Below are 72089 nucleotides of genomic sequence, written 5' to 3'. Positions count from 1 at the left end.
GATCCTGTAATCGGGGTGGAGTCAGGGAGATTGAATGGAGCTGAGCATTTACTGGCTGGATGTCCTTCCAGATGCCTATGCAGAGTTCACAGTAGATACTTTCTCTTTGCATCCTGATAGAGAAACATCTGTCACTGCCTAGGATTGAACTCACAACCTTCCGAGTGGGAGGTGAGTGTCTTCACCTCTAGGCTACTGCTCCACTTATAGGAGAAAATACAGATAATTCAGATTATTCCTCTTTTAGTTAAGACACACAAAGAACCAGACAGGAAAATGGCAGGCTGTTAAAAGTATTATTAACCATTTTGAGACTAATTTTTATGATTTGCCCAGAATAAAGAGAGCTAAACTCCTGTGATAAAGATTATTCTGAGAGACAAAATGGGTGGTGAAGTGTAAGCATATCACTGATGGGATTCAATTTTTTACTACCAATTTGTGGGTGTGGCTTGGTGGGTGTGTTGCAGCTTGGTGGGTGTGGCTTGGTGAGCATGGAAGGGGAAGGATACTGTAAAATCTCCATTCCCTCCCCACTCCAGGGGAAGATTACCACAAAATCCCCATTTCCTCCCGATCAGCTGGGACTCGGGAGGCAGAGAACAGATGGGGGTGGGGCCAGAGGTGGTATTTACCAGTTCCCTGAACTACTCAAAATTTCTGCTACCAGGATAGAGGCGTGGCCAGCATTGCGGGTGAGACGGTCACAAACCCTAATGTCTCCGGGGTTTGCGCCGATATTCCCCTGCCCAGGGGGTCCGTCCAAACTTTGGATTGGACCATAGCTGCCTTGAAGGGGCAGCGAAGAGTGGGGGAGCCGCTGGAGTGAACAGAGAGAAGGCAAACTCCCCATAGCTCCGGATCTTTTCCCTCGACCCAGCGGGTTGGAATGCAGTGCCATAGTCCATCATGGCAGCTGCACCAAAGCCGCGGCGGCCATAAGAGTGGGCAGGAGGAAGAAGCATCAAGAAACAAATTGTTGAAGTCGGGCGAGTGATGATCTCACGAAGAAAAAATAAGAATTTAAAAAAGGCACCAGCCTTGGGGAGAACTTATAGATTGGCGGCTAATTGAATAACAAGTGAAAGTGAAAGTAAATTTGGAGAATACACATTCGGGAAGTGAAAGAGAGAAGATAGGGCTTGGAATGGAAGCAGAGCCTCATTTAAATAAAGAAAAGGAAAATATTTTTTTCCAACTAAACAATGGTTTGGAGATTTCTGGAAGTCTTAACAGATTATATTGGAAATTAAAGAAATAGGAGAAAAAAGTAAAAGAAGCTATTGAACTGTTTTTTATGCGAATATCTCAAATCCCTCTGTTTTAAATTTATGGAATATTAAAGATATCAATAGGACATAAGAACCTGGAAGATAAATAAATACAATAAAGGGGAAATCTTGGAAAATTGACCACCACGTACCAAAGCATTTGAGAACAAAGGAACTTTGTCACCAAAATGGCTACTTATTACTTGTGAGCTGTAACTGTTTAAAAAGGAGACATCTAGAGGCAGAGGAAGATAGCTAGAGGATTGGTGTTGCTGGGACTACACAACAGCTTTAGAAGAAAGTTTCAGATGGCATGTCTTTGAACTACAGAAATTGAATTCCCTATTTAAACAATAACCCAGAGGCAAAGAAAGTATGCAAGAATGGAATAGCAGACTATTCCCCATGGAGAAAGTTCTGTGGGTGTGGGCACATGACATTCTTTTGGAAGGAACTTATGGCTGCCTTTATAATTAGAGGCAGAGGAAAATAGCAAGAGTCGAATAGCTTTCTTGTGACTATTCCCATGAGGATTGATGTCGCTGGGATCACACAACAGTTTTAGAAGACATTGCTAGATGGTATGTCTTTGGATTATTGATTTAAGTGGAGAACTCCTTACTTAAGAAGAACTCAGAGGCAAAGAAAGAAAGTAAGAATGGAATAGTGGACTATTCCCATGGAGAAGGCGCTGCTGATGTAGACACACAGCATTTTTTTGAAAGGAAGTAATGGCTGCTTTTAGAGTTATGTTAAGAAATTTATTTTAGAAAATGTTAATATCTATATTAAAATATGAGTGACAATTATGATAAAAATAATTGAGGTTTTGGGAAATGGAGGAAAAAAATACTAGAATAAATTGGGATAAGAGGGAAATGAGTGTTATTATACAGAGGAAAAAAATCTCTTTTTTTGTTCTTACAAATAAGTAAGGTAATGAAAGGATTTGATAAAACTTCTAAGGAAACAGTTAATATTTTGGGGGAATAACTGGGGGAAATAATTAGTGACTACCCTTGTAAATGTTAAATTTTTTGTTTGATATCAAAATGGATTAGATGGAAAACTTTAAATATATGTTATTGATTTAGAGGCAGAGGAAGATGATAAGGGAAGAAAGAAATTGTCTATGATTTAAGAAAATGATTTTAGATGGTCTGACCTCTTATTAGTAATGTAGACATAAAGTTGAGATTGGTGAAATTTCAAAAAATGTAAATTGAAGATTTATTAAGGAATTTATGGGGAATTAACCATGGGGGACTAGACTTCACTCAAATTCTCTTCTGAATACGTTGAATTTGACCTTTTTTCTATTAGATTTTGTGCAAATGAATAATTGAATTTAGGAAGAAGAAGGAAGATTTATTGTATTAGATTATAATATGTGAAATTTAATATGTTTTAAAATATACCTGACCAATAATTTGTTCAAAAGGATTTTTTTTATTATGTTTATAAAAAATAAAAAAAATGGCAAAAAAAATTATTCGGCTACCAGTTCTCCAGAACTAGTCAGAACCTGCTGAAACCCACCTCTGAACCATACCTGTTTTGTGGCAGACATATATACAGTGATATTAGGCATAGGTAATTCATGAACAGGTGAATTATATCCTCTCATTATATACATTTATGACAGTTGCAATGAAATCCTCAGTACATCCTCCAATCTAGAAAGTTTGCTGTCTCTGTTATATAAAAGGATCTATTTATGCAGACAACTGGACCTTAAAAAAAACTTCATAAGTTTTAAAATAAAGAGATAAAAGCTAATAAGAAGTAATTAAAAGAAAGCAAAATCAAAAGTGCAGAAAGAAAACAAAATAGAAGAAATGACTTTTGGCTTTCTTTTAGAAAAGATTTAAGGCACTCATAGGGTTGGATCTGATTTTTTGAACATTTTTTTCTTTTGTTGCTAAGTGAATCACTGTGATTGTTAACTAAACACTGTGGTTATAAATGTGAACCCGATCTTCCTAATGGGTGATTTTTGCCAGAAATAAAAAACCATCACATGTGGTGACAACAAATCCCCTGGTTGGGAAATTTTGGGCATTGAAGTCCACACGCTGAATATTGTGAAATTTAAAAAAACACTGACTTATCCTGCAGAAGGTCATTCCATTCTGATTGATTGATTGATTTCTTTTTGGCAGCTCAACTCAGCACAAATACAAAACCTTTCTCCATATAACCAGATAAAGTAAGTAGGACTATCGCTTTGGAAACATTAGAAGCTACTTAGTGTATTTGTAATCCTCTTGTTTCTAAATCGGCATTTTTTTCCTCTCTACACTGATTCTTCCTGCCTGAGTTTGATACTTTACATCAAAGATGCTACTTTTCTCTTATTCATGGGATGCCACAAGAGAATCTCCAGCTTTAAACATGGAGGTTTTGCTGCATGTGGCAGACCTCCACCGCTGACATATGCAAAATAGTCAGGAAATCAAAGCAGGGTCTGGGACCCATCTTTAAACTGCTGCTTAGAAACTTAAGGCCATTCTCTTTAATTCCATTAGAACTTTAGTAATCCCAGAACACTCAAGATATATATATAAAAAAAGAGTAAACTGTCAGAACTTGATCTCTCTGCCACAGCTTGGGAATGGCTCCAAATTTATTACCGCCTATCAAGACAGTTTGGAAAGGACTATTTGCAACAGTAATTGCCCTCTCGAAGTACATTTGGTAGTACTGACAGTTGCTCAACACAAGGTTTTGTGTTAGAGCTATGATTAAATGTAAACAACTTCAAGTGAGGTGATGCTGAACCTTAACTAGGTTTCCATAACTCAATATATTTTTCCTCTTCCTTCCTCCCATCCTTTTTTTTTAATCCTCTCCTCTTTACTGTAGGGGTGTCCCATGTTGGCAACTTTATGGTTAACTTTAAGACCTATGGACTTCAACTCAAAGGGGGGAATAGAATAGAATAGAATAGAATAGAATAGAATAAGCTGGAAAGGACCTTTGAGGTCTTCTAGTCCAGCCCCCTGCTCAAGCAGGAGACCCACAATTATTTCAGACAAGTGACTGTCCTGACTCTTCTTAAAAACATCCAGTGAAGGAACCACCATGATTTCTGAAGTCAAGCTCTGGTTAATTGTCCCCTCTGTTAGGAAGTTTCTCCTTAAATCCAGGTTGTTTCTCTCCTTGATTAGTTTCCAACCACTGTTTCTTGTCCTGCCCTCTGGTGCCCTAGAGAATAATTTGACCTTCTCTTCTTTCTGGCAGCCCCTCAAATACTAGAATACTGCTATCATGCCACCCTTAATTCTTCTTTTCTTTAGACTACCTGAACCCAAATCCTGCAGCCATTCTTCATATATTTAATATGTTCATATGTTTCTCTTCTTTAATATAAGGAAGAGAAAACGTACTGAGTTATGAAAACACAAAACCTATTGAGCAACTCTCAATACATCACAGCTGGGGAATTCTGGGACTTGAAGTCCACAAGTCTTAAACTTGCAAAGTGTAGGACACCTCTGCTCTACTGCTTTTAAATACCACTTTATGGTTTATTTTGTTATTTATTTATTATAATTATAACTTTATTTTGTTATTTATTTGTTAAAATTAAGACTAATTATAATTAAGACTAATCTTAATTCCATTCCACTCCCTAGCAGAGCTTCAGCAAGTATTAGTTAGCATGGGCTTAGATATACATAGTGTTTTCGAAATTCAAATATTGTTTATGTCCTTTTATAGGCATGTCATAGTATTTAAATTAAATGTTTAGAGGTTTCCTTTGTGGTTTAATACCTGTAATGTGTAATTTTACTTCAAAAATTTTATCTCTACCTTGTTTTATTCTAGCAAGAAAACTTGATATTTTTATTCCTATTTTAGTGTAATTGTAGAATTATTAGTTCCATGCTGGTCTATGACCAAAATAAAATTGATTGATTGATTGAACACTTGACAGCTGTGGATGCAGACAAAGTGAATATGAAAACTTTCTGAAATAATAAAGAATATTATTATAATCCCCAACCATGAAATACAATGATTGCGGTATAAGGGGACATCTGGAGACTTGGCTTACTGTATTTCCTTCTTGTTGCAAAGGATGGTAGAAGATTTTAATCTTGTAGTTTATTGGATAATTTTTCCTCTTCTTCTTTTTAAGAAAAAAAAAATCTGTTGTGGAGATTTAGGCCAATAAAGAAGGAAGAGCAGCAGCAGGGACCTACTTATCACTTTTTATGAACTATAAAACTTTGTGGGGCTTTTTAATTAAAAAAAAGGGCTTTTGTTCTCGCTTCAAAAGTTTATACCATTCAGTTACTGCTAGTTACATGAAAATGCTGATATATATGCCAGCTATATGCAGATAATGATTTAATAAAGCTTCCCTTCCCTTCCTTGTGAGATGATTGGAAAAGAACCAAAGTCCCTCTACTCTAAAACAAACTGCCAGCATTCATTCTGATATCAGTGGTTGGAAAATTCTAGAATAGTAATGAATAACTGAAATACCACTTGAACACCATTGGCATTGACACAATCACCATCAGTCAATTGCAATTGTTTACTTCAAACATCCTGGGACAATACCTTTAGCACCATCAAGAAACATCTGTCTATGCAAGGTGGACAAAAATGCCAAATCCAGTCTAAACATTTGGCTGACTGCAACGGACCATAATTTATTAAAGTTAGATGCATTCTGTCTCCCAGCCATTTTGGATGGTAGATGGAGTGAATCTTATGGCTAGTCTGAAGCATTTTAAAAACATATCTATCTATCTATCTATCTATCTATCTATCTATCTATCTATCTATCTATCTATCTATCTATCTACCTATCTATCTATCTATTTATCTATCTGCGGTGGGTTATAATTTTTTTACTACCGGTTCTGTGGGTGTGGCTTGGTGGGTGTGGCTTGGTGGGCGTGGCAGGGGAAGGATATTGTAAAATCTCCATTCCCACCCCACTCCAAGGGAAGGTTACCGCAAAATCCCCATTTCCTCCCGATCCGCTGGGACTCGGGAGGCAGAAAATAGATGGGAGCGGGGCCAGTTAGAGGTGGTATTTACTGGTTCTCCAAACTACTCAACATTTCTGCTACAGGTTCTCCAGAACTGGTCAGAACCTGCTGAATACCACCTCTGCTATCTATCTATCTAATCATCCATTCTCTCTCTCTCTCTCCCTCTCCCTCTCCCTCTCCCTCTCCCTCTCTCTCTCACACACACACACATTTTTGAACTGCCCATCACTCCCAAATTATTCATTTAGTAAAAATTAGTGAAGAAGTATTTATGTATTTATAAGAACAAACCTTGCCAGATAAATCTTAACCCATTTAAAGTGGATATTTTTGTACACATCATATATTGTTACTTTGGAATCAAGTTAATGAAACATCTCATGACTTTCTGATCAGTAGTCTACTTAAATGCGGACTGGATAACATGTCAAATCAATGGGAACCTGGTTGGCTTGAAAATCCAAATTGTGTATACAAATGGTTCTTCATCAAACTAAAGTAATGTATCAAGTGATTTCCATAAGATTTAGTGTTGAATTCTAGACTCTTCAACATTTTTATTAATACTTGTATGAAAAGGTGAAGCAAATATTTATTATATTTTCAGACAAAGTTGCTTGCACTCTTTTATAAGATAAAAATAGAAATGAGATACTGTAAAACAGATATGAAATTTAAAAGAATCTAAATTGATTAACCAATCAGTAGAGAAAAAATAATAAATTATATTAGACAAAAATGTAAAATCATTTATATAGAAAGCTAAAATTAATTGCCCAGATCTTAGTATTGTATTAACAATAGTGCATATGATATTGGAATAGACTTAGGCGGCAAACTGAATATGAGCCAGCAGTGTGATGTAGCTGCAAAAATAGCAAATGAAACTTTAGGATGCATCAACAGATATGATTTCCAAGTAATGAAAAATTATTTCATTCATTACATGCACTTTATTTTGTATTGGTAAAATGTGTTAGTCTTTCAAGGTAATCCAGATAGGAAGCACAAACTATAAGTACTAACATTACCTTGAGCCATGGTGGCACAGTGGTTAGTGTGCAGTACTGCAGTCTACTTGTGCTGCCTGCAATTTGGCAGTTCAAATCTCACCAGGCTCAAGGTTGACTCAGCCTTCCATCATTCTGAGGTGGGTAAAAAGAGGACCCAAATTGTTGGGGGCAACATGCTGACTCTATAAACTGCTTAGAGAGGGCTGTAAAGTGGTATATAAGTGTAATTGCTATTGCTATTGCTAACTTTATTGTTAGGCATACAATAATACAATCTTGCAAGTCTGAAAGCACTTCTCCCCTCTTTTATTTTTTCTTTTTTTTAAACTTAGTTTCCATAAAACCAAGGAGGGCCCCATCACAAATGTTTCCCCTGATCCCTTTCCTTCTCTGGCCTGAGATGCCTTTTGCGTGATATTTACCTAGGCTGCAGCTCTGCCATCTGTCTCTCAAGGTCATTCTCACAGTCCATTATGCAATGTGAGTGACCAGAGGATTAGAAACTAAGTCCTACAAAGAGTAGATTGAAGGAGATTGAAAGTGATAACCCTTTGATAAGTCTGAAGAAATTTATGTTGGCACTCTTTAAATATTTAAAAAGAAATCACAGAATGGAACATCAAGACCAATTCTCAATTGTTCTAGGGCAGGGATCTGCAAACTTGGCTGTTTTAAGACTTGTGGACTTAAAACTCCCAGAGTTCCTCAGCCAGCTTTGCTCTGGGAGTTGAAATCCACAAGTCTTAAAAGAGCCAAGTTTGCAGACCCCTGTTCTAGGGTGAGTATTCAGAATATGGATTTAAGTTATAGTAAGACAAATTTCAACTGAATTGTAATAACAGTCCTCTGAAGAGTAGGAGCAGCTTGAGAATGGAAATAATTTCCCGGTGAGGTGGTTCACTTACTTTTTCTGGATGCGTTTAAGCAGAGATGAAATGGGAATATTTTTGTGTGGATTTTGCAGCAAGTGGGAGAAATTCAATGGCCAAAATGCTTCTCTCATGCTTATGAATCCAACCTATATAAGGAGAAAGAGGAATTGTTTTTAAACACATTGTATTAATCCTAAAAATGATTATACTGCTGCATATCTTTAAAATGTTATTGAGAACTTCTGTTGCCACAAAGAAAACTAATGATAGAAAATACGGGAAGGAAAGGTGAATTAACTTCTTTATGAAAGTTCATATTGATGAAACTTGCTTGTCCAACTAACTAAACTCTCTACAGACTGAGTAATATTAATTGATCTCCCCTTGTTTTTCCCCCTTAATTTATTCTTTTTGTGTATTTTGAGTTGCTGTATTCAGATATATTCTTGGAATGCCAGTTGCTATAACAACTCCATTCTTTGATCTGTGCCTTTATTGTTTTCACACACGAGTTCAGTATTTGAATTTAATGATTTTAACATTTCTGTGTGATAGGATTGGATTGATTTTTTTTCCTTTACTTTTTCTGAAAATAGAAAGGTAGCTCAATTTTTATGATGCTTTATTGTAGGGCTTTGGATTTCATCTCTTTATTATAAGAGCTACCACACGAATACCAGCAAATAAACAAGCCAAAGATATAATGTAAACAGCTCCAAAACACAGAGCTCTGTAGCTATTTGGCACAAATCATGCAGTTATCCTCTACCTTTTTTCCCAACCTAAAACCATCCTTTCATCCGAAAAGCTGTGGTTATTTTTATCCGTCATGTTCAAAGATGTGGATATTTTAGTTTTGTCCTGAAAGTGGCTTTCCAGTTTCTTGAAAGTTTTTCAACCCTGCAAAAAATGTCTTTTTCTATCAAGCTCTGCAGGTGCTTTAGTACTTCTTTTGATTTTATTTCAGTGGCATTTTTGAGTTTCCTGTGTTTTTGTGAAAAAGCACACAACTATTGTTTCCCTTTAATCCACTGAAGACTTGTATGGTTTTTTTTAAAAATTATTATTGTTTATTTTTGCCTACAGTACCCAATATAGCTGGGGGATTCTGGGAATTGAAGTCTGCAGATCTTAAAGTTGCCAAGGTTGGATATCCTTGCTGTAGAGTAGGGCTGTCACACTCCTGGCCCATCGGCCGGATGTGTCATGCTGTGACCATGTGAGTTTGACACCCCTGCTGTAGAGTATACTGAGATGTCACTGAAGCATGAGCTTTGAACACTCACATATAAGCTGGCTACACGGCAACTGAGGGACAGATCCAAACCTAAATATCATCTATGAGATGGATTCCCTGGAAGCAGCCATTTTAGTCACTGAAACCAACGCCTGCAAGTTAAGCATCTTCCAATTCAAGCATTCCACAGAAATGTTTTTCTAGCCCACACTGGAACATAAGAACAGGACTAAAAAAGAGCCTAATACCTCCCTGTTTAAGGGAGGCCCGGGTACTTACGGGACCGCCTGCTGTTACCTTATGCCTCCCATCGACCCGTACGCTCTCACAGAGAGGGTCTCCTCAGGGTGCCGTCCGCCAAGCAATGCCGGCTGGCGGCCCCAGGGGGAGGGCCTTCTCTGTTGGGGCACCTACGCTCTGGAACGACCTTCCCCCCCAGTTTGCGCCAAATATCTGACCTTCGGACCTTTCGCCGGGAATTAAAAACTCACTTATTTATTCAAGTGGGATTGGACTGATTTTTTAAATTCTAAATTTTAAAGTTTTAATCCTTTGTAATTTTATATGGGGTATTTTAGGTTAGGTCAATCTGACAGTTTTAATTCGGCCATTATGGAATAGGTATTTTAAATTGATATTTTAACTTTGTATACTTGCTGTTTTTATTTTTGGTTGTACACTGCCCTGAGTCCTTCAAGAGAAGGGCGGTATAAAAATTTAAATAAAATAAATAAATAAATAAATAAATAAATAAATAATTATCTGAATGGGCATTATCAAAACCAATCCACCAACTAACCGAAATGGCGGCCTGTTTGGCATAGCCCTAAAATGCGCCATATTTATTTCCATGTGTTATCATCTCTGTTCCACTCCTTTTAATTTGCTTCAATTGATTTCACTGGAACAGCCAGAAAATGATTTTCTATTCTTTGCAGATCTGTACATTATGATATTTTCTGCTCTTAGTTCACCACATAGGCACCGGCACAAATGAAAGTGAGGTGGGGAGAAGAATAAATACAGAAATTTCTTATCAAAATCCCAGTTGCATTTCTTCTGAGAGAACAGGTATCTTCAGATGTTTCTTTCATCCGGGCCTAAATAGAGTGTGTTAAAAAAAAACCTGTTTGATTTGTGTAAGTGCTATCAGTCTAGCAGGACTCTTTATGTCCAATTTTCTTCATTTCATAAATTGGCATTTTGTTTTGTTTTGACAGAGCACTCAAGGTGTTTAAAAAAGTGCTTGAATTTAGACTTGTATCTTCTTCAGAAAAATCTTGATAATCCACATTTAATTCAGGTAGTTATCAGCGTCAGGTTGAAGTGGAATTTTAGGGTAATAGAAAAACAACTCTTCGCAGAGATATTTCAGGGAGGGTTTTTTGGGTTGTTGTTTGAGAATAAAACAGTTTTGTTCAGTTTTTCTTTTCCTAATAAGAGACTTCAAAGCATTTGCAAATTTCTTTATACAGGAATATAGAAATAATGAATAAAAATCAATTACAATAAGAAATGAAAATAGCAAACTAACCCCTACTGAGTTAAAAATTAATATTCATCTCCAAAACAACTACAGCTATTAAATGTTTTTTGGATGAAAACATGGTGTTTTATTTATTACCTATTTATTATTAAATTTATATGCTGTCTATCTCACTGTCAAATGAGTATGGGCCTAGCAATTTACTTCAAGATTCTAAGTAAGGGATTAATAATTTGCTCAGATGGGGTAGCCATGACCCCAGAGTAACCACATCCTCTTTGGCAACTATTATACTTGCACTATATTATTACATATATTACATATGATATTGCTCTCATGATGGTAAGCCAAGGAAAAAAAAGTACAACTTTATTTCTAGGTTAAGAAATGTACGACCTACAGCTTCAGATAGTTCTTTGAGGAATGCTGAAAATCTTCCCCTTCCCACAAATCAAATATTTATATTATTATATTACATTGTAATAACTTCCTGGAGGAAGGCAGAGGCAAACCGGTTCTGTAACCCTCCAAAGAAATCTGCATGAATGCAGTCACCAGGAGCCAAACTCAGCTTGAGGGTTTCTTTATTTTCCTTACTACATATGAAGAAATGCAATTTTTCATGCAGGCAGGGACTTGCTTCACACTAGCAAATTTCAATTATAAGCTCCATAAGATTTCCAATGTGGCAGTGATGTGTGGATTTATCTACACAAATCCAGATGCGACACGTTGCAGACACCCAGCGATGATGCATGTTATCTTGTGAGCTGGCGCTTTCCGTGTTGCATCAGGGACTGGTAATTGGAAATCATTGTTTCTATTGAAAACTTGCCGCTGTCCACCGGACACAACTCGTTATCGCTTAAGGTCAAAGGTACTTATGACATTGCACTTTAGTTAGATGAATGGCGGAGGCTTCGGCTGCAGTCTAGAGCTATCGATCTTCACAGAAATTGCTGTGAAAAGAGAAGCAGACCCAAGTTAGCCAGCCTATAGCTAATTTAGGGTGTCACATACACCGCCCCGGAAGAAGGCATGGAAAAGCATGCTGTACTTTTCCTGACAGTGCAAAGAAAATATTGAGAGAAATGGCTGGCAAGTTAGAGAAATCAAAGTTTTACTTCTCGCCGTTGTTGGTTTGTTTCTTAAAACATAAAATCAAAGTTCAGACACTTCTTTCTTGGACTACTATAGAGGCTAAATAAAAGCCCATGAGGGCTTTGGGGACGGGTGTACTATTGAAGAGAATAGAATAAAATAGAATAGAATAAAATAGAACAGAACAGAACAGAACAGAACAGAACAGAACAGAATAGAATAGAATAGAATAGAATAGAATTTTTTATTGGCCAAGTGTGATTGGACACACAAGGAATTTGTCTTGGTGCATATGCTCTCAGTGTACATAAAAGAAAAGATACGTTCATCAAGAATTCTAAGGTGCAACACTTAATGATAGTCATAGGGTACAAATAAGCAATCAGGCAACAATCAATATCAATATAAATCTAAGGATAAAGCAACAAAGTTACAGTCATACATTCATAAGTGGAAGGAGATGGGTGATAGGAACGATGAGAAGATTAATAGTAGTGCAGATTTAGTAATAGTTTGACAGTGTTGAGGGAATTATTTGTTTAGCAGAGTGATGGCATTCGGGAAGAAACTGTTCTTGTGTCTAGTTGTTCTGGTGTGCAGTGCTCTATAGTGTTGTTTTAAGGGTAGGAATTGAAACAGTTTATGTCCAGGATGTGAGGGGTCTATAAATATTTTCACAGCCCTCTTTTTGACTCGTGCAGTATACAGGTCCTCAATGGAAGGCAGGTTTTAAATCAGTAAAGTTTTAAAGAGGTAAAATGCAAACTGTTTCCTACAGTGATCCTGGTTTTATTCTCTGGAGAGCAACAACTGTTTACCCAATAGAAGTGAGCCAACAACCAATATGTTTTCCAAACACAAAGAAACACAGCATGTGTAACTTTGCATTGATTTTTAGACAAGGTGTAGTGTGCCCTTGAAAAATCTTTGTAGAAAACAGAGAGAAACAAGAGCAGAGATCTCCAGAAAAAAACTTTTTTTTTTTTACTAAGAACTTAAACAAATGGCCATAACTATAAACATTGCTCCCGAACTGGGTAGGATATAGAGAAGGACAAGAAGAGAGGGTACATAGAACATAGAACAACAGGGTTGGAAGAGGACATGGAGGTCTTCTAATCCAACTTCTTGCTCAAGCAGGAGTCCTTATACCATTCTGGACAAATATTTGTTCAATCTCTTCTTGAAAAGCTCCAGTAATGGCACATCCACCAGTTAATTGTTCCCTTTGTCAGGAAATTTCTCCTTTGTTCTAGGTTGGATCGCTCTTAATGATCTTTTTACCTATTACTTTTTGTCCTTCCCTCAGATGCTTTGGAAAATAAGTTGAACCCCACTCCTTCTGTGACAGTTCCTTAAGTACTGGAAGATTGCTATCTTGTCAACGCTTGTCCTTCTCTTTGTAGGACTAGACATATGCGGTTCCCTCACCCATTCATTGTATAGTTTAGCTTCCAGATTCCTTATCATATTTGTGGCTCTTATCTGTACTGTTTTTAACATACCAGCATCTTTTTTGTATTGTGGTGACGAGAACTGGATGCAGTACTCCAAGTGTGGTTTCACTAGTGAAGTATAAAGCAGTACTATCACCTCATGTGACCTTGATACTATCCCTCTGTTACTGCAGCCTAGAACGTCATTGACATTGCTGGCTCATACTTAAATGGTGGTCTACTAGGACATCTGGATCCCTCTCCCAGTTACTACTGGTTGAGCCAGTACCACCTATTCTATACCCGTGCATTTGGTTTTTCTTACCTAAGTGTAAGTGTTGTGTCTCGCTCGCTTTCCCTGCAGCCAGGTCCCTCTTATTTCTTGCCGAACGCTGAGGAATGTCCTGGCATGCCGCCAGGCCCCAGCCCTGGCACCATGCCCAGACAGGCCGAACAAGACGAAGGGCCTGATGTGCCTCCAGCCCTGGCTCCATGCCCAGGCAAACGGAGCAACTAGACCCCTCCCCCTCCCCCACAGCGGAGGAATGTGAATTGCCAACAGCTGTAGACTGGAGAGATCCTCGCTTCAGGAGAATTGATAGGCGGTGTCAGCAAAAAGAAGGGAGGGGCAGGCCTGGATAAGTGCTGAGTCATGGAGCCACACTCCATGGCCTATATAAAGGATCTGCTTTCTGGCATTCTCTGAGTCAGGCAAAGTCTACCTTGGATTGCTGAAGTCACTTCCTGATCTCCTGCCTGCCTTGAGAACTTTGCTAGGACTTTGGCAGAGCTGCAGAGGCACGCCTGATACGGACTTCCCCGACTCGGCCGTCAGCGGAGGAGTGAGACACGACAGTAGGACTTTGCTTTTCTCACCATTGAATTGCATTTTCTTGGTTAGGACCCAGTATTCATCCGTTAAGATGTTTCTGAATCTTGGGTTTATCTTCCAAAGTGTTCGCTATTCCCTCCAGCTTGGTGTCATCTATAAATTCGATCACTTCTCCTTCTATGCCCTCATCTAAATCTTTTATGAAGATGCTTGACCTAAGACAATGATGGGTTGTTTTCAAATATCTGAAAAAAAAGGAGTTGCCACCAGAATTTAAAAAGGAGAACAGTAAGAGAGAAATTATAAACATGCATTTCTTCCTGTGGAGTTTGTAGAAGACCAATTTTGCATAGGCTTAATTGTTGGGGTATCTTTCATTATTTACATCAGGGAAATTTGAAGCCACAATGACAAAGAGGAGTCCTATTTCTGGCTACTGCTTTTATTCTATCTAACATCTATCACTTATGTATTTCTCTTTAAAAAGAGTCTTGATTACTAGCATAATGAAGTGATATATGGAAAAACTATGGGTTACCGCATGAAAATAGCAAGCATGCCATCATCTTGAAAGACCTATTTTTCTTTCTGATTCATGCTGCTTTGCATAACGATTGTCAAAAAAAAGTTAATCTACCCTCCATCTGGCAAAACCATTTTATACTGATTCTCTTTCTGATTTATGGATCTAGTGTTTTTAGTGAATGTTTTAGTTCTTTATCCTCAAAATGAAATACAATTAAAAAAAAAAACATTGGGGTTATTTTTAATTTAATACCTTGAAAAATGTTTTCCCCACGTTCTGCTACATTGCCTTCTTGTGCTGGGAGAGGGCAATGCTACTCTTGGGAAGGATAAGCAAGAATGCCAGGCATGTATGCCAAGATTATACAATCCCAGCAGGATCACCTAAACTGTGAAGTCATTTTAGCGGCCCAGATGAAGCAAATACTCTGGACATGAAAAGCAAAGATGAAACAATTTTGTTTTCAATATTCAGAAGGTATAGTATGAACAGAATTTGACAAACAGCCAAATAATATCAACCAGACTCCATGGACAATCCTTTAATATGAGGATCATCTAGGTTTATCCTTCCACAGAAAAGAAAAGGAGGTTGATGATTTTATAATCAAGTTCAACTTGAAATTGACAGAACATGCAAGCAAGATGCACTGCTTGCGGTTGGAGGCTGGGATACCAAGGTTGGAAATATTAAGAAGGGAAGTATAGGTGGATGGATTCTATTTAGTTGGAAACTGAAATGAAGAAGGGAATGCCTTATCGATTCTACCAATTCGATTATCCAATCCAACAGTCTTCCAACAACCAAAGTAACACTTATATACATGGACATGATCAGATGGAGCATACCAAAATAATACTCTGTATTATTAATAGAAAAACTTAGTTATATCAGCTGATATAACCAGGGGCTATTTCCAGGAATGATCTTAACCGAGGACTGAAATCCAGCAGTTTCTGACAGGTTCTGGAGAACCGGTAGCGGAAATTTTGAATAATTTGGAGAACAGGCAGATACCACCTCTGGCTGGCCCCAGAGTGGGGTGAGAATGGGGATTTTGCAGTATCCTTCCCCTGCCAAGCCCACCAAGCCACACCACGCCCACCAAGCCACACTTACAGAACCGGTTGTAAAAAAAAATTGGATTTCACCATTGTCTTAAGCATATGCCCACCAGTTTCATCTACAATCTTAACTTTTTTGATTGGTCCTTCCCTCCAAGAATTTCCTCCTTCGAATTTAGCTATCATAGAAAGATCTCAGTATTTTGAAAGCCATTATACTCAGTATTTTGAATTTATTTATATTAACACTTTTGATGTTTTGATGATGATACTATCCATTCACTGATATCTGATTCTTGGAGATTCTATGGACCAGGTCTCCCCTCTACATTTTCCAATCTTTGTGTTGCTCTATGCTGTTGCTATTATTAGTTTTGATGGCGTCCAACCACTGTGTTCTTTGGCAGCCTGGTTTCCTTTTAATGCTAACTCTTCCAATTATAATTGCTTTCTCCAATGAATTCCCTCACATGTCATGGCCAAAATAAGTGAGATACACTTTCATCTCCCCACCATCCAGTCTCCACTGTCAGTACCTATCCTTTCATCCTCCTGATGAAGTTTCTTGGATGAGAAGTGAAACTTTTTCTTCTTCCTCAAGGAAAAAACGGCCCAGTTGGCTTTTGAATAAAAAAGCACCTTTGAGACAAGTGAGTTCTGTGATTTTTAAAAAAAATATATTTTTAGTTTCATTTTTTAATGAATAATGCTCATGGAAAGAAGGGTTCATTTCCTAATGTCCTGTAGGATTCAGAATGGCCATAATAGCATGACTGTAGATATTTTGCCTTCAATCCATTTACCATTCTGTTTTGGTTTTTTTTTTCTAAATAAGCCACCGAAGTTCCTAATATTTATACAAGAATGTTTTCATTGCACAGTTAAGAGGAGGTATACTTCATTTCATAAACTCCCTCTCCCTCTCCCTCTTTCGCTTACTCATTCCTTCTCTCTTCTTTCTCTCTCTTTATGTGTGTTGCGAAGCTACTGGTTCAGTCAGGACATTAAAGCATAGATTCTGCTTTTGCATGTTATTTACCTGGAGGTAAAATAGCCCACAGAGTCCACATACTTCCCACTGACAGTTCCCATGCAAACAGTCAGCTGCATTTATCATAGTTATTTTATTTCAGTTACTTAACGGGCTGTGTTCTGTGTTTACACTAGGGCTATCAGCGCAGTGCATTATGCATTATGTTGCCTCAGGACCAGCCAACAATGAAAACTGTGAGTCAGCTATTCAAACATGCCATTTTTAGCCCACTGAAGCTCTCCTACATCCAGTGTGCATCCATTGATTATTTTTCCCCTGCTTATTTGGCTTATGTATTAGCTGTTGTTGTTGTTTTTGAAAGAAAAAAATAGGATCAAAGTCCAGAGCAAGTTGGATGAACCTCTTTAACCTGATTATCCTGATGATGTTACCTAGTTTGGGTAATGAAACATCTGTAAGAAAACAAGCAAGCTCAGAGAGCACCAAGGACCCTTCATTTCAATCCTGAGCTGCAAATATTTTCCTTTATTGGTGCCTTTTTATTCTTTCCAACCCAATGGAATTTGGAAAGGAATTAGGGAAAGGGACTCAGAATTTCCTTTAGACAATTTTTGAAGGGTTTGTTGTGAGCAAGGCCCAAGTAGTGATTCCTAAACACAATTCAGTCCTCAATGACTTATTTTATTAAAACAGCTGAGAATTAATTTATTCTCAGCTTAGTCCAAAACAAAATTCTTAATAACAAGTCTGTTGGCTTTATCACCAACCTTTGATGTCTTTGGCAACCTGCCAAAGGCTTTTCTTGGCAAACCCCCCACAAAATTCAAGAGATACTGACAAGAAGCACGGAAATCAACATTGCTTTTCTACAAAGAGCCCAACGGCTTGTTGCTGCTCTTTTAAGCCTTATGAGAGTGGCCAATCATCTTCTGGCCTTACTCCTGAGTTGTCCTTTTTTCTTCAGCTGCTCTTGCCTTCTGGCAGCTCTTCGCAAGCGTAGAGAGCAGTTCCTCTGCTGCTCTCCTGTCCTCCTCTGGAGGCTCCGGAGTCCATGCATCGTTCCCAGATTGCCCTGGCCCCATCTCTGCCTCTGATGCAGAGCCCTCGTCTGGGCCTTCCCCTGACTCCAGGACTGGCTCATTGTCCTCCCAAGCTTCCTCACTGTCTGAATCTGTTGTCAGCTGGCAGAGCACAACAGGGTTAGAGTTCGAATAACTTTATTGTCACTTTGAATGTACACTAATCGACATACATTAAAATGAAATTTCATTGCATACTGCTCTCAAAGGTTCTCCACTCCAATACACACTACATAAACATAACAAAATAAATAAATACAAAATTATGCATATACCCACATATATTATACGACACACAGAAACAACACATGCCATGTACATGTATACATGTACATGGCAAGAAAAACAAATTGTTTTGCAAGTTTACCAGATGGATAACATAGGAAACAAAGCTGTCACGGAATCTGGTAGTCCTGCTAGAAATACTTCAAAACCTCATCCCAGAGCAGAGCAATAGAAAGAGACCATAAAGTGGGTATGTGGGGTTTATAACAATGCTTTGAGCTCTAAGCACATAGCTAAGCACATAGCTATGCTTTGCGTTCTAAACACATAGCTTTTTCCATTGGCAGGCTAATTCTTCCAAAGGAGAACAGAACAAGGACAAGATTTGGCATGTAGGTGTGGGGAGATTGTGAAAGAATGGTTCAGCTCAAAAATGGGACTGATCTTGTGAGAGGCTACGGAGCAAAAGAAATCCAAAGCCATCCACCCAGCGCATCCTTTTGGGAGATGTAGCTAAGAAAGCTAGTGATTATCCCATTGTCATTGACCCAGAGCAAAGCTTGCTTAGTGCTCCCCAGTGCAAATATACTCACAAACTCACCCGGACGTGAAACCAGGGAAAGCAGAAATACATAGAGAAGCTACATGGAAGAAAATGCAGATGGCTTCTATGACTACTGTTGATAAAGGGCTTAGAAAGAATTATGGAAGCAATGCTCCCAATGCTTACCTTAACTTGCATACATAAAAACTGCTCCACACTGGTACACTTCAACTTCGCCTTGCTTGCTGCCAGCCTGCCATAAATTATGTGTGGGAGGGAGCTGTGGGAAGGGAGAAACCCTGACCGTTCATCGTACCTTCCAGAGACTTCATCACACCAGCCCAAGGTCAAAGCCTGGGAATAGAATATAACTGCTCATCAACTAGCCCGTTGTAGTAGAGACCATTCCCAACACAATTCATTCAAACCTAATTGGACAACGGGGAAGTGCAAGGGGAGGAATGGGATAGGCAAAAAGTTAAGCAGGGAACTATGGTGCCTAAATCTCAGTTCTGGCTTTGATTTACTGTAATCCATTTGGCTTTTAGTAAAAGGGTACTTTTTTTTAATCACAAATGGAGTTGACAGTCTTTCTTCCCTAAAAGACCAGTGGGGGCAGGTGTGACACACACTTTATAATACACTGGGGTACAGTTTTTCTTCCAGCCCACAAGTGAAACATAAATGACAGTTGTTTATCCTTAAATGGTAGCATGTATAAGCTGGGAGTGGGGTTCCCAAGTGCATTTGTAGAGGGATTTAAATATTTCTACTTTTTATTCAAGTTTTATACATTTAGTGTGGCAGACTACATTAATCTTGTTGTATTCACACCACATTATCTTGGATCCAGCCTTGCTTTTATATCTTTGTTAGGAATCCCCTCTGAAAATGAAACTATTGACAGCTTTCAGCTTCCCAGAACAAACCCTTAAAAATAATTCCATTGATTTTCAAAGATGATAAAACTTATCATAACATTGGTGAAATGGAATCATTTTTAAAGGTCTGCTCTAGCCTGCTGAAAGCTGTTAACAGAGTCACTTTCAGGAAGAGTCCTAATGGAGATAACTTTTAAAAATTAAAGGGGATGACGTTGAAAGTTGATTCAAAAGCAGAACAAGTTCCCAAGACAACCAAGAAGCAATATAGAGAAATTTTTTTTTCCAATATGGTTCAGTAAGTGGGCCAACAAGCAAAAAAAACAAAACAAAACACAACACTCTGTGAAAAGCAATAAAAGAAAATAGTCAATAAAAGCCACAACAAATCCCAGAAAGGAATGCATTTTCTCACATTAGATATACAAGCTGTGGGAAACCCTACAAACCACTCAAAGAGTAGCAGTGATCAAAGACGTCCAAAACATGGCAACCCTACAGTATACTATAAGGATATACGCCTACTTGTGACAGGGCCCTGGACTTAGAGGGAATTTCTCATGCACAGTGTGTACAGTTCAGCTGTTTGGTTTCCATCCTATGTTAAAAACAGGAACAAACTATGTATGTATGTATGTATTTGCTTGTTTGTTTAATTTTTATCCCAGCCATCTCCCCTATGAGGTGACCTCCGGGCAGCTTACAAATTATTGAAAATAATGAAAAATAATCAAAGGATTAAAACAAACCAACATTAAAATACTATATTCCATTGAGGACCTGTATACTGCACGAATCAAGAAGAGGGCCGTGAAAGTATTTACAGATCCCTCGCATCCTGGACATAAACTGTTTCAACTCCTACCCTCAAAACGACGCTATAGAGCACTGCACACCAGAACAACTAGTCACAAGAACAGTTTTTCCCCGAAGGCCATCACTCTGCTAAACAAATAATTCCCTCAACACTGTCAGACTATTTACTGAATCTGCACTACTATTAATCGTTTCATAGTTCCCATCACCAATCTCTTTCCACTTATGACTGTATGACTATAACTTGTTGCTGACAATCCTTATGATTTATATTGATATATTGATCATCAATTGTGTTGTAAATGTTGTACCTTGATGAACGTATTTTTTCTTTTATGTACACTGAGAGCATATGCACCAAGACAAATTCCTTGTGTGTCCAATCACACTTGGCCAATAAAATTCTATTCTATTCTATTCTAAAAACAGTACCAAAATCACACCTAGAAGTCCAAGAGATGGATGGGATGGGGATGAGGTCTTCTTACCCTGCCAGCCACCTCCAGTGGTGAGGACCCCAAACCAACTGGCAAAGCCAGGTTTTGATACCCTTCTGGAAGGCCGAGCAGGGTCAATTGTCACCTCCAGTGGAACAATGTTATAGTGAAGAATGGGACCAGAGCACAAAAGGTTGTTCTCATTGATCCTGGCTGCTTCAATACTTTAGCAGATGGGATACATAGCAGGCATCTTCTGCTGGCATGAGTGAGGTAGGCTTGTCCCATTGAGGAGAAGCAACTCCTCAGATTACCGGGTCCCATGCCATATATGACTTTCAAGGTAATGACCTTGAATTGGATCCAGAAGCAAACTGGCAACCAAAGCAACGTGTGCAGTGTTATATGTGCAGCCCTAGGAACTCCTAAGGGTTGTTCACACCACTGCATTCGGTACCAGCTATGGCTTCCACTTAGCTTTTCAAGATTAGTAGGGTATTTGTTTGGAGAGAGTCAGCTTGGTGTAGTGGTTAAGGCACTACCCTAGAGACTGAAAGGCCATGAAGTCTAGTCCCGCCTTAAACTCAAATCCTGGGGAGTGACTGTGGGCTAGTTACTATCTCTCATCCCTGTAAAGCAGGCAACAGCAAACCACTTCTGAAATCTTGCCAAGAAAACTGCAAGGACTAGTTCAGGTAAAAGGCTACTGTTGAAACGGGTCATTTTTAACTCATTGATTACAGTATTTAGAATCATGCAGGGTTGTCCAACTTTGGCAAATTTAATACTTGCGGAGTTCAACTCCCAGAATTGCCATTGCCAATATCAAGGTAAGCCGCTTCAAACTCAATTGCAGAAAATATGACTTCAACAACAGAGTGGTCAATATCTGGAATGCTCTACCCGACTCCGTTGTTATAGCCTGAAACCCGCACAGCTTCAATCTCAAACTGTCTACCGTGGCCTTCACCCCATTCTTAAGAGGTCCGAAAAGGAGGCGTGCATAAGGGCACCAGCGTGCCTACCGCCCCTGTCCTACTGTCCCCATTTATCTGCATTTACTTCCTTTGTTCATGTTTATGTTCATACCTATACTTGTTATCCTGTACATGTTTGACAAACAAATAAAATAAAATAAATGAATAAAAAATGGGCTGGGCAATTCTGGGATTTTGAAGTCCACAAGTCTTAAAGTTTCCAAGGTTGGACCCTCCTGCTCTAAATAATCTTCTTGTATGTACACACATACACACACACACTGTGCTGATTTCCACATCTGTTTATCCTGCATGTCTTTGTGTATAGTTTCACGAGAATTATAGCAGGACAGCCATTACCTGGGTTCCTCAAAAAGAACCCCCAAATGTTCATATGTGTAATGCATCCATGATCTAACCATTTTGTTGGATATTTTATTTTATTATTATTATTTTATTAGATTTATAAACCGCCCTTCTCCCGAAGGACTCAGGACGGTGTACAGCCAAGGTAAAAAAGAAACAATGAACAGTTAAAAGTAAATTAAAAAACTTATTATACAGTGTGGCCGAAATTAAAATAGTTAAAAATCTAAAAGACCCCAAATTAAAACTAAATGAAATTTAAAATTTAAAATCTAGACAATTTAAGAAAGCCCCTCGCGAACAAACAGATATGTTTTCAGTTCGCGGCGAAAGGTCCGAAGGTCAGGTATTTGACGTAAACCAGGGGGAAGTTCATTCCAAAGAGTAGGAGCCCCCACAGAGAAGGATCTTCCCCTGGGGGCCGCCAGCCGACATTGTCTGGCAGACGGCACCCTGAGAAGACCCTCTCTGTGCGAGCGTACAGGTCGGTGGGAGGCATGAGGTAACAGCAGGTGGTCCCGTAAGTACCCAGGCCCCAAGCCATATAGCCAAGTAACTACCGGTAACTACAATTTTTGAGCTTAGTCAGAACAGCCAAGGATAAATAATAAATTATTTTCAGTTCCCCGAGAAATTATTTAAGTTACTAAATAATATGTGCTCTGTCTTGCATGAAGTACTTCAGTTACTTTAAGTTCATGTATTTTATTTGGTCATATAATTAGTTCCCAGAGGCAACAGAAACTTGTGAGCAACATTACCTAACTACCCAAGCATTCAGATATATCCCAAAGTGTAAACTCTATAAACATTACATTCCATGCATTTAAATTTAAATTCCAATGCCTTAGCTTCTTCTAAGACTCTTTCTAACTTTAATTCTTAAAATTGAATGAAAAACATTATTACATTTATGTACCCATGTTATTGTAGAGATTCTCAGTCATCCAGGTCATGGTTGTCCCAAAGGTGCTTTTTCAGGAAGCAGCTAGATTTTCTTGATTTTTCTTTGAAGATGTTTCGCTTCTCATCTAAGAAGCTTCTTCAGCTCTGACAGGATAGTGGAGAATAGAAAGATTTATATTCCTTGCAGACAGCTGGTAATTAGCAAAAGGTCTTCAAAGGGAAAAAAAAAACCCAAGAAAGCCTAATTGCCTCCTGAAAAAGCACCTTTGAGATACCCATGTTATTCTTTTTTTCTTGTTTTGCATAAAATTGTACATACATTACCAATAATAGCATGGGTCCAGGTTAGTGCCTGACATGACTCCAGGTTTCTTGAGAAATAATATGACTTTAATGAGACTGGCCCACCCCACCCATGCCAGAAGCGGGGGCATACTCAGGAGTGGTATTAACTTACCTTTGCTACCGATTCGCAAATGTGAGTGTGTGTGCCTTCCATGCATGTGCAGAGGGTCAAAAATGGGATGTGATGACATCTGGGTGGGTGGGCGGAGCCTCCTGCAGCTGCCGCTATTGGTTCGCGAGAATCGGATTGAACCGGCTAAATACCACCACTGGACATGCTGCAGACCCCATCAGTTTTAGCTGTCAGGAGAAGGGTCTTCTCTGTCGTGGCTCCTGAAAGTCACTCTCCATAGACATTGAGGGACTCCTTCGATAATCCAGTACAAGGTGGAAAACATTTTTACTGTTTATTATTTATAAATGTTGTTAGTGATAAAATCTCAGGTTAAAGTATATTTGGAACTAGCAGGTAGGCACAAAGGAAAGAAAGGACAGCCTATGCACCCAAAATTATGGTATTCAAAAATAAGTTTTGAACATAAAAATACACATTAATAAATAAGTTTTATCACAAGGAAGAAAGCAGAAAGAATCATCAAATCTTCTTGGAAGATGATAAAAAGTTGTTGAATGTGAAAAAGACAAACAGCAACAAGGAGCAAGTATTTTTACTTCTCTAGTAAGGGATGATGAGAGATAGATTGTTTTTCTGGCCAGGAGTCTGGATATTAACAACTTAGTACAATCAGTATAGTACTTAGTATATAGTATAGTACTTGGTACAATACGGGACTTGGTGGCTCAGTGGCTAAGATGCTGAGCTTGTCGATCAAAAGTTCGGCAGTTCAGCAGTTCAAATCCCTAGTGCCACTTAATGGGGTGAGCTCCTGTTACTTGTCCCAGCTTCTGCCAACCTAGCAGTTCGAAAGCACGTAAAAAATGCAAGTAGAAAAGTAGGGACCACATTTGGTGGGAAGGTAAAAGCATTCCATGCACCTTTGGTATTTAGTCATGCCGGCCACATGACCACAGAGACATCTTTGGACAGCGCTGGCTTTTTGGCTTTGAAACAGAGATGAGCACTGCCCCCTAGAGTCGGGAACGACTAGAACATATGTGCGAGAAGAACCTTTACCGTTACCTTTTAACAATCACAACACAAAGCTAAGCTCATGCACTGTCCTCAACAATTTGGCTAGATTTTATGGAAGAAAAGTGTTAGCCTTTCTCTTTTATGTATTACCATTTCACAATGCTAATGGAAAACTGGGGCAAAAGTGAAATAAATATGAAGGCAGGGACCCATTCGCCATTCTTTACAGAGAAGAACTGAAAGATTAAGAGAAGTGCTCAGAAGCCACAAGAATGGTACAAAGTCTTGGTTCACTGACACAATAATTGCTTTTTGGAAGGGCTCTAAATGCCTCTTGAATCGCCGGTAATCATGACAATATTGTAGGAGATCATAATCATGATAATGAACACCAGATGGATGGGCAGGCAAGATGTTGCCAGGATGAAGCTGAGCAACAGCCAAGCCTGTAAACAGCTCTAAAGGTGGAAGGAAGCAGGAGAAAATGCAGGACCACAGAAGGGAAAGTGAGGCACAGCAAGAGATTTCAGGACAAGAACATCCCCCAGGTTGGGAACATCCACAACCACTCAGCCCTGCTGCCTTTTCTCAAGATTACTGGGTGGTCTGGATAATGTGATCAGGATTACTTTGAAGTACAGCTGTTGGCTAATTCTGCAATTGTTCAACTCAACGGCAAGATTGTAAATAGTCCAGAGTGCTGTTTCGAGAGATTTGAGAATGCTAATATTTTACTTTTAGAGAAGTTCATTTTTCATCTTTACGAGGAGATACAAAGGTGTTCAAAGCTCTCTTCAATTCAATGGGTACCAATAAATGAGAATATTTGTAACTCAGGGTTGAATGAGGGATCCTTGGTGCTCTCCGAGCTTGGCTGTTTTCTTGCAGACCTTTCATTATCCAAACTAGGTAACATCATCAGTACTGTTTGCAAGAAAACAACCACGCTCAAAGAGAACCAAAGATCCTTCAGTCCAATGGGTGCCCTCAGAGGATTACTGCATCATCTACATATAGCAGTATAACAATATGTCTTTCTGCTACTTTGGGTTGGATTCTTCAGCTGATCTACCACATAATTGATAGAACAATTAAATACAAGAAGCACCAACATATAGCCTTGTTTTACATATAGTTGGAATGGGTGCTGTAGGGGGTCCTTGAGAGGTGCATCTAATCCTAAGCATTGAGTTTTCATGCAGTGCATAAAAAAATAGAAACAGTTGGTGATTTATGTGGCATTATACATTTGTTCCATAACTTAATCCAAGATATAGAGTCAAATGCTGGCTTATAATCAACAAAGGCTGCATAAAATGAAGCAGGACTCCAAGACTTGTACTTATTGATAAGATGTTGCAATATAAAACATTCATCAATTGTGGAATGATCTTCCCCCAGATAGTTCTTCTGCCAATAGAGACTCTCTTTCAGTTCCCTCCAATCTCTAAGCTTCCCTGAAGATGTCCTGCATTACAGTTTATTTATAATATTAAGGAGACTTATAGGGCAATAAATGGCAGGGTCAGTCTTATTCCTTTCTTATGTATTGGCACCAATGATTGCTAGGCCCTAATCTTTAGGAATATGGCCACAATGGTTAATCATTGTGAACAGTGGTATCAGGACAGAGCCCCAGCATGCTGCATTATTTTTAATTAACTAGGGAGTAATAAAAACCGTACCTGGTGCCTTTTCTTATTTAAGTCTTGGCTAATATTTTTTTTTAAAGACTAATAGAGATAAAGACCATGATTTGATCAAACAAGAACACTGCCTAGGATTCTCTGCTGCTTGACTAATGATTTTTTTTTGGCTCTCTAACTCAATCTCATATGAGTTTTATACCCTTGTACTGTTAGGGGTGAATGGTAGATTTCTCATTTTGATTAATTCTAATTTTTCCTTTGTGTGAGTAAAGATCGGTTCTGTACTGGTGGTGACATGGAATATTGTTATCTGTCTTTTAAGACATCTATTTATCAGATATATAATTCTATGCAGGCAAAATAAATCTGCTAGAGAAAAAGCTATGAGTTCAAATGCACAAAAAAGCATATGTCATGGCAGCAATTCCATAGAAGGGAAGGAAAGTTAAGAGGGGAGTTAACACAGGAAACAGTGGAAATCTATATATTTCTAGGAGGAAATCTGTATCATTGGAAAAAGCTATATAGTAGTTTCCTGAACTATCCTACATATTTTGACTTGTTTTATCATCTTTGCAGGCACCCTTGCTCACATTGGAACCCAATGTTGCAGATATTATTAAAATGTCCCATTGTAAAAAGCAGTGGACAATAAAAAGAGCATTTGTATATGAACAGGTACAATTAGACTCCGTGCAATCATAACACAGAATTATGTGGGGTATGACTGTAGTTGCAGACATTTCCTTACCCAACTGGGTAAGCAGAGGTGGTATTCAGCCGGTTCGCAGCGGTTCAGGCGAACTGCTAGCGGTAATTGCAGGTGCCATCTGCCCTGGCTCCAAGTCATGCTATTTAGGCACGTTTTTGAGGCCAGGCACATGTGTAGAAGGTGCGCAAGTGAGCAAAGCGCATGTGCAGAAGGCGGGGCCCATGAACAGACAATGCACACATACACAAAGTGAGCGTGCACATAGAATAGAATAGAATAGAATAGAATAGAATAGAATAGAATAGAATAGAATTTTATTGGCCAAGTGTGATTGGACACACAAAGAATTTGTCTTGGTGCATATGCTCTCAGTGTACATAAAAGAAAAGATACCTTCATCAAGGTACAACATTTACAACACAAATTGATGGTCAATATATCAATATAAATCATAAGGATTGCCAGCAACAAGTTATAGTCATACAGTCATAAATGGAAAGAGATTGGTGATGGGAACTATGAGAAGATTAATAGTAGTGCAGATTCAGTAAATAGTTTGACAGTGTTGAGGGAATTATTTGTTTAGCAGAGTGATGGCCTTCGGGAAAAAACTGTTCTTGTGTCTAGTTGTTCTGGTGTGCAGTGCTCTATAGCGTCGTTTTGAGGGTAGGAGTTGAAACAGTTTATGTCCAGGATGCGAGGGATCTGCAAATATTTTCACGGCCCTCTTCTTGATTCGTGCAGTATACAGGTCCTCAATGGAAGGCAGGTTGGTAGCAATTATTTTTTCTGCAGTTCTAATTATCCTCTGAAGTCTGTGTTTTTCTTGTTGGGTTGCAGAACCGAACCAGACAGTTATAGAGGTGCAAATGACAGACTCAATAATTCCTCTGTAGAATTGGATCAGCAGCTCCTTGGGCAGTTTGAGCTTACTGAGTTGGCGCAGAAAGAACATTCTTTGTTGTCCTTTTTTAATGATGTTTTTGATGTTAGCTGTCCATTTGAGATCTTGCGATATGATAGAACTAAAAAATTTGAAGGTTTCTACTGTTGATACTGTGTTGTCAAGTATTGTGAGAGGTGGAAGTATGGAAGGGTTTTTCCTAAAGTCTACCACCATTTCTACGGTTTTGAGTGTGTTCAGTTCCAGATTGTTTTGGTTGCACCACAAGGCTAGTCGTTCGACCTCTCGTCTATATGCGGATTCGTCATTGTCTCGAATGAGACCAATCACTGTTGTGTCATCTGTCACATGCACAGTGAACCAGTGGTAAAGGTAAGTGAAACCCACCCCTGTGGGTAACATCATCAGTTCTAGAAGGGAGTGGGTTTGCTCTCTGTTTATATACAAGCTATTTGCCCTATCAGTGATGGTTTGAGTGTTCTTGGTAGCTCACCACATCCCACTCCCTTGTAGCACTGATGATATTGCCTAGATAGGTAATGAAACATCTGCAAGATGTTTACAACCAAGCTTGGAGAGCACTGACCCCACAGTTCAACCCTGAGCAACAAATACTCTCTTCTATTGGCAGAATTAGGTGTCTACACAAGGATGTGTTTGTCATTTTGTCCCATCTATTTCAAGACCAAAGAAAAAAACAAATGGAATTTGTCTTTGGTTTGTTGGAAGCATGTGGCTAATAATGGGTAGACTTTTTGAAGGCTGTATGTTTTTCAGTTTCTTATGTACTCACATTTAATGTTAAATGCAGGAGGCTTTGCAACACAATTGTCAAAAAAACCCACAATTTTTTTCTTTGGTATGGGCTTTTAAGAAAAATTAAGCTGGGCCACTGGAAAACATGCTGAATTAGGACACCAATACTTTCATCCAGCATAATCAGTAACTTCTGCGTGTGATTTAAAACACATCAGCACTTCAATTTAATGCTTTGTTACAGGGTTCCTATGGCCCTCAGTTAAGCACCTGCAAATATTAGTACTCACTGGCCACCCAGGTGATAAACAAAGGACAGCTCATGGTTATGAGAAAAATAATAGAGAAAAAGAAAAAGAAAATCAAATCCAATAATTTAAGTGGTTATATGTTAAATGATGGAAGTCACTAGAGGGGCAGCTTTATCTCAAGTGATCACTGCAGCTGAAGACATGACATCTTTATCAATCTAATTGGTTCATATAAAGAGTGATAAGCTTGAAACTACTTTGCTTGTATTTTGTGTCACAATGTTTTATAATATAATTGCAGGGCTTTGGAATACTGATGAATATTAATGTGATGGGCCATGGGCATCGTTCCTCATAGAAAAAAAATCTTACCCACAAAGTACAGTTGTTATTTTTACTCTCATGTGTTCTTGTGCTGTCTGTTCTTCTATCACCAGATATTAAGCCCTAGAGCAATGTTTCTCAATCTTAGCAACGTTAAAATGTCTGGCGATGCTAGCTGGGGAATTCTGGGAGTTGAAGTCCAAAACATTTTAATTTGTTAAGATTGAGAAACACTGCCCTAGAGAATCCTGCAATTTACAAGCCCAGAAAGTGATATTATTTAGACATCTGATGGCCAGTAAGAGTTTCATCACTTGATGCCAGGGTTTCTTTAGTACTGCTATTCTTTATTCCAGGAATTATTTTTTGATGTTTCATCTATAATTGTACTGCATCAGGCTTTGACAATCTTACAGCTGCATTCATGTTTTTTTCATAAAAAGGAAAATGATTGCGTTTCCATTTTTGTAACCTGCCTCAATCCACAGATTCTGGGTGGCCCACCATAAAGTAATAATTTAAAGAGAAAAACACTGAAATAATTCTAAACTGTGTGTGTGTGTTCGTGTGTGAGAGGGGGGGGGAGGGAGACAGGGAGGGATTTTATTCCTGAGAACTGTTTGGACAAGACTGTGCAGTTTTCTTGGCAAAGATTTTTGGAAGTGGTTCACCATTGTTTCCTCCTTTTTTTTTTTAATTTGAATTTATATCCCGCCCTTCTCCGAAGACTCAGGGCGGCTTACACTGTGTTAAGCAATAGTCTTCATCCATGTGTATATTATATACAAAGTCAACTTTATTGCCCCCAACAATCTGGGTCCTCATTTTACCTACCTTATAAAGGATGGAAGGCTGAGTCAACCTTGGGCCTGGTGGGACTCGAACTTGCAGTAATTGCAAGCAGCTGTGTTAATAACAGACAGACTTAATCTGCTGAGCCACCAGAGGCCTCCTTAGGACTGAGAGAGTATGACTGGCTGAAGCTGGCTTTGTGCCTAAGGCAGGACTAGAACTCATGGTCTCCTGGTTTCTAGCCTGATGCCTTAAACATTACATCAAACTGGCTCTCAGTATGTGATGTAATCCAATGCTATGTCATGGAAGCAATAACAAGCATTTCGAATTAGGCGGGGAGTCCACCTGCAACTATTTCAGTGACTGTCTATCATTCTAATCACCACAGCCTATAGTGCCTGGGTTGCATCCAAAAGCTGTTAATACAAATAATTTGAGTAATGAGTTGCCTTGTGACTGTGTTCTGCTCTTGCAAATATAATTGACGTCAGTCCTTTGTAACTGTCCAGATTAGGAAAAAGAAGACTGGAGCTATACTTTATTAAGTATATTGTAACAGCTATTGTAACAGAATCTTGACCCTTCCCCCCTCCCATTTCTTCTGCTTAAAGTATATTTTGGCTCCTGTTGTGGTATATTTTACTTATTTACATTTCGTCTCCTTTATTATTTTTATAAATAACTCAAGGTGGTGAACACACCTAATACTCCTTTGTCCTCCTATTCTCCTCACAACAGCAATTATTTCAGGTGGGCTGGGCTGAGAAAGAGTGACTGGCCCAAAGCTACCCAGCTAGCTCTAAAATGGGATTAGAGCTCATGGTCTCCTGGTTTCTAGCCTGGTAACATAACCATTAGGAATAGCACTCATATACCGCTTCATAGTGCTTCACAACCCTCTAAGCAGTTTAGAGAGTCAACATATTGCTCCCAACAATCTGGGTCTTTTTATTAGACCAAAATAGCTTGTTGTAACATTTTCTTAATAGTTTCTCCAAGGTCATCTGTCTGGCTGCTTAAAATTGACCAAGAAAGTGATCAATTACAAAGTTGAGCCAAAACTGAAATATTGCAGAAATGCAGTGGTTATCAGAATATATTTGCTGAATGTACAACTTTCTTTTAATCTGACTTTTCTTAATTTATTTGTCAGATTATTTATTTATTTATTTATTTATTTTGTCACAACAGTATATATAAGCATAAGCATGAAAATAACTATATAATATATAAGCATACATATGAGCATAAGTATGTAATAACTATATTAATTGGATATAATGAAAGGAAACAATAGGACAGGAACAGTAGGCACGTTTGTGCTCTTATGCACTCCCCTTACAGACCTCTTAGGAATGGGGTGAGGTCAGTAGTAGAGAGTTTTTGGTTAAAGATTTTGGGATTTTGAGAAGAGACCACAGAGTCAGGTAGTGTGTTCCAAGTATTAATAACTCTGTTACAGAAGTCATGAACTGGAATCCACCTAATATAAAAGTGATCAATAAATTTTTCAATCATAGATTTACCTAGATAAAACATGGAATGATCTTGTTATGAACAACAAAACTAAAATGAAAAGTTTTAATCGTGGTATTCAGCAGGTTCTGACCAGTTCTGGAGAACTGGTAGCAGAAATTTTAAGTAGTTCAGAGAACTGGTAGTAAAAATTCTGACTGGCCCCGCCCCCATCTATTCTCTGCCTCCCAAGTCCCATCAGATTGGGAGGAAATGGGGATTTTGCAGTATCCTTCCCCTGCAGTGGGGTGGGAATGGACATTTTACAGTATCCTTCCCCTGCCATGCCCACCAAGCCACATCCACAGAACCTGTAGTAAAAATTTTTGAAACCCACCACTGATTTGCACCAACCAAATTCTGTAAATTCAGTAGGGAAAAAACGCACCGTATACTTCATAACTTAATGATTCTTGCCCAACCCAAGACATTTCTTCAATAAAAACATTTTAAAAGGCATATTTTGAAACTAAATAAATGTTTGACAACTGTTTCTAAGCAGCTTTTGTTTTAACTAGAATTTAACAAGTAACAGACCTGTAGAAAACAATGAACCATACTTATTTGTTCACATGATCTGGGAATATTTTTCCCTGTTGAAGTTTGAGCAAAATACCTCTTCTGAAACATCCCAGGTCCTTCATGCTGTAAGAGCCATGGATACTGATTTCTTATTATTACATATTTTGTATTATTTTTACTATAACAGTTTGCTGATCATAACTCTTATAGTCAGGTAGAACTAAACTGGAATCAATTCCAAAAAAGAATAGGAACTAGGACTTTGAAGAGGCAGTATCAAAGAAGACAGTTTGGTTTAGTGGTTAAGGAATCAGACTAAAAACCAGCAGACTATGAGTTCTAGTCCTGCCCAGTTGGGTGATTTTGGGCCAGAAATTAAAATCCTATCAAAATAAAAAAAAAATATGCAGCAAAACTAAATACACCTTAATGTTGAACCATTAAAAATAGCTAAAAATGGCAACCTCAATGATACATTTAATTATACTTTTCCTTGAGATGTCTATGGAGATTCTCAGTAATCCAGGTTATTGATTGTCCAAAGGGGTGCTTTTTCAAGTGGCAACTGGACATTCTGGTTTTTCTTTGAAGACGTTTCGCTTCTCATCTTAGAAGCTTCTTGGACAAAAAGCTAAACATCTTCAAAGAAAAACCAGAAGTCTAGTTTTCCTTGAGATGTTTTTCATCTCCATTAGAATTACTCCTATAGTCTCACATTCAACATTTTCTCAAAAAAAATTGAATATTTCCTTTTTGTTGAGTGATTCCTGGTCTTTTCTTGGCAACAATAAAAAAATAATTTATTTGCCTTTATCTTCTTTTCAACTTCCCAGTCTACCCTATAGCACCAGGGATTTCACAGGGTTTTCATCCACATACTAACTATATCCAATCCTATTTAATTATGGCATTAATATAGCTGGCCTTTTAATTCTCTCTTGTGAGAACTCTATTGCTACAAATTTGCCCCTAAGTATCTGATTGGCTGACCAGGGTTATACTCGTCACTAAAATTCTTACCGTTTTAATAACCCAGTTGTTTAGCACACGTGCCCACAGACTGCTATATATTTTCTTGGAAAGGAAAAGGGAAATAATGTGTTTTGATAAAATCTATTTCTATTCTAAGAGCTTTTTATATCGGCCAACTTGGCAAGACTCCATACTCATTTCTTCATTAAATCTCCGATTCTTGACAGAATGGCTCACTAATAGAAAAACAAAAGGAATGTTCAAGAAGAATCAATTCCATTCATATGTCCTCAGTTCTAGCAACATTGTCAGCAGCATTTTAACTCATTTCAGATTTCCTTGCAGGTCATGGATAATTGTGTACAGTTCATCCCTTTTAAAATATACACACAGAGACACACAAATAACATTGAAATGTTGAGCCCAATATTGATTTACTTCTTTCGCAATGAGGTTTCTTAAAATGACACAACAGGAAAACAGACATGCAAATAAACAAAAATAAGCATCATGTGATCAATATTATTTATAGGAATGTTATTTATAGGAATGAAAGGTAGACTAAAGGTTAACAGTGATTTTCTCATGAACAAGATGTAACTAGGTGTTGATTAAAGACAGACGGCACAGTGACTTAAAACTGCTAATGTAAAACATGCAATATGCAGAGTAGGAGTTGAAAAGAATACATCTGGGCCAGATCAAAATGCCAAGATAAAAATGTATGGCTTGCAAATCCAGAAAGATGTCTTCTTTTTCTAGCATTATATAAAGTTCTTAACAAAGGTGCATTATTATTTTTTTCCCCTCTCCAGAACTTTAAATTTAAAGCTGTTTACCTGAGCTGATGAGTTACACACACGTAAAGGGATGTATAAATTAAGAGGTGTGAGAACATTGGGTTGTGTCTGTAACTGGAAAAATAGAACTGCATTTTGTTTCCACCTCTAGCTCCGTGCTGAAGTGATTTTGAATAAATCTCATTTTCAGATTTGTATTCATGGGGTTTTTTTTTTTTTTTGAAGGAACTGCTTATGACAGTAGAAAGATTGTAGTCAAGATTTTTCTGGCTTCAGTTTTCAATTAGATGGTGAATAGCCCCTTGCCTCCCTGTGTAATGATCATTGTGGTATACATGATGTAGTCTTTTCTGGTTATATTGAAAGTAACAAGCTGAAATGGCCAAGCAATTATTTTTGATGGGACAAAAGTGCCTGATTCTTTTCTCAGTTTAGTCTCTAATATGCTATTGTTCACACCATTTTGGAACAAGGAGCTATGACAGCATAATAGTACCTGGGGCTATTCTGCAACACTGCATCTACGTTCCTTCTCAAAGGAAATGACACAATTTAACTGAATTCATTAATTGGATCAAATGGCAATACGGAATTTTTTTTGGGTTTTTTGCAACAAGTCCTTATCTCTTACGCAAAGCTATATTTTAAAATCGTCATGTATTGTCAATGTGCCAGGTCCTGCTATTCACACACGAATGGCTTAGTGGGATGTTCCCAACGGGATACTGTGATAAATCACAGAAGTGCCAATTAAAATGGGATATTTATTGTGTCAATCAGGCGGTACCTTTTAGACTGCTTTAAAACAGGAAAGAAAGTATAATAAATGTTTTATGCTCAGTGCTTCCTTTTCATATATTGGTCTGCTGGTATTGAAGTTTGGTCTATAACCGGGACTACAATAGAAATTTGGCTAGTCATATTTCATTTCATGCTTCAGATGCCATCGACTTCAATAGCGGACTGAGGTATTTTGTTTCTTTGATTACCAGCTTTTATTTATAAGCCATTTTTAAAAGAAAAAAGAAAAAAAGAATTTTACTGAAACGTGTGTGGCTGTATAAGAATATTTTTTGGACAATTATTTTAGTTTATTTAAACCAGAGACCAGCAAATTTCACTGAAGCACAAATTGGTTTATTGATCAGTACCTCAGTTTTTTAAAAAAGCTTGAAAAGTGGGAGGGACTTACAGTCACTCTTTATAGATGTACATAGGTACATTTAATTACCTTTCAATTTATTGATTGGGTTATAGCATAAGCGTGCAAATATTATGGTATGTATGTATGTATTATGGTATATATAGCCTCGAGATAGAAAAACGCCCACACAGCATGAATAAACGAGATGATACCTCTCGCCTACCAGCCATTTGGAAACCCGCCCTTATTGACAAACGAGTCCCTAACACGAGGAATGACACCAGACCCACACTCATGAGGTCCACACAGGATGTCACCACCATACATCCACCCAGAAAGCAGACCCAAACCCACACTGATCAGGAAGCACGACCAAGGACCAGAAGCCAGACCGCAGCTGCAACATTAACCATTTCAAACCCCTCCAATCCATACATACAGCAGACAGACACCCACTATGAAGATGTAGCACGACCACAAACACGAAGCCAAACAAAGCAATGCAGCTCACCAGCTCAAATCCCCCTGGAACTCAGACTAATCTGAGCACAACCAAGCCCCCACCCAAACAGACACACCCCCAGCCAACCAGAGCACAAAAAAAACCCCATCCAATCAGAGCACAGCCAAGCTCCCACCCAATCAGTTCAAACCCCCACTAGCAGTTAAAAAGGAAGAAACAGCTGCAATCACACATTGCTCCCAGAAGCACGAAGCTGAAGCCTGAAGATGACGAATGAGACTTCGTTGAAATGTCGCCAAGACACTTCCAATTTTACGCGGGAGAAAACCCGAATAACCAAAGACCTACATATATATATATATATATATATATATATATATATATATATATATATATATATATATACACCACCTTTATTTTCACAAATAACTCCAGTCAGTGAACATAACCAACACATCTTCCTCCTCCTATTTTCCCCACAACAACAACCATGTGAGGTGGGTTGGATTGAGAAAGTGTGACTGGCCCAAGGCCACCCAGCTGGCTTTCATGGCTAAGGCAGAAATAGAACGCATGGGCTTCCAGTTTCTAGCTTGGTGCCTCAATCAGTAGACCAAATGGATATATAAGGTGAGACCGGTGAGATGATGGGTCTGAATAGAGTGACACCCCTCATGTAAAATAAAGGGTTGCACAAACTATGTTACATTCCTTTAACTGCTATTTAAAAGCCTTGATTTCCCAGCACTATTTGTTATTTTTTTATTTGCTCTAGTTAATTGTTCTAGTTATGTGCACTTTCACTGTCTTGTTATCGCTTACAATATTCTTGTGCTTGAATACTTTTTTTAAAAAATCTAATTGATCTATAAAGCTAGCACTTTCCTTTTCTTTGGAAAATATATTTGGGTTATGAGAGTTTTATCATAACACCATATTTCTACATAAACTTAAGAGCAAGACCTTCACAAAGTTTCCCCTTTGAAAACACATACATATATAACCCTCCCTCCCTCCCTCCTTCCCTCTCTCTCTCTCTCTAAATTGAAAATTTTGTGGGTGGCAGAACTTATATTGTTGGAATATCATGCCATTGATGTGTAATATTTAGATTGTTAGGTATGTCTATGTAGCAGTGGAGATTCCAATTAAAATGCACTTTTCCTTAATTAATACATTTTTAATTGTTTACTTTTTAAATAAGAAAAGCGCACCATCAAATTAAGATAAGAATTATGAAAGAAAACTTAGGTTTGCGTTGTATGTTCCTTCAGAAGCAAGATAGTCAGATTAAAAGCAAAATATTAGATAGTCACAATTAAAATGCAAGGTGAACAAGGATAGCTTTCATATTGAAAAACGTACCCAAGCCTAAAAGTGCTGTCTGCTGACATCACAATTTAACATTGCATAACTCACATAAATTGCTTGTTTTCAGAATGGTTGTTTTGCAAGGGTTTTCTTCAGAGTTGGGCTGCAACCAGTTCACACTGCTTCGGGTTAAGCTTTTTATCAGTTCGGAGAACTGGCTAATCCCACCTCTGGCTCCCCTCTCCCCTCTCAGGAATCCCTCCCCGAGTGCCCCATTTTGGATTCCATGGTGGTGCAGGAGGCCTTCTAGGCCCAAAAGGCGACATGGGGAGGGGCGTTGCATGCCCCTCTCACACCCCATTTTGGCTTCCAGGTGGTGCAGAAGGCCTTCCAGGCTCAAAATGGAGCATGGGGGGCATCATGCGACCCCCACACCCCGTTTTGGCTTCCAGGGTAGTGGAGGAAAATAGTTGGGATTTTTGCATGATCATTACTGTGGAGTGAGTTTGAAATGGGGATTTTGCATTATGATTGCTTATAAGTAAGTGTTGTTGTTGTTAGTTGCGAAGTTGTGTCCGACCCATTGCGACCCCATGGACAACTTCCTCCAGGCCTTCTTGTCCTCTATCATCCTCTGGAGTCCATTTAAACTCATGCCTACTGCTTCAGTCACTCCATCCATCCACCTCATTCTCTGCCGTTCCTTTCTTCTTTTGCCCTCAATCTTTCCCAGCATTAGGCTCTTCTCCAGTGAGCCCTTCTTTCTCATTAGGTGGCCAAAGTATTTGAGTTTCATCTTCAGGATCTGGCCTTCTAAAGAGCAGTCCGGGTTCATCTCCTCTAGGACTGACTTGTTTGCTTGCCTTGCAGTCCAAGGGACTCTCAGGAGTCTTCTCCAGCGTCAGAGTTCAAAGGCCTCGATTCTTTGGTGCTCAGCCATTCTTATGGTCCAGCCTTCACAGCCATACATTGCAACTGGGAAAACCATAGCCTTGACTATATGCACTTTTGTTGGCAGGGTGATGTCTCTTCTTTTTAGTAAGCTGTCTAGATTTGCCATAGCTTTCCTCCTCAGGAGCAAGCGTCTTTTAATTTCTTGGCTGCAGTCCCCATATGTGGTGCCCTGTCTGTAGATGAGCGTTTTTCAGTCATGATAAGTTTAAGATGGATGAACTTCATGCTGCCTGGGGAATTCTGGAAATTGAAGTCCATGCACCTTAAATGTTGTGTCTGCGCCCCCCGAGCTGGGCCCCCTGCCAGAAAGTGACTCAGAAAGTGAGGGGGAAGGGCCATCAGGACTTACCTCTGGAGTACCGGCTTCCGTGGCTCAGCTCCAGGAGCCAGAGGCAGGCCAGGTGGAGGAGATAATGAGGCCTCCATCCCCTGACTCTTTCCCCCCCAGGCCATACCTCCAGACCCAGCTGATGGCAATCAGGCCTGGCTGGACCCTAGGTTTCGTAGGCAGGAGAGGCGGGAACAACAGAAGCAGGGGTGGGGCAGGCCTAGGAAGTGCTGAGTCATGGAACCACAACCCACAGCATATAAAAGCAGCAAGGGCTGCTATACCACTTCGTGGCGAGCAAATCAACTGCTTAGAGGGAGAGAACTAGAGCTGAAGTACTGTTTGTTCCTGGTTTTCTGGTTGACTCATCAGCATCAAGAGAGATAACAGAGACACTTAGCAGATGCTCTCTAGTTTGCTGCCAGAGCTGATAGTTGCTGGCTAATTAAGTCATTGCTCGTGTCTCCCATACTGAGGCGAGGGGGACAGAACATTAAAGTTGCCAAAGTTGAGAAGCATGGGTCTACACTAGAGCTTAGGATTTTCCATTCCTGTTTTATTTAGAGTTTGGTGCAATTAAATAAATCAGTTGTGGTTTCGTTAACAAATAGTGATTAAAGCGATAAGAACCATTACTGGACTTTTTGTGAAATTAAAAGTTGATCTGGGTTTTGATGATTAAATAACGGCTTTGGAAATAATGTAGACAAATGTTAATCTTAGAATAAGAGTTTGATATATTTTTTTACTTATATATAATGTACCAAAGAAAGTTGGAAATCATTCTTTTTCAGTTTTCGTTCTTTTCCTCTTTCTTTCTTACACCTTCACTCCTTTTCTTTCTTGAGCCTTTTCTTTTTTCAAAGCTGTTTTTTATCTGTTTATCCCTTAGCTTTGTATATTTTGATGTATGAAGGATCAAATACCCAGCCATTATAATTTTACATTCCTTATTTACAGAAATCATATCAAAATTTAGAATGAAATCCACTGGGAATCATTTCATATAATGTAGGCTCTGAGTCTCTCTAACCAAAAAGAGTTTATTGATAGAAGAGAATATTTGTAGCTCAGGGTTGAACTGTGGGTTCTTTGGTGCTCTCTGAGCTTGATGGTTTTCTTGCAGATGTTTCATTACCAAACTAGGTAACATCATCAGTACTAGAAGGAAGTGGAATTTGCTCTTATTTTCAGATACTAGTGGCTTGCCCTGTCAGTGTTGATCAGTTGCTTCACGAAAAGTGTTTTGATTGGTGCCGGGTCTCTACAGCCTCAGGCAGAGAAGAGCTATTCTGTACTGTAATGTTCTTCAAAATACAGAGTTTCCCAGCATTCCTTTAGGAACCTCCAACATGCAAACCATGGTTACTCATCCTAAAATGAAACCTCTTTCCCAGAGCTTCAAAAGTTGCTGTTTGCTGGAGAGGTGTGTAGCTGAAAGTCAGTTCCATTTAGTGTACATCTGATTTTGGGGATATTTCTTCATAACCAAACAGAAGTGTATTTTCTGTGCAGTGCACACCCCTTGCTCGCTGGATCTGGATGTCACAAAGCAAAGCTCAAATTTTGTAAATAGCCCCTGTGGCCTGTTTTGGCTGGCAGAGTGCTCCAGGAGGCTGAAATCTGTCATGCCCCCTGGCCACACCCACCCAGCTGGTCATTAGGGCACAGAACTGGTTGTTAAATTATTTGAATCCCACCACTGGTGTTCTTGTCATGAGTACATAAATAAGCAACATCCCAATGGCTGCTTCGTTCTATTCTACAGCAATTCCATGTAATAGAAACATTGGAGAGGAAATAATATAGCCATTTTTAAAAAGTATATTTAGTTATTACTTCAAGGGCTTTTTGAACTGCATTTCAGCAGTCACCTATGCAGTTCAAGAAGGAAAATATTTAAACGTTGGCCGATTATTTATTTTTTGTCATTTTGAAAGTCATTCAAGGAAAAGTTGATTTCTCAATTCACTTGCAATTGTTGAAATGAAGTCCCTTCTTTTTGCAATAATGTTATTGTGATCTTCTGTGATGTTCCACACAGCTAGATATCCCCAATGCAGATTGATGATCCATTGGTAGTCATTTCCAAGCTGAAGTTGATAAAAGGGGGAAAAAGGAAATAAAGAATAAAAGTTTAATTCTTAGTGGCCTCCATCAATAACAACAAAGTTTGAATCATGATTTGTGTGCTATCTCAATCATGTGAAAGAAACTTGTTTTATCTGGCTAAAAAGGATTGAGAAGTAGGTGGTTTCTTTTTGTATTTTCAGAAATGGCAGCTTTTATTAAATGCCCAAGTAACATGGGATGAATTCAAAGACATTTTGTTTCTGGAAGTCCTATTATATCGCCTGAAAAACAGCCTTTTATGTCATAATCTTTCTTACTTCTTACACTTCTTACTCTTCTCATACTTTCTATTTCTTTTGTTTGCCAACATGTTTTTTGATTCCTTTCCATATTTTTTTTTAAACTTCTGATCCAGTTAGATCCTTTTATATTTCTCTGGGTTAAAATCATTAGGGTAGAATGAAAGCAAAGTGAACAGGCCTTGAGTGCCGTGTTTTGAAAGAAATTTTTAGGACTTCTAAGGATGACACAGAAATCTTCCTTAACAGTAGATGTTCTTAGATAGTTCAACTCATTCATATACTTTCAAAGGCCACTCCTATTAAGAGGCATAGATACAGCTTCCTTTTAAAAATAATTTCCAAAGCCACTGGCTTTATCTAGATCAGAAGTTCATATAATTTGTAGGCTGTAAGTTATTAACTGAACGTAGCACTTTTTTCCCTTTTTGGAAACTAATTCCAAATTGTATTTTCCTCCAAACATGACCACAGATTTGGGGCAGAAATGATTATAGATCATACAATGTGCAACATTTCCGTACAGAATTCTTATGAATTCTGAGTGAATGAACATTGTCTGTCATCACATAGGCCTCATTCTTGTTATGAGAAAAATCCCCTGTCTTATTTGTAAGAAGGCATGCACAGGATTGCAACAAATGTGTGACTGTTACGTATATATTGATATATGTGTGTACTTTTCTTGGGATTACCTATCACGGAAAGTTCATGACCTGTAAAAGGTCTCAGGTACACCTTGTTCAAGGTCGTATCACCATAAGAGATGAGAAAACATGGCCCAGAGACAGCTGCTATGATGCCTCCAATCAGAGGTGGTATTCAGCAGGTTCTGACCAGTTCTGTAGAACCGGTAGCAGAAATTTTGAGTAGTTCGGAGAACTGGTAAATACCACCTCTGACTGGCCCCGCCCCCATCTATTCTCTGCCTCCCGAGTCCCTGCTGATCAGGAGGAAATGGGGATTTTGCAGTAACCTTCCCCTGGAGTGGGGTGGAAATGGAGATGTTACAGTATCCTACCCCTGAAGTGGGGTTGGGAATGGAGATTTTACAATATCCTTCCCCTGCCACGCTCATCAAGCCACGACCACCAAGCCACACCCACAGAACTGGTAGTAAACTTTCTTGAAACCCATCACTGCCTCCAATACTGTGGAATGCACACGGCCATCTTTGTTCTTAGGATCTTTTCAAGGATCTCTTTTTTAGGTGGGCATTAGATTTTTTTTTTTAAAAAAAATGCCATCTTAGGTATAGTGAAGGGAGACAAAACACCTCAAGAAATCCATTTTTGAAGAAATCAAACCTCTAGTGCCAATCTAGATGGTAGTTAGAGACCTACAAAGCCTAAGAAATGCTTTGTTACTTAGAGTAATCAATTGAGTGGAAGAAAAATTTACCCCCATTCTCAAGTGGGCTTTCCAGTGTGGATGGAAATGCTGTTTTGTCTTTATTCTTCTGTCTTCCATCTCTACAGATCTCATCTCAGACTGGCTCCTATGAGATAAGGAAAAGCACCCAAACCCAGAGGGAGGTTGGAAAATCAGAAGAAAACAACAATCTAATGTTGAGCTAGATATAAATTAAGCTGAAATGGATTAATCTGAGTGGGGTCCTTAAAGCCTTAGTCCTATTTTATTCTACTTGAAATGTGAGTGGGTTTCTGCCTGCCTGGAGATTCATTATAATACTGCAATTTCTTTTTGGGTCCTTTGTCCCATTGTCCTCAACTCTCTGTTAGTTCCTTAACTTTAATCTGCATAATGAATGATTTGTTATTACTTCTGAAATCAATATTCTCATTCTGACACAGCATTTAGCGTACTACCAAGGAACAAGGGGAGATTTCATTAAAGTGAGGACACATCTATTTTGACATACTGATTCCAGCTCTGCCTTACAGCTACTTGCATGCAATATCACAGTGCAAGTAAAAAGAAAGAAAAAATGGTGAAACATTTTTGCTATTTTGTTTTTCTCTGTTTTTTGTCCCCTATGGCAGTGATGGCTAACCTTTTTCTCGTCGTGTGCCGAAAGTGTGTGCGTCCAATAATGCGCCCGCATGCCGGCACCCATAATGCAATGTGTGTCCCACTGCACATACATGCATGACCCCCCCAGCGCTTCCTGTGCATGCACATATGATCCCCCAACACTCTCCCCGCCCCCCTGCGCATGTGTGTGACCCCACCCCCATTTTTGGCCTAGCAGGTCTCCCTTCAGCCTCCTGGGCCCAAAAACAGGTCATGGGGGGTGGGGCACATCCCCATGCTCCATCCCCACTCCCACACATGCATGTGTGACCCACCCCACCCCCTGCGCATGCGCGCACATCTCCCGCATGCATCCCATGCATCCTGACAATCAGCTGGCCGGCGGGAGGCATATGTGCGCATGCGCAGTGGAGCTGAGCTAGGTAACGGCTCATGTCACCTAGCTCAGGTTACGGGTGACGGCTCAGAGAGGGCTCTGTGTGCCAGCTGTGGTATGCATGCCATCATGGCCCTATGAGCACTCCTGCCTATCAAATATCCTGGCCACACTTCTAGTTACAAAAAAGGTTAAAAAACAAAGATCACATTTTTTCTTCCCACTGAGTAAAGGTGCAGAGAGAAATGTTCTCTGTAAAAAAAAAAAAGTGGTTGGTATCCTGCCCAGCATGGTGGCAAAGGGCCATTAGGAACAATAAGAAGGACAGAGCCGGTTTGGGATGGTATAAAAATATGGCAGATAATTAAATAACTATTCAGGTTTCTGTTGCAGTCAAAATCTGGATAATGTGCATAAGAAGTCCGTCCCTGGTTTGGCAAGAGCCTTTGAACACTTGCAAAGTTCTTCATAAATGAGATGAAAATAAGACAAAAGTGAGACCATCTGAACGTGTGAGAGAACAGAATGGATAGCTATGGCGGGTCTGAGCTCTTTAGAGTGCTAGTGTTGTGTCTTGCCCGCCCTCAGAGCAGCCAGGGCCTTCTTACCTGCTCCCGAACACTGAGGAATGTATGCCTCCCGGCCCAAGTCCTGGCTCCATGCCCACACAAACTGCAGAAGAAGGAGAATCTCCCGGCCCCAGCCCTGACTCCATGCCCAGGCAAACGGAGCAGCTAGACCCCTCCCCCTCCTCCACAGCATGTGAGCCTGAGGAGGGTTTATTCCCAACAGCTGATTGGAGTAATCCTCGCATCAGAAGATTGGATAGGCGGAGGCAACAGAGGGGAGGGGCAGGCCTTAATGAGTGCTGAGTCATGGAGCCACACCCCATGGCCTATATAAAGGATCTACTTTCTGGCAGTCTCTGAGTCAGGCAAAAGTCGAACTTATCTTGCTGAAGTCACTTACTGGTCTCCTGCCTTCTCTGAGGACATTGCTAGGACTTTGGGCAGAGCTGCAGAGGCAAGCCTGATTCGGATTTCCCTGACCCGGCCGTCAGCGGAGGAGTGGGACACGACAGCTTAGCTAGTCTATACCCTGATGTTTTCAGTCACATTTGCTGTGTTGAATTAATGTCAACATCTCTCTCTCTCTCTCTCTCCCCCCCCCCCCGCACCCCGATTGACTGCTTATCTTCGAGAACTCCATGGCAATCCGTACAATACTCTGTGTTCAATTATATACCTGGAATTACCCTTCTTACAGACTTTCAGATAAGGGAGAATTTCATTCAATATTGTATTTATTCACATGTTTAGTGCACCAAGGGAAGGAGAGGGGCACCGTGGAATTTTTTTTCTCCCTTAACTCTTTTACTGCAACACTCAGCTTTATGTATGAGCACTTATTGAGTCCTAATGTCTTGTCAGTTAAGCAGTGGAAGGGTCAAGGGCCACCATTGTTAGGCTGTGCTTACAGCCTCAGTTGGTCGGGCTCTGGTGTCCTCTGTGGCTGGTCGTGAAGCTGGATCCTCCTTTACTGCACCTGAAGGACTGAGATAACAAGCATACAATTCTCTCCTCTAGAAAATAGCATTCTAGATATGGAACTTGGTTTATTTATTTATTATTTATTTATTTATTAATCATATTTATATACCGCCCTATCTCCCGAAGGACTCAGGGCGGTTCACAGGCGATTAAAAAAACACATGAATACAGAATAAAAACAATTTAAAAAACTTATTTTAAAGCCCGTTAATTAAAATATACAAATAAAACCCAGTTAAAACCCATAAATTTAAAATCTAGCTCAGTCCTGCACAATTAAATAAGTATGTTTTAAGCCCGCGGCGGAAGGTCTGAAGGTCCGGAAGCTGACGGAGTCCGGGGGGTAGTTCGTTCCAAAGGGTGGGAGCCCCCACAGAGAAGGCCCTTCCCCTGGGCGTCGCCAGACGACATTGCCTCGCTGACGGCACCCTGAGGAGACCCTCTCTGTGAGAGCGCACGGGTCGGTGAGAGGTATTCGGTAGCAGTAGGCGGTCCCGTAAGTAACCCGGCCCAATGCCATGGAGCGCTTTAAAGGTGGTCACCAAGACCTTGAAGTGCACCCGGAAGGCCACAGGTAGCCAGTGCAGTCTGCGCAGGATGGGTGTTACACGGGAGCCACGAGGGGCTCCATCTATCACCCGCGCAGCCGCATTCTGGACTAACTGCAGCCTCCGGATGCCCCTCAAGGGGAGCCCCATGTAGAGAGCATTGCAGTAATCCAGGCGAGACGTCACGAGTGCGTGAGTGACCGTGCATAGGGCATCCCGGTCCAGAAAGGGACGCAACTGGCGTACCAGGCGAACCTGGTAGAACGCTCTCCTGGAGACGGCCGTCAAATGGTCTTCTAGAGACAGCCGTTCGTCCAGGAGGACGCCTAAGTTGCGGACCCTCTCCATCGGGGCCAATGACTCGCCACCGATGGTCAGCCGCGGATTAAGCTGACTGTATCGGGATGCCGGCATCCACAGCCACTCTGTCTTGGCGGGATTGAGCTTGAGCCTGTTTCTCCCCATCCAGACCCGTACGGCCTCCAGACACCGGGACAGCACTTCGATAACCGTTGGGGTGGTCCGGTGTGAAAAATACAGCTGGGTGTCATCCGCATACAGCTGGTACTTCACACGAAACCACTGATGATCTCACCCAGCGGCTTCATGTAGATGTTAAACAGAAGGCGAGAGGATCGACCCCTCGGCACCCACAAGTGAGGCGCCTCGGGCCGACCTCTGCCCCTGTCAACACAGACTGCGACGGTCGGAGAGATAGGAGGAGAACCACCGATAAACGGTGCCTCCCACTCCCAATCCCTCCAACCGCGCAGCAGGATACCATGGTCGATGGTATCGAAAGCCGCTGAGAGGTCTAATAGGACCAGGGCAGAGGAGCAACCTGTCCCTGGCCTCCAGAGATCATCCACCAACGCGACCAAAGCCGTCTCCGTGCTGTAACCAGGCCGGAAACCGGACTGGAGCAGGTCTAGATAGACAGTTTCATCCAGGTGCAAGGAAACTGATATGCCACCATACTCTCTACAACCTTCGCCAAGCGAAGGTTGGAGACCGACGATAGTTACCTAAAACAGCCGGGTCCAGGAAGGCTTCTTGAGGAGGGCCTCACCACCGCCTCTTTCAAGGCAGCCGGGAAGACACCCTCCACCAAAGAAGCGCTCGTAATCGCCTGGAGCCAGCCTCGTGTGACCTCCCGAGTGGCCAGCACCAGCCAGGAGGGGCACGGGTCCAGTAAACATGTGGTGGCATTCAGCCTACCCAGCAACCTGTCCATGTCCTCAGGAGCCACAGGGTCAAACTCATCCCATACAATATCGCCAAGACCACCCTCGAGCATCTCACCCGCATCACCGCAATCTTGGTCCAACCCATCCCGAAGCTGAACGATTTTATCGTATAGATAACCGTTAAACTCCTCAGCACGTCCCTGCAACGGGTCATCCCGCTCCCCCTGGTGTAGGAGGGAGCGAGTCACCCGAAACAGGGCGGCTGGGCGGTTATCTGCCGATGCAATGAGGGAGGAGGCGTAGCTACGCCTCGCTTCCCTCAATGCCACTAGGTAAGTCCTAGTATAGGACCTCACTAATGTCCGATCAGCTTCCGAACGGCTAGACCTCCAGGAACTCTCTAGGCGTCTTCTCCGGCGCTTCATCCCTCTCAGCTCCTCGGAGAACCAAGGAGCCGGTTGGGACCTGCGCCGGGTCAGAGGCCGCAAAGGCACGACACGGTCTAAGGCCCCCGCCGCGGCCCGTTCCCAGGCCGCCACAAGTTCCTCAGCCGAGCCGTGAGCCAGACCCTCAGGAAACGGCCCAAGCTCCGTCCGGAACCCATCAGGGTCCATCAGGCGCCTGGGGCGGAACCAACGTGTCGGCTCCGCCTCCCTGCGGTGGTGAATGGCGGTCAGAAAGTCTAGGCGAAGAAGAGAGTGATCTGACCATGACAAAGGTTCGATGACTATTTCCTTTAAGTCCAGATCTCTCAACCACTGACCAGAGAGAAAAATCAGGTCCAGAGTGCCACCCCCAATGTGAGTAGGGCCATCAACTACTTGGGTCAGATCCAAGGCCGTCATGGAAGCCATGAACTCCCGAGCTGCCGTCGATGATGAGCCGGAAGATGGCAAGTTAAAGTCCCCCATGACTAAAAGTCTGGGGGTCTCAACTGCCACCCCAGCCAGCATCTCCAGGAGCTCGGGCAGGGCAGCTGTCACGCAGCAAGGAGCCAGGTACGTGATCAGCAAGCCCATCTGACACCTACGACCCCATCTCACAAAGAGGGATTCACACCCAGCAATCTGAGGTATAGTGGTCTCCCTCGGCTCTAGACTCTCTCTAATCACAACCGCCACCCCCCCACCCCTACCCTGGGCCCTCGGCTGATGGAATGCACGGAAACCCGGCGGGCACATCTCAACAAGGGGCACGCCCCCTTCAGTGCCCAACCAGGTCTCCGTAATGCCCATAAGGTCCGCGGAACCCCCCTGTATAAGATCACAAACAAGGGGGGCTTTGTTCACCACGGACCGAGCATTTGTTTTATGTTTTGATTTATTCAACTTATATGTTGCCCATCTCGCCTACAGGTGACTCTGGTGGCTTAAAACCACAAAAGAGCAGCAAAGTAAAACATTAAAACAATAAATATTAACACTAAATTGAACTTAAAAATTAACGAAGATGGCAAGGAATGGAGTGAGATGTACATAGAAAGAGGTGAGGATTTATCTCAATCCATTAATCACTTCCAGTGTGACACAACACCTTCAGGACCCTACACCAATTGGCAGAGCCAGGTCTTCATAACCTTTCAGAAGGCCAAAAGTGTCAGTGCGAATGTCATCTTGGGATGCAGGATGTTCCGGTAACTTTGTTACTCAGAATGTACTAAAATCCCCACATTTTCTTCATAAGGGCTAGTATTTTTTTTTAAAGTAGAATAGAATAGAATAGAATTTTCCTGACAGTTAGAACAATTAATAAGTGGAACGACTTGCCTTCAGAAGTTGTGAATGCTCCAACACTGGAAATTTTTAAGAAAATGTTGGATAACCATCTGACTGAGATGGTATAGGGTTTCCTGCCTGGGCAGGGGGTTGGACTAGAAGGCCTCCAAGGTCCCTTCCAACTCTGATGTTATGTTATGTTAAGAATAAAATAGAATAGAATAGAATAGAATATTTTATTGGCCAAGTGTGATTGGACACACAGGGAATTTGTCTTGATGCATATGCTCTCAGTGTACATAAAAGAAAAATATGTTCATCAAGGTACAATATTTACAACACTTAATGATAGTCATAGGGTACAAATTTAACACTTAATGATACAACATTTAATGATAGTCATAGGGTACAAATAAGCAATCAGGAAACAATATCAATATAAATCGTAAGGATACAAGCAGTAAAGTTACAGTCATACAGTCATAAGTGGAAGGAGATAGGTGATGGGAACGATGAGAAGATTAATAGTAGTGCAGGTTTATTAAATAGTTTGACAGTGTTAAGGGAATTATTTGTTTAGCAGAGTGATGGCGTTTGGGAAGAAACTGTTCTTGTGTCTAGTTGTTCTGGTGTGCAGTGCTCTGTAGTGTTGTTTTGAGGGTAGGTGTTGAAACAGTTTATGTCCAGGATGTGAGGGGTATGTAAATATTATCACAGCCCTCTTTTTGACTTGAGCAGTATATAGGTCCTCAATGGAAGGCAGGTTGGTAGCCATTGTTTATTCTGCAGTTCTAATGATCCTCTGAAGTCTGTGTCTGTCTTGTTGGGTTGCAGAACCGAATTATAGGATATTATCCACCTATTCGTATTAACTTCTCTGAATCTTCTACAAATTGAAGCACAAATTCTTACCTTTTCTCTGTGGAGAGCCTGAAATATCAGTGTGAGATTTGAATACTTTTGCTCTTCTTAATAACGTTTTTTGGTGGAGGTTTCTTATCCGTTTCCTCAATTTTCTTAGTCCAGTGGCCTTTAGATGCAAATAAACAAATATGCGAATAGCGCAGATTGTTAATAAGCAGGTGGCAGGTGCATACATAACAACATTTAGCACATAGAAATTTATCCACACTGTTTCTGGGTTTTGATGCCTTTTCTTAATATGTGACTGTTCTGTGACAATTTGTGTGCTTTACGAAGGAGAAAAGAACAAAGGTGGATAGAATGATGGTTCTGCATGTCTTGGAAAGTTCTAGCTAGGGCCAAAACAATATCAAGAACAAAAATTATACTTTTTATTATACCCTTATTATACTTTAACTTGTTGAACAATAGGCTTTGTCCACTGGATGCTCTAATACTTCACCCTGATTCTGAATGCATTTTAAAGCAGGGGTCTCCAACCTTGGCAACTTTAAGCCTGGTGGACTTCAACTCCCAGAATTCCCCAACCAGCTTCAATGGCTGGGGGATTCTAGGAGTTGACGTCCACCAGGCTTAAAGTTACCAAGGTTGGAGACCCCTATTTTAAAGTGCATTTAAATGAAGAGTGGAAAACATGTTATGGGGAGTGTAACACACAGTTCATGAACATTAATGTCTCTATGTACATTTCAATTTTTATTTCAATCTGCATTTAGTGTGGCACCATAGATAGTACTATTCACTTAGAGAGGGTCACAGCCAAAAACTGTACTCTGTCCTTTAGGGATGTTAGTAGCCAAAGAGCACTTCATATACACCCCTTATTCTCATGCTCTGATCACACATATTAACAGAGGTAACTGGGCAGAACAAAGTGATGCTTTAACTGTGAATTTGTTTGCTTTTGCACCTCACTGTTAATATTACAAGGAATCAAGCAGCTAAATCCCAGCACATGGCATTGAAAATACCCCCTTAATGTTATTTTAATGAAGATCCTTGTATGAGTAAATTATTTCAGAGTCGCTGAGCAGTTATTATCTTCTTTAGTTTTTAGTGCTCCCCCACAGAGTAAATGTTCTTTTATATTATGTTTCAGGCCAGCATTTTTGTAATGTTGTGGTGAGTTTTTTATAGTTATAAATGATTTTTATAGAGCTGTACAAGAAAGACCAGTTGAATAAAGCAGCAGGATTGGGTAGAAGGTACTGTAACCATACACCCATGGAAAATATTTAATTTATTAAATTTATGAGGTAACTAGATACATGATAGATAGATAGATAGATAGATAGGTAGGTAGATAGGTAGGTAGATATCGACTGACAGGCAGGCAGGTAGATAAATAGATATATAAACAGACAAAGACAGACAAACATGCAGACAGACAGACATGCGGGGGATAAGCATATGCCTATATGTTTTGATGTTAATTAACATCATTGCTTTCTCCTTACTTTTAAATTTCATTTTCTTTGATATTTATAGTTACATAAAATCTCATTTTTAGACATCGATTGCATACATCTTCTTATCAGTCCACCTTGCCACATTCTGGGTTATGTTTTATCTAGTGACTTGTCCGTGAGGACTATCTTTAAAAACTGTCTAGAAGCTCCAAATGACGTAAAATTAGCCGTGTTAATTGTTCCAAGGTCCCAGGATCACATCACACTGTTCTGAATGATTTGCCTTGGTTGCTTTCCAGACACAATTTAAGGTTTTGTGGTTAGCTATTAAAGTCCTAAATAGCTTAGAGTCTAATTAGAAATTTTTCTGGACAGTAACTTCTATTTATGGAGCAGACAGTCTTCTGTTTCTGCCACTTTCAAACAGGGGAAATACTATTTTTTCCTGTAACAATAGCTTACTTTGTAGCCCTTTAACAATTAATAAATTAATCATCTACAGCTTAGTATAATTTTTCATTTTCAAGTTGTCTTCTTTTGGTATTATAGATATTAGCTACCTTGGTTACTGATTTTAAATACAGAGAATGCATTTAAATAATTCTGCCTGTTTTGTTAGGTCAGCAAGGGAAAGCCAACGTCCTGTGCTACCACAACATGAAAAGAAAAGCCTTTTCAGATATATCTTCAATTCTATGGTACGCATGGCCCCTGGAGATAATGCTCAATCCCATCGCTCTGGCTTTAGAAAAGATTAAACACTTCCTATTTAAATAAATGTTCCTGAGGTCTTGTGTGGGAGAAGGACGGTAATCTTTTATTGTTTTATATGAATGAGACATAATAATATAATAAGACCCAGCTTGCTGTGGTAATTAAGACATCAGGCTAAAAATTGGGAGAACGACCTTATGCAAAAACCAGCCAGGTGATTTTGGGCCAAGTCACTTTTCTCTCTAGGAAGGAGACAATGGCAAGCCATTTCTGAAAAATCTTGCCAACAAAACTGCAGGGACTCTCCAGGCAGGCTTCAATAATTGGACTTGAACAGAAGAAAATAAATAAATAAATAAATAAATAAATAAATAAATAAATAAATAAATAAATAAATAAATAAATAAATAAATAAATAAATGTCATAGATAGAATAGAATAGAATAGAATTTTTATTGGCCAAGTGTGATTGGACACACAAGGAATTTGTCTTGGTGCATATGCTCTCAGTGTACATAAAAGAAAAGCTACGTTCATCAAGGTACAACATTTACAACACAATTGATGGTCAATATATCAATATAAATCATAAGGATTGCCAGTAACAAGTTACAGTCATACAGTCATAAGTGGAAAGAGATTGGTGGTGGGAACTATGAGACGATTAATAGTAGTGCAGATTCAGTAAATAGTTTGACAATGTTGATGGAATTATTTGTTTAGCAGAGTGATGGCCTTCGGGAAAAAACTGATGTGTTCAAGATCTGAGATTCTTTTGTACTCCACAATGTTGTGAGTAATTCAGTATAATATTAAATAGAGTAAATCACAATCATAGTAATAAATGCATAATATAGCGGTAGAAACCTCAAAGAGATTCAAGAGATTTGTAATTAGGTGCTGAACTCAGGGCTGACTCTAGAATGACAATGAGATGGGTGGCATATAAATTTAATAAATAGTAATATTAAATAATGATAGATATTTTGGGATCCTAGGCAAAGACATAGTCTGGTTTCCCCACCCCCCCACCCTCACCCCGGTTTGGCTTATATTCCAATATTGTTAGTAATTTCAAAAAGGTGTCTTTTTTATTCCTGTTTTTTTCTTCAGGCTTTTGAGTTTCACACTTATTATATTTAACCCTGGACACTTTTCTTTTCTTTTTCCTCAGACATTTTCACCCTGTTTACCCCGAAAAATCATATTTAACACTCAAGTGGGTGTGCTAGATTATGGAGTGCACTGTTCCTGCTTTTTATCAAATTTCTATGGCCACTCATCTCACAAAAAGTAATTCTGAGTAGCTGGAACAATAGCCAAAACAATAAATGTATTAAAAAATCATTATTAAAAATATATTAAAATTATTAAAATTAAAATATAAAAAATATAAAACAATCATTATTAAAATATACAAAGCACAGGGGAAAGAGAATATTAACTGCAATGGTGGACCCCTGTTAAAATAATCCCAAATCTCCTGGGACACCTCCCCCACCACCAGGCCTGATGACCATGCAAAGCCAAGAGTTTATGGTCTTTTGAATCCAGTGGTGGGTTTCAAATTTTTTTACTACCGGTTCTGTGGGTGTGGCTTGGTGGGTGTGGCATGGCTTGGTGGGCGTGGCATGGTAGGCACGGCAGGGGAAGGATACTGTAAAATCTCCATTCCCTCCCCAATCCAGGGGAAGGATACTACAAAATCCCCATTTCCTCCCGATCAGCTGGGACTTGGGAGGCAGAGACTAGATGGGGGCGGGGCCAGTCAGAATTTTTACTACCGGTTCTCCAGAACTGGTCAGAACCTGCTGAAACCCACCTCTGTTTGAATCAATAACAGAGATGGAACTAAATTCTCTGTTAGGGAAGGGAAGGGAGAAATTTTACATTTAGCAGGTCTCAGGAGGTGGGCACCAGAGCAGAATAGCCACTTCCTGACACCCACTAAATATAAGTCTGTAGCATGTGAGTTTTTCAGCATTCCTTCTCTGTCAGATTTGATGGGACAAGGAAAATATTATCAGGGAAAGTAAGTCTATCAGATAACCTGATCTCATGCCATGAAGGACATGAAAGGCTTTAATTTTTTTAAATCTTTTTTTTTTTGAAGTCTTTTCAATTTACGGCCCCCTAAAATTTGGCACCCCATGCCTTGTGCCAATATGGCTTTAGCCTACAGCTGCCTCGGTTGAACTGATATAAATTTGGTTAATCAATTCAGAAATCTGAACTTTCAGTTTTTTTTAAATCTACACCAGTGTTTACCATTTTTATTTATTTATATCCCACCTTTACTATTTTTATAAATACCGTATATACTCGAATATAAGCCGATCCGAGTATAAGCCGAGGTCCCCAATTTTACCCCAAAAACTGGGGTAAACTGGGGACTCGAGTATAAGCCGAGGGTGGGAAATGAGGCACCTACCGGTCGGCGAAACCCTCCCTCCCTCGGCCGAGAAGGCTGGCGGCTCCCCCGCCCCGCCCTCTCACTGCACCGGCAGGGCTTCCCCGCGCTAAAGCAAAAGCCCGCCAAGTTCGCGCCGGCCGGTATAATGTGAAAAAAACGAAAAGAAAAAAAACTCGAGTATAAGCCGTATATACTCGAGTATAAGCCGAGGGGACGTTTTTCAGCACAAAAAACGTGCTGAAAAACTCGGCTTATACTCGAGTATATACGGTAATTCAAGGTTGAGAATCTACCTAATATTCCTTCCTTCTCCTATTTTTCCCACAACAACAACTCTTGAGGTGCACTGGGCTGAGAGAGTGACTGGCCCAAAGACATTCAGCTGGCTTTCATGGCTGAGACGGGACTAGAATTCAGAATCTCCTGGTTTCTAGGCGGGTACCTTAATCATTAGACCAAACAGGCTCGAATATCTATAATAATCTGGCAATACTAAAGTGATTCTCTTCAGATGAGTCCAAACTATGATTCCAAGACTTACTCTTGTAGAAATTCAACTTTGGTCTAGAATTTAGGAAAAGCCTCTTGAGGGTTTCAGATTGAAACAGGCATTCTTCTTTCTGGATTACTTGTTTCCACTGTTCTCTTTTCTGCAATATCTGATGAGTATTAATCTAAATAGTCTTTTAATCATATTTTCTTTTATGCCAAACAGAAAACCTTGGTCCTCGGTTCAAAACTTCAGCAGTGGGTCAGCTCCCTTAACATTGGACACTCATCATTCAATGGGCACCTTAACTGTCCACATCCATTTTGCTCCACTAAAATTATTTGCCGCTATAGCCAACTTCATGTTCGTATAATTCCTCCCTTTTGTTCTCCAAAGCATCACAAGGCAAGACAATTATCTCCTGTTCTTGTAACAAAAAATGTCCATATATAGAAAGGCCATCTTACATTGAGGATGTAATACGATAAAAGACATTCTATAGGGGGAAAAAAGGTGTTATTTGGGCTTTGTCTTCTAACGATGAACCAAAAATGATGACCCCTTTTGACCTCCCAATTCAAAGTGGCCTGACATTATTTTGGTCTCCCTTTTAAGAGAAATTCTAGAAAAATGGGAACAGAAAAAGGATTTCCAGGACAAACAGTGGCAGTTCATTTTTCCCCCCCTTATTATTCTGGAGGATTTTATGCTGGCATTTTTTTTGTAGTACTTTATGCTGTCTTCAGAATGCATCTGAGACTAAGGCAAAAGAGGGGGAAAAAGCACTTTTTTTGCTGAATGTTATTTATCCTGAAACCATTTTATGTTATTTATACCAACTAACATCGCTATAGTAAGCAAGGCTATGCAAATGACTTTCTTTAAAAAAATAAAATCTCAATGGCTCATGTAAGCTGTGCTCTATTTCAGTGAGGCATATAAAAATTTCTTTATGTGTTTGAATATTTACAGCAATCTTTCCAGCCTAGTACCCTTGAGCTCACTCCCATATTTCTCAGGCAGCATAGCATGCTGTCTAGGAATTAAGGGAATTATTAGAGGAATTATGGGATCTAAAATCCAAACATATCTCCTGGGCACTAAACTGGAAAAGACTGATTTGTAGATTCTCCTTCCAAGAAGATAATAAAGACTTTGCATTTAAACTTTAACCCAGGCTTGCAAATCAATATTTGACTTTTATTAGTTGGCTAAGAATTTCATTTTGGCAAATGTGGAAAAATACATAGGAGAAGCTTGGGCAGATGAATACATGAAGACTGATTAAGTCTTAGCGACATTGGTGAACTCGCCAATTTACTTCTTGCCACTTACTAATGAGAAGTTCATGTGATGTGCCTCAGCTGTGATGATGGTAATAAGGACTAATCTAATTGTATGCCCCCCATTGACTTTGTATAAGGCTACCCTTAAAGGCTGCCATCTAAAAAACCTCAGCTGAAAAGTATTGGGGGAGGGGGTGGGAAGAAATATTGGGGGAAGTGCTTCCATCGTTCTCAAGAGACCAAACCTCAACTACTCATACATTCAGGCTAATGTTTGCTTTGAGGTTAATGCAGAAGTCTAATGTTAATTTCAGGAAAAGGGCAGTGAATTAAATATGTAGATTTATTCTACCCTGGGATTTTATTTATATATACTGTAAGCATATGTATATGTGTGTGTTTGTGTGTGTGTGTGTGTGTGTTTCTGTGTGTGTGTAACCTGTTTTCCCCAAAATAAGACATCCCCTGATAATAAGCCCAATTGGGCTTTTGAGTGCATCAAAATAAGCCTCCCCCTGAAAATAAACCCTCCCCGAAAATATTTAAACAATGGAAATCAGGTAAGACGGCAAGAGAAGCTCCATCTTGCTCCACACACCCCAAAATAATAAGACCTCCCTGAAAATAAGGCCAAGCGCTTATTTCAGGGTGCAGAAAAATGTAAGACAAGGTCTTATTTTCGGGGAAACATGGTTGGTTGGTAGGTAGGTAGGTAGGTAGGTAGGTAGGTAGGTAGGTAGGTAGGTAGATAGATAGATAGATAGATAGATAGATAGATAGATAGATAGATAGATAGATAGATAGATAGAGAGGGAGGGAGAGAGACAGAGACAGAGACAGACAGAGACACAGAGACAAATGGACGCATATAGATAGACTCACACACATATACAGTAAATAGACAGACAGACATATATAGACAAATATATACAAACATACACACCCATACACACATATGTATATGTGTGTTTGCAAGAGGTATTCTAATTATAATAATCCGTTTCAGTTATTCCAGTCAACTGTGTCTAATGAACTAACTTTAAGTATGATTTCACTTGCTGGATTAATTTCAGACGCTCTGTCTCCTTTCTTTGGTTCCTTTATTGATTCTTGGTGGAGAGAGAGAGAGAGAAAGAGAGAGAGAGAGAGAGAGAGAGAGAAAGGGAGGATGATATTTGATTAGAAGAAAGTGTATACCCCAGCCAATTTTGATATTTTCACTTGCAAGTAGCTTTGTGTAATGCCTTGCTCCTTTGATCTAATAATGAAAATGTGTCAGTAGATCCTCATTACAAAAGCAAAGTAAGGCAATTTGACACCCTTGGGGTCACTTGGACCGCAGTGCATGAATCTGAAATCTTTTTGCTGTGCTCTCAATGGCTGGTAAGTAGTGTAGTGTGCCCCTTCCCTCATTCTTGAGCTGTAAAGAGCTGAGGATTTAAAGATCATTGAAGCAACATATGTTCAATTTGTTAGGTAGTCTAATATTCGGGGGCTAGTCTTGATTTTGCCTTTCTGTTACTTCCATGCTCATTTTTATATCTATTGTAGTCTTCATCTAATATTAAGAAATGTTGTGTTGTCTTTATATGCATAAAAACCACAGAAAGACATCAATTGGCTATCAAATCTCAGCCTGGCCCACCTCACAAATTATTGTTGTTGTAGGGGAAATAGGAAGAGGAAGGAGCTTTAGATATGCTTGCTGATATTAAGACACACACACATTTACATATATACATACATACACCACAGAAAAAATATTTTATTTTTTTTTATTTACATTTATATCCCGCCCTTCTCCGAAGACTCAGGGCGGCTTACATTGTGTAAGGCAATAGTCTCATTCTATTTGTATATTTATATACAGAGTCAACTTATTGACCCCCCCCCCACAACAATCTGGGTCCTCATTTTACCTACCTTATAAAGGATGGAAGGCTGAGTCAACCTTGGGCCTGGTGGGACTTGAACCTGCAGTAATTGCAGGCAGCTGTGTTTAATAACAGGCTTCTTACAGCCTGAGCCACACCACGGCCCAAAAAAAATAAATTGAGTAGCCAATCTCAGCCAATCCACTTCACAGGGTTGTTGTTGTTGTAGGAAGAGAAAGGAATATTACCGTATTTTTCAGAGTATAAGACGCACCTGAGTATAAGAGGCACCTTAATTTTTGTGGAGGTCAATAGGAAAAAAAAATTCTGCCTGCCAGGTATTCATCTTGCTAATCCTTAGCCTGGTCAGCTTAGTTTGGTCACTGGTTTTGAGGTTGGAGCTGGTTGGGGCTAAAAAAAAGCTTCTAAAGCACAGCTGATTCTTGGAGGGAGCAGCAATTAGAAAAGCAGGCAAAACATGGAAGATTGCTTCGCTCACGTTGGGGCTAAAAAACAGCTTCAAAAGGGAGCTCCAGTGACTAAAGCAGGCGAAGCGCGGAAGGGGTAAGAGAAGGCAGCAGCAGTTCTGGGTAGCCATATTGGGCACCACACGAGGTTACATTTGGAGTACAAGACACACCCAAATTTTCAGCCTCTTTTAGGAGAGAAAAAAGTGTGTCTTATGCGCTGAAGTATGTTCACTGGCCAGAGTTACTCATAATGCAATAAAGGTGGAATAAACATATAATATAAATAAATGATAAATACAAATGCATTCACGTTTGACAAAATCCTATTCCGAACCTTACATTCAGGACACCGGGCAGGGAAGGTGGGGAAAAAAATCAAGCTGGCAAAAGTAACCACACACACAAAAAGGATTGAGGTTTCAATTGTGTGATGGCCAGATTGATATTTTTTGACACCCTCTCTTGTAGACACCATATCTAATGAGGAAAGTGGTCTGTACCAAACCAGACTTACTTTATCTAGGCTGGCATATTTTAACATCAAGAGGGAATATACTCCTGCTGAAATTAGATTGACAGCTTCCTGCAGTCTTAAGGCCATGGTTGCCCACTCCTATCTTGGTGGAATCAAATGCAGGACCCAAAGCCTATGCTCAAAGCTTATAGCACTATATATTAGACAGCATTGTGTTGATGGGACTCTTTCCAAAGAATATAAGAGATGGCCCCTCCCAACAAAGGGATGTTCTCCTATTTATACATCTCAGATAAGCAGGAGAGACTAATGCAGAAATAACAAATGATGTAAGCACATATATTCATAGTAAAGAACCTCATGTTACTATAATTAATTGGGGGGGGGAGACTAAGGCAATAAAACAGTAAAAGAAGGGAGGAAAACATCTCCCGTAAATCAAGCGGAAGGGGCAGTTTGGGAATGCCAGGTCTTATGAGGCCAAAGTCGCATCCTTCCTTCACCAGCAAAAGACTGAAATATGTAAGATTGGAGGAATGCCAGAGTTTGCAGAAATGCACAGCATTTCTAATGGGCAGTTAGATTTTGAAAGGAAATTATATGTGAGAGAATTGAATAATGGAATGAGTTTCATCTTAAAGAAAACTATTCCAACTTGTGTTATAAGTAACTTATAATATTATGCTGTGGATATTTATTCAGAAGCAGGCCCCAGTTAGTTTTAATGAGAATGAGGTCAAAGAGTATGTGTATAAAGTTGTAATCTATTAAGGAATTCTGAAATCTCAATTCCAAGCAGAATCTGTTACTGTTTTCTGATCATTTGTATGAATTTGTTCTCTCTTCTCTGGTCTAATGTTAGCCTGGTCAAGTAGACCAGACAGGAAACATGCCCAGATTAGCTAATTCTACTTGATTATAAAGCTAATTTAGATTTTCAGAATATCTCAAATCTGAAAGTACTATTTTCTGCCATCTCCTTTACAGCTCAAGAAACTAGGGAAGGTCTCTTCAGAGCCTCTTGCCCCACCCACTATTCATCTGTGGGCTAAGCTGCCTGTCATATGTCCAGGCATCATCTCTTCATCCAGTCTCCCAAGGTCTTTCCACATACCATTATAGGGTATGATATTGAACATCAGGAATGCAGAATTAGCAAATGAGGGTCTTGATGCAATAAGTCATAAACTCTTTATTCATCTCTATGAGTTGGAGAAGGGTAGGGGGATTTTTTAAAAAAATCAATTTAGTCCTCATGGTTATAAAGCAGTATTTAAAATGATACTTTGCTTTAACATGATCTGGCTATTATATAGGTCAGGGATGTCAAACTCAAGGCCCCGGGGCTGGATTCGGCCCACGGGGTACTTAGATCTGGCCTGTGGGGCCACCCTAGAAACAGTGAAGGACTGGCCCATGGTGCTTCTGTCAATGAAAATGGAGTGTGCAGCCCTCCCAAGCTCCATTTTTGCTCGATTGCAGGAGGCCATGGCGGCTGAAAACGGAGCTTGGGAGCCCATTTTCCCTGGCAGAGTGCTCTGGCCACCACAAGCACCCCTGACATTAGTGACATTGAGCTGGCCATGCCCACCCCATCCCCCTGAAGTCAAACACAACCTTGATGCAGCCTTCAATGAAATTGAGTTTGACACTCCTGATATAGGTCATATTTTTTTATTTTTCTAGTCATAGTGAATGTATCTGCTCAGTTAGAGGTACCTGAACACATCTGTAGTGGATCAAAAGCTTCTTAACAAACAGGAAGCAGCAGATTAAGCTAAGCAGAATCACATCAGATACCTGTACAATTAGCACAGGGGCCCCCAAGGCTGTGTGCTCTCCCCACTTCTCTTATCTCTATATACCAATGGCTGCATCTCCAACGATCCATCTGTTAAACTACTGAAGTTCACAGATGACACAACAGTGATCAGTCTCATTCGAGACAATGATGAATCTGCATACAGATGGGAGGTTGAACAACTAGCCTTGTGGTGTGACCAGAACATTCTGGAACTGAACACACTCAAAACTGTAGAAGTGGTGGTACACTTTAGGAGAAACCCTTCCATACTTTCACCTCTTAGAATACTAGACAACATAATATCAACAGTAGAGACCTTCAAATTTCTAGGTTCTACGATATCGCAAGATCTAAAATGGACATCTAACATCAAAAACGTTATCAAAAAAGCACAACAAAGAAAGCTCAAACCGCCCAAGGAGCTGCTGATCCAGTTCTACAGAAGAATTATTGAGTCTGCATCTGCACCTCTATAACTGTCTGGTTTGGTTCTTCAACCCAACAAGACAGACACGAAATTCAGAGGATAATTAGAACTGCAGAAAAAACAATTGCTACCAACTTGCCTTCCATTGAGGACCTGTATACTGCACGAGTCAAAAAGAGGGCTGTGAAAATATTTTCAGACCCCTCCATCCGGGACATAAACGGTTTGAACTCCTACCCTCAAAAGGATGCTACAGAGCACTGCACACCAGAGCAACTAGACACAAGAATAGTTTTTTCCCGAATGCCATCATTCTGCTAAACAAATAATTTACTAAATCTGCACTACTATTAATCTTCTTATCATTCCCATCACCCATCTCTTTCCACTAATGATTGTATGAATGTATCTTTGTTGCTTGTATCCTTACAATTTATATTGACTGTTTCCTAATATGATTTGATTGCTTATTTGTCCCTATGACTATCATTAAATGTTGTACCTTATGATTCTTGATGAATGTATCTTTTATTTTATGTACACTGACAGCATATGCACCAAGACAAATTCTTTGTGTGTCCAATCAAACTTGGCCAATAAAATTCTATTCTATTCTATTCTATTCTATTCTATTCTATTCTATTCTATTCTATTCTATTCTATTCTATTCTATTCTATTCTATTCTAAAGCCTGGTCAAGGTCTGGTAATTAACACATCTCAGAATTCTGCCAAGATAAAACATGGAAACAAAGTCATAGTAAATCTCCTGATACCTAAACAGGGAAAGAGACTTTCAGTCCTTTTCTTATGGACCAGGCAGCAATGCTAAAGGGATGAGGCATGCAAGTTCATTTCTTTGGAACAATCTTTCTAAACCAGGTTCCTGGGCACCAAAGATATTGGCAGAGGGGAGCAATGGGGGACAATGATGTCATCTTGCTTATGCATGTCTTGGATTCTTGTGTTGGATGTTCTGATGCAAATACGTAATATACAGTTTGCAATAGCAGCTGCTATGGTGCACATACTGGATATTAAGATGTCAGAATATTCCAGTCAGATTGATCATTGATAATAATTTGGGGAATTGTGAATCTACACAATTCCTAGGATTGTGGAGGATGCTAGATAGTATCTAGTATCTAGATCTAGTATCTAGTATCTAGGAGGATACTAGATTGGAAAGTTCCCAAAGCTCAGATATATGTATGTGTCTAGAAAGAGAGAGGGAGAGGTAGGGCTACTACCTCTGGGCTGAAGACAGTCCAGAAGACCATTACAAGCCATCAAAGAGATGAGAAAAACTCTCATTGGTCATCTATACTTTGCAAAGAGAGAGAAGGTGAAAAAAGGAAGGAAGGAAGGAAGGAAGGAAGGAAGGAAGGAAGGAAGGAAGGAAGGAAGGAAGGAAGGAAGGAAAGGGTTCTTATAAATGGCTAAATTAAAATAATCAACTCCATTTTTAAATCAGGTAAATATAAGTTGTGCTGCCCCCAGTCTTGATCACTATCTGGCTATACAAGGCCAATGAAATTACTTACTGTAGGGCAACAAATTAAAAAAGAGGACTGGTTTAGTTTCCCCACTTCACCAAGCATGATCTATTGACAGGGAAACAACCATCCATCATTCTCCCTTACATAGGGTAAGATAGGGTGAATTTTGGTTGATGGCTAGAATGGTACATTTAGTCCCCTGTCAAGTTGTCTGACTACTAGGTAGAAGGTCCTACAAAGAGTCTGTGGTGATGTGACAGGGAAATCTCCAAATGCTCCCCACATCAATGCCTCAGCACTATAACTTCTCAGGTTATATTTCTGGTTGTTCATAGAGCTCAAGAGAGAGAAAAAATGATAAGAAAATCTCCCTAATTGAAAGGGATTAGGTGGGGAAAGTTTATGACTTGAAATAAGGGAGAATGACTAATGATGACAGACTCTGTCCTTGAGTTATGCTGCAAGGAAATGAAAATGCTGGTAGTAAATGACCAAAGAATCCAATTCTGACCAGTTGTGGCCAGTGGTTGACTGTGGGGAAGAAACAGTTGTGATTGATCCAGGCACAAGCACAGCAGTGATTAGCACGGCACCTCAGGCCACCAAAACCAGAATGGAATAGGCAAAATGGAGTAGTCACAGGAACTGCAGCAAGGAATATCAGAAGTCCTAGAATGTTCCCAATGGTGACAGAGTGACCAGTACGCCATCTTTCCCCGTTTAAACTGACCTTTTGTGTAGCTCCGGACTAATCCTCTTTTGAGAAAGCACTGAACTCATGTTTCAAAAATAAAGCTAGAGCTTTCTCAGAAGCGAGTGTTTATAAAGAGCTTGTGCCAAACATAGCAAGTGTGAGGTAGTATTGGCAGAGAGCAGTAGCCTAATATTTGGTCTTTCCTGCAGATAGAACCAAAAAAGACCAAGGAGCCCAGGAGCAATATGTCCTTAGAGTATGATTTAAAATGTCCACGTGACAACAATGATGCATATAAAAAACAAGTAGAGCTTTGACAAAGTGCACATAGTCAAGGCTATGGCTTTCCCATAGCCCAAGGAGCTATATTGCGATGTATGGCTGGGAAAGTTGGACCATAAGGAAGGCTGAGAGTCAAAGAATTGAGGCCTTTGAATATGGTGCTGGAGAAGAGTCATTTGGACTGCAGGGCAATCAAACCAGTCAGTCCTAGAGGAGATCAACCCTGATTGATCTTCAGAAGGCCAGATCCTGAAGATGAAGCTCAGATACTTTGGCCATCTAATCAGAAGGAAGGACTCACTGGAGAAGAATCTAATGCTGGAAAAGATTGAGGGCAAAAGAAGAAAGGGACGACAGAGAATGAGCTGGCTGGCTGGAGTCACTGAAGCAGTCGGCGTGAGCTTAAATGGTCTCCGGGGCATGGTAGAGGACAGGAAGGCCTGGAGGAAAGTTGTCCATTGGGTCACAATGGCTTGGACATGACTTCTCAACTAACAACAACAGAGCTTTGACTGTACCGTTATGGACACTATCTTGACTTTTTTGGCCCACCCGGTGAATACCCTTGATGCCCACAACTGGAGGGAGAGAACATGCCCTCACTATTTAAATAGGGGTGGCAACTGTAAGACTCGTGGACTTCAATTCCCAGAATTCCCCAGCCTGCCATGCTGATTTAAATGGTTCCTAGATGAGTAGATTCAAACTCTTAATTGCGTTGTTGGAAGAAAACTCCTTTCTCCCCATCCATTCTGCAGACAAAACCACTTGGAACCTTTTCACCCTATGTTGGATGAAAATGACGAAATGTACCTCCCCAGTTGATATTGGCAAATCAATCAGGAAGCAAAATCCCCACAAAGATATGGAGATCTCTAAAGCCAGTCCCCTTATAAAATTCCACACCTAGAAAAGATTGCTACACCCTGCAGTGTAAGAAACAACTTTTCTCTCAGTACTTCACAGCTCTCCAGAGCAAGAACACCTCAATTTACACATCCAGCATGTCTCACGATATCAAAGCCCGTCATTACTATAAATATCACTACTCTCAGCATTCTGATTTTGTAGCCTACTTTTTGATTGCTATACTGCACTTTATTCTCAGGGGTGGGCTGCTGGGGGTTCACAGGGGTTTGGAAGAACCTCTAGCTAAGATTTTGTGCAGTTCAGAGAACCCTCAAATCCCACTCCTGGCTAGCCCCCCACCCAACCCCTCCCAGGAGTCCCCACATCAGAGGTGGGTTTCAGCAGGTTCTGACCAGTTCTGGAGAACCGGTACAGAAATTTTGAGTATTTTGGAGAACTGGTAGTAAAAATTCTGACTGGCCCCGCCCCCATCTATTCTCTGTCTCTCAAGTCCCAGCTGATTGGGAGGAAATGGAGATTTTACAGCATCCTTCCCCTGCTATGCCCACCAAGCCACACCCACCAAGCCATGCCATGCCCACCAAGCCACACCCACAGAACTGGTAGTAAATTTTTTTGAAACCCACCACTGCACCACATGGCCTGTTTGGATGTAGGTAAGTGCAAGGCGCACATGGAGGCTCAGGGAGGGGGAAAAACAGGCCTACCAGAAGTTTGGGAAGTCTCCGGAGCCTGGAGAGGCCGTATTCATCCTTCTGGAGGCTTGAGCAAATTCTCCGGCACCCGGGGAGGGCAAAAAACCCCTCTGCCATGGTGCAGGAGGTCAACTAGGCCTCCTGGTGCTGCCGATTATGCAAAAGAAGCCTGTTAATGCTGATTATTGTGATTTTTTTACCTCCGTTTCTCTGCCTTCTTATATTTATAGGCCAATTGTTTGTTATTTTTACTTAATATTGTTCACTGCCCAGAGTCACTTGTTGAAATGGGTGGCTCTACAAATTGATTAAATGTATAAATAAAAAACCAGAGATGATCCTGTGAATTAACTTTCCAGTGGCTAAAATAAACCTTTAATAAGTCGAATGCTTTTAAGTGTTTGCTTTTAGTTACTCTTATATCATTAAAAAAATTAGAATAATCCAGATTTCTTAGACATTAATAGGAAAATAACTGATATTCTGCATTTCTTGGAAACGAAAGTGCCTCAGAAAAATGCCTTTCTCCTTTTTTTGTTCTCCACTGGGATTCCCATCTTTTACATCTGCTAAGGTGAAATCATGAATGTATGTCATCACAATCAAAGTCATCTATTTCAAATTCAGATTGCAGGACTATAAAATGAAGAGGCTCTTTTACAATTCCTTTCTAAAGTGTTTCAGATTACAGATGGTAACATTCAGGTCAGCCTCTCCTTTTCAAGTTCCAATTAAGTTGAGATGGCCACTTATGCTGTGTGTTGGTCTCACAGCCCTGCTCTAAAGAAACCTCAACCTTCTGCAATTGCCTGTGATTGATTACTTCCTGAGAACTCAAAGCCAGAGAAGAAATCATAAAACGTCTTCAACTCAATGAGATTCTGCAACCTGCCCTTCAAGCAATGATTCGAAAGGCAAAGCAATAGCATTCATGGCCTCTGCACCACTGTACTGTTTTGTTAAATATTGTGTGTCATTATATTTTTTTAGTTAAAACAACTGCTTCCCATTGTTTCTCTATATAAATAAAATTTCATACTGCATAATTAACTTTATGCAAATAATCATTCTTAGTAGGGATGTGCAGAACAAGAAATCTCATGCAAAGTCTTTAAGATAGCAAATTGCTCATTATTTAGTTTAATTTCATTAGCTATCATCTGTATGCTTAAAAGTCCTTAAGCATAGACAAAACCACCAGCATTTTTTTAAAAAAGGCTTATTTCTTGATTACATTTTTTTCAGTGGCCCAATAATTGAAATTTTCTGCAAAATGTATAAATAAAGACATACATAGAATACAAATCAATAACAACAATAACAACCATACATAATAGAAGCAATATTAAATAGCAAGATTTTTTTAAAGAAAAATGAGTAAAACACATAACATCAAAATTAAGCTATTTGTAAAATTAAACTATTAAACTATAGTCTACATTTTCAAATCACCTCCCTGAGAAAAATTATGAGGAAGCATTAAAACTCCATCTTGTTTGGGGAGAGAATGAAGGAATGAATGAATGGACAGATGGATGAAAAAACTCTATATTAGATTATGTCAATGTAGTCTTCTAATAAAATAGAATTAGCTCCTCTCATTGTGTTTCCTGACTGGTCTACCTGGGAAGGTGACACCTCTTTTGTCATTTTCCACTTTCTTCCTAAGTGTCTCAGCAACGTGGTCTAAGATCCAGTTATAGGAAGTGGTATTCCTTTGAGTCATATAGCCTCAAGCAATTTAGGAGTTTAATGATGAAAAGCAGCAGTATTCTGAACTGATCCCAGAAACAAAGTTTCAGATCAATGCCATAATCAGATCATATCAGCCAGTCTCAGCCAACTATCTACAATAGCTTCCTTGTTCCCAGCTCTTTACAAACACAGCGGAATGATTTACACTTTACAATCATTCAAATACGAAGCTATCGGACAATGAATCACTATCTATCGCAAGACTATCTCTTCCAGGTAAGCTTGTAGCCAATAAATCATCCTGACCTACTAAAAGACATTCTGAGATATGGAGACTCGCCCCTGTGTCTTTAGAGGCAGAGAGCAACTATGCAACAGTCGCCTCTAAAACACAATGAAAACCAGTTCAGCAGATTAACAAATCTTGTACGCGCAGTACCTCCATCTTGCCTGGGTTCAGTTTCAATTTATTGGCTTTCAGGTAAGCTATTAACCTGCTCAGGACTTGTTTTACAACCTCAGCTGACTCTCCTAGAGGAGTGGAAAGGAAAAAAAAATAGAACTTGGTATCATCCACATTTAGGATGAACTGTAGTCTACATTTTCAGATCACCTCTCCCAGAAACATTATTTTATTTATTTATTTATTTTGTCACACAGTATATATAAGCATAAGCATGAAATAACTATACAATATATAAGCATATATATAAGTATGAGTATGTAGTAACTATATTAATTGGATATAACGAAAGGAAAACAATAGAACAGGAATGGTAGGCATGCTTGTGCTCTTATACATGCCCCTTACAGACCTCTTAGGCATGGAGTGAGGTCAATAGCAGACAGTTTTTGGTTAAAGCTTTGGGGATTTTGGGAAGAGACCACAGAGTCAGGTAGTGTATTCCAAGCATTAATAACTCTGTTACTGAAGTCATATTTTCTGCAATCAAGATTGGAGCAGTTAACATTAAGCTTCAATCTATTGTGTGCTTGTGTATTGTTGCGATTGAAGCTGAAGTAGTCTTCCACAGGAAGGACATTGTAATAGATGATTCTATGAGTTAAACACAGGTCCTGTCGAAGGCGGCATAGTTCTAAATTTTCTAAACCCAGGATTTCAAGTCCGGTGGCATAAGGTATTTTGTTGTATTCAGAGGAGTGGAGGACTCTTTTTGTAAAATATTTCTGGACACGTTCAATTGTATTGATGTCTGAAATGAGGTATGGGTTCCAGAGAGGTGAGCTGTATTCAAGAATTGGTCTAGCAAATGTTTTATATGCTCTGGTTAGTAGTGTAGTGTTTTTGGAGAAGAAGCTAGGCAAGATTAGGTTTACAACTCTTAAAGCCTTTTTTGCGATGTAGTTGCAGTGGGCTTTGGCACTTAGATCATTTGATATATAAACTCCAAGGTCTTTAACAGGGTGGGGGTCATCTGTAAGGTAATGTCCATCAAGCTTGTACTTAGTGTTTTGGTTCTTTATGAGGAGGCCAAGAAGTAGGGCATGTCAGTTTGGGCTTCGAGACAAATTTAATGACACTGGGCAAAATAATAACTTGTGCCATGTAAATAGACAAATAGATAAATAATTCTGCTTTACCTCCACCATTTCTTATTCTAGTTCAATGTTTCTCAAAGCTTAGGATCTTTAAGATATTTGGACTTTAACTCCCAGAATTCCCCAGTCAGAAATTCACATGGCCCAGATGGAGTATTTTTGCATTTATTGCCAAGATGTGCAATGTATGCCTCCCTTTTCTTCCCCCTGAAATAATCCCTTTAGTGAGATATAGCCTCCAGGACTTCTCACATTTGAAGAGAAAAATTCATGAGGAAATACTGCCTACAATTCTTTTTTAAAAGTAATAGTGTATTTGAGAACTGTTGGATAAGATCTTCCCCTGCAGAATTCTGAGAAATTATCCACCCAGTCTCCTGGCTTTCAGACTTGCTGTCTTTGATGCCTAGCAGTAGTATTTGATTCATTGTTTCTGTGTCAAACTTATATTCAGAGTTTTCTCCAGGAATAGACCACAACCAGTTTTGGCAGTGGTGAAATCCAAATTTTTTTACTACTGGTTCTGTGGGCATGGCTTGGTGGGCATGGTGTGGCTTGGTGGGCGTGGCAGGGGAAGGATACTGCAAAATCTCCATTTCCTCCCCATTCCTGGGGGGAAGGATATTGCAAAATCTCCATTCCCACCCTACTCTGGGGCCAGCCAGAGGTGGTATTTTCTGGTTCTCCGAACTGCTCAAAATTTCCGCTACTGGTTCTCCAGAACCTGTCAGAACTTGCTGGATTTCACCCCTGAGTTTTGGCCCACAACAACTCTGTGAGAAACATTTGGCTGGGAACTTTCAATACAGAGTCATTCAATGAGCTACGTAGCAAGATAACTAATAGACTTTACTTAACTATAGAGGAAACCCAAGTTAAGTAACTGTACCATGGACAAAAGTCTTGAAAGTCATTGAAAGACTGGAGGAACAAAATGATCATATTCTCCTCTCTCACCATATCATCCTATGGAATAATCATGATTGTTGTGGTTTCAAAACCTGGACTACTGGTAGTTCTCAACTTGCGACTGATCATTGAGCGAACGTTTGAAGTTACACGGGCTGAAAAAAAGTTATTTTACAAGTCATCCTCCAAGTTATGAGTGCTGTACCACCCCCAAAGTCATGTGATAGCATTTTGGGCCCTTGACAACTGGCTCACATGAACAATTGATTGTGGTGTCCTGTAGTCCTGTGATCATATTTTGTGCCATTTTTATTTATTTATTTTTTTTGCCATTTCCTGGCAAAAAAAATCCCCACTCATTGGATAAGCTGGCTTTGAATTTAAAATCATGTGGTTTGCTTAACAACCGTGGTGATTCACTTAACTACTGTTGTAAACATCATTTTAAAATTAAAAGTCCTTGATTTAGGACTGCAAGAACTTGCAACCAAAAGTCTGGGCTCAATTGTGGTTGAGTCCTCAATCAAGGACTACAGTATCTGTACAACCAGTTTAGGGAGCCTTCTGACTTCCAGTTATACTATGAATAAATTAAAAAAGAACAATGCCCAAGCCTCTTTTCCTCCATGGGTTTAATACTGATGTAATCACAAAACATAGAACATAGTTCTGCCTAAACTGGTGGAGGAAAGGGGCAAATGTCAGGTTTTTAAGATTCTATTACTATGCCCTATAATAATAGAATTCTAATAGTTTTTGTGATGTCTGTTTTCTTGACCGATCCTTCCTTGAAAGATTTCAGCAAGTGATAAAATATGCTTCATGGTATTAGTTATCCACTTTTGTCCAACCCGATGGAACAAATATGAAAATTCAGGTTTTGCCGAATCATGTTTTGGATCTCATTCTATCCTTCTTCCATCCTCCTGCTTTGTAGCAGATGCCTAATATAAAAATCTTTGGCAGCAATCTAAACCTGAAAGTGATTTTTTTTTCCTTCCAAAGCATGATTCACACAGAGTCTTTTCAGCAAGATTTATTTGAGAAAAAAGGAGAGGGGGCCAAAATTTCAGCATCTTAAATTGTTTCCCATTTAGAAGCAGTGCCATATATAACCTATGTCAACTCCAAGGAATGAAAATCAGAAAGGCATCTTTAATGTTCATTGGAGTGAAAACAAGATCTTGAAAGCTCTAAGACTAAATCCCTAGACAAACTTAAAGTAAACCAGCTAAGGATTCTTCCTTTCTCCACATTTGATGCCTCTTCTTACACCAACTGAATTTCTCAATCCCCATCTGCAGTAAACTCCACAGGCAAGACTTTTTTCCCCCAGTGTTAACAGAGAAGCTTGCAATTAGATGTTTACACAATAGTCTTATGAATCTTTAGCAATTTCAGGCACCTCTCTTATAACTAGTCTGGTAGACCTTTTCAGTGTAGTTGTGATTTCCTACTAGGCTGATGAGGAACCTGGGGATGATATAAGGATGCTCAGGGTAACTACCTCTTTATGGTACAAACTATTTATGCATATTCAGAGGCATCCCTGGTGTGTGTGTGTGTGTAAGTATGGATTAATGATACCCAAATAAGTGTTATAACCTCTTTTACATGTGGGTGATGAACACATGTTGAAAAGAGGCTGTGCTTTAATTGCTCGGTCATCAAGACCATTTTGACTTTGTTGATACCTCCATCCATAGACTCTTTACTCATACCTTACACTTTATTGTGGTCGCTTTGTTTACTTTGTGTGGTGAATATAGTCTGCATTCACAGGAGGGAGAGGCTGCATTCCAGAGGAGCAAGACAGTGAAGTTGAGATATGGGAAGTCCTCAAGAAACAATGGGCTACATAAAGACAGTTCAATGTTACAAAACTTTGTATGACCCTGTTTCAAACTTACAACAGCTGCAGTGCTACTGTGATAATTTGCCCTTGCCATGCCCACCTCTCTTCTCCCCCATCCCACCCCAACAGGAGCTGCAGCGCAGAGGCCTTCTCCCCATGTCTCTTGGAAGCAGCTTCCCAAAATCCCCAAAGCTTCAACCAGAAACTGTCTACTCTTGACCTCACCCCATTCCTAAGAGGTCTGTAAGGGGCATACATAAGAGCACCAGCGTGCCTATCGTTCCTGTCCTATTGTTTCCTTTCATTATATCCAATTAATATAGTTATTACATACATATATATGCTTATATATTATATAGTTACTTTCATGCTTATGCTTATATATACTGTGTGACAAAATAAATAAATTAAATAAATAAATTTTGGGGGCCCTGACAATTCCTTCCAAAAATGGTGGCTGCTTTCAGAGCTTTTTACAGTGATCAGTTGGATGCAATTCAACTGGCCATTGGGAGGCTGCAAATTTCTGCTGCCTCTTGCCTGGCTTTGGGAAGCCAGCCATTGGATAAAAAGCAGTTTCAGGATGAGCTTCCCCAAAACCTTTCCCTTGCTTAACTCCCTTCCCCAGGAAACCACATTTCTATAACAACAACAATTTTAATTTTAATTTTAACTTTAAAAAAGGTGGGAGGGACAGACTTCTTGATCTCCCCCTACCACCATCCCAATTAGGGGTCTCTAATCTCTGCCTCTTTTACAAACCTTAACTTGACTCTAGGCTGAAGACTAGAAAAACGAAGCAAGCAATGAAGTAAAATCTTTCTGCAGCTTTCTCCCTTGAACTAAAGAAGGGGAAAGACACATCCAAAATTGTGCAACCAAATGGAGGACATTTAGTCTTTGCAAGCTTGAGCTGTCTGTCGTACTGCCTGTACAGCCCAGGCAGTCAGACAGACACCTAAAGCTTGCAAAGACCCATGGAGCTTTCCATGCAATGCAGCATCTCACTGCTGTAGACTTGAGTGACACTGATATATCAGTTTCTCTATTCCGTATTGGGACAGAGGAACCAACCAATTCTGAGCGGAGGAAACTGGACTTCATGCTGTTGTCAAAGTCTTTCCGCTAGGTTTCCCAGCATATATCTTTTAAATTTCCTTGGTGTGATTCATCCCAATGCTGTGTCGGATCTTGTTAATATCAGCATGTCACTTTGGATTCAGTGCTGTGAAATGGTAACATAATAAAGTAGCTTGCATCACCCTGCTGTAACAGCTGTAGCAGCAACAACATGATTTTAAAATATTGCCTTTGCACTAAAGGTATGGGCTCCTCCCCTGCCTCCCTTTTCTTTTTAACTGGAGAGAGGGAGACAAAGGAAGGGAGAACATTTAATCTTGCATTTAAGGCAATTTAATCTATATTAGAAATACTAATATTTTGTCCTGGGCCAGTCTTCTCTGTAGTCGAGGATATCCGAATCTACAAAGGAGAAACGGATTTGGACCCCTAGTAAACATTACCCTGAAAAAGTTCAGGCTGAAAAGTCTATAATCCAGAGCCATCCCATAAAAACAAAAGAATTATGCAGCCGGTTGTTAATGGCTTGGGGAAAAAATTATAAACAACTAGAATTTTTTTTGCTTTTCAAAATTATAATTCATCTATTTATTAAATTTCCCTGCCCTTCTTTTCCCTTCATTATTAAATGGGAGGAAAGGTTCTGTAATATGAGTTTGCTTGACTAAATTATAGAGACTGGTCAATTACCAAAAAACTTAAAGAAAAGGGGAGGGATACAGTGAGAGTTTGTATAGAACTTCAGACTAGATTAACAAGGGTTTGGTATAAAAGGAGATCCCATTTTGGGGGGGAGATTTATTACTAATTTCAGTTACTTGTTTAATGAAAACTATATACATTTCATAAAAAGATGCCTCTTTAATAAGGGAGTTCTCTCTCACACACCCCACCCCTTCTCTGTGGGTCTGGTGTGGATGTGTCTGCACAAATGTGTTTTTATATATCTTCTGGGATGTATTTAAAGTCTCTAATAACATTCATTATCATTTTATTGCATTTGTGCAAA

Source organism: Ahaetulla prasina, chromosome 2, assembly GCF_028640845.1.
Source record: "Ahaetulla prasina isolate Xishuangbanna chromosome 2, ASM2864084v1, whole genome shotgun sequence".
NCBI classification, from domain to species: domain Eukaryota; kingdom Metazoa; phylum Chordata; class Lepidosauria; order Squamata; family Colubridae; genus Ahaetulla; species Ahaetulla prasina.
Note: the sequence above shows the minus strand (reverse complement) of the source record.